The sequence below is a fragment of the Salvelinus alpinus genome, chromosome 3 (assembly GCF_045679555.1).
Source record: "Salvelinus alpinus chromosome 3, SLU_Salpinus.1, whole genome shotgun sequence".
Classification (NCBI taxonomy): Eukaryota; Metazoa; Chordata; class Actinopteri; order Salmoniformes; family Salmonidae; genus Salvelinus; species Salvelinus alpinus.
Window position 1 is genome coordinate 97,471,015 of NC_092088.1, and position 72,089 is coordinate 97,543,103.

The window sequence follows — 72,089 nt, forward strand, 5'->3', positions numbered from 1 at the left end:
GCCATAATGGAAACTAGGTATCTACCACCCCACTACCACTATCAGATTAGAGCCATAAGGGCACTAGTTATCTACCACCCCGCTACCACTATCAGATTAGAGCCATAAGGGCACTAGGCATCTACCACCCCGCTACCACTATCAGATTAGAGCCATAAGGGCACTAGACATCTACCACCCCACTACCACTATCAGATTAGAGCCATAATGGAAACTAGGTATCTACCACCCCACTACCACTATCAGATTAGAGCCATAAGTGCTCTAGGCATCTTTCACCTCACTACCACTATCAGATTAGAGCCATAAAGGCACTAGGCATCTACCACTCCAGTACCACTATCAGATTAGAGCCATAATGGAGACTAGGTATCTACCACCCCACTACCACTATCAGATTAGAGCCATAAGGGCACTAGGCATCTTTCACCCCACTACCACTATCAGATTAGAGCCATAAGGGCACTAGGCATCTACCACCCCACTACCACTATCAGATTAGAGCCATAAAGGCACTAGGCATCTACCACCCCACTACTACTATCAGATTAGAGCCATAATGGAGACTAGTTATCTACCACCCCACTACCACTATCAGATTAGAGCCATAATGGAGACTAGGTATCTACCACACCACTACCACTACCAGATTAGAGCCATAATGGAGACTAGGTATCTACCACCCCACTACCACTATCAGATTAGAGCCATAATGGAGACTAGGTATCTACCACCCCACTACCACTATCAGATTAGAGCCATAATGGAGACTTGGTATCTACCACCCCACTACCACTATCAGATTAAAGCCATAATGGAGACTAGGTATCTACCACCCCACTACCACTATCAGATTAGAGCCATAATGGAGACTTGGTATCTACCACCCCACTACTTCTATCAGATTAAAGCCATAATGGAGACTAGGTATCTACCACCCCACTACCACTATCAGATTAGAGCCATATAGGAGACTAGGTATCTACCACCCCACTACCTCTATCAGATTAGAGCCATAATGGAGACTAGGTATCTACCACCCCACTACCTCTATAACATTAGAGCCATAAGGGCACTTGGCATCTACCACCCAACTACCACTATCAGATTAGAGCCATAAAGGCACTAGGCATCTACCACCCCAATACCACTAACAGATTAGAGCCATAATGGAGACTAGGTATCTACCACCCCACTACCACTATCAGATTAGAGCCATAAGGGCACTAGGCATCTATCACCCCACTACCACTATCAGATTACAGCCATAAAGGCACTAGGCATCTACCACCCCACTACCACTATCAGATTAGAGCCATAATGGAGAATAGGTATCTACCACCCCACTACCACTATCAGATTAGAGCCATAAGGGCACTAGGCATCTACCACCCAACTACCACTATCAGATTAGAGCCATAAAGGCACTAGGCATCTACCACCCCACTACCACTATCAGATTAGAGCCATAATGGAGACTAGGTATCTACCACCCCACTACCACTATCAGATTAGAGCCATAATGGAGACTAGGCATCTACTACCCCAAGACCACTACCAGATTAGAGCCATAATGGAGACTAGGTATCTACCACACCACTACCACTACCAGGTTAGAGCCATAATGGAGACTAGGTATCTACCACACCACTACCACTATCAGATTAGAGCCATAATGGAAACTAGGTATCTACCACCCCACTACCACTATCAGATTAGAGCCATAATGGAGACTAGGTATCTACCACCCCACTACCTCTATAAGATTAGAGCCATAAGGGCACTTGTCATCTACCACCCCACTACCACTATCAGATTAGAGCCATAAAGGCACTAGGCATCTACCACCCCACTACCACTAACAGATTAGAGCCATAATGGAGACTAGGTATCTACCACCCCACTACCACTATCAGATTAGAGCCATAAGGGCACTAGGCATCTATCACCCCACTACCACTATCAGATTAGAGCCATAAAGGCACTAGGCATTTACCACCCCACTACCACTATCAGATTAGAGCCATAATGGAGAATAGGTATCTACCACCCCACTACCACTATCAGATTAGAGCCATAAGGGCACTAGGCATCTAACACCCAACTACCACTATCAGATTAGAGCCATAAAGGCACTAGGCATCTACCACCCCACTACCACTATCAGAGTAGAGCCATAATGGAGAGTAGGTATCTACCACCCCACTACCACTATCAGATTAGAGCCATAATGGAGACTAGGCATCTACCACACCACTACCACTACCAGATTAGAGCCATAATGGAGACTAGGTATCTACCACACCACTACCACTATCAGATTAGAGCCATAATGGAAACTAGGTATCTTCCACCCCACTACCACTATCAGATTAGAGCCATAAGGGCACTAGGCATCTTTCACCCCACTACCACTATCAGATTAGAGCCATAAGGGCACTAGGCATCTACCACCCCACTACCACTATCAGATTAGAGCCATAAAGGCACTAGGCATCTACCACCCCACTACCACTATCAGATTAGAGCCATAATGGAGACTAGGTATCTACCACCCCACTACCACTATCAGATTAGAGCCATAATGGAGACTAAGTATCTACCACACCACTACCACTACCAGATTAGAGCCATAATGGAGACTAGGTATCTACCACCCCACTACCACTATCAGATTAGAGCCATAATGGAGACTAGGTATCTACCACCCCACTACCACTATCAGATTAGAGCCATAAGGGCACTTGGCATCTACCACCCCACTACCACTATCAGATTAGAGCCATGAAGGCACTAGGTATCTACCACCCCACTACCACTACCAGATTAGAGCCATAATGGAGACTAGGTATCTACCACACCACAACCACTACCAGATTAGAGCCATAATGGAGACTAGGTATCTACCACCCCACTACCACTATCAGATTAGAGCCATAATGGAGACTAGGTATCTACCACCCCACTACCACTATCAGATTAGAGCCATAATGGAGACTTGGTATCTACCACCCCACTACCACTATCAGATTAAAGCCATAATGGAGACTAGGTATCTACCACCCCACTACCACTATCAGATTAGAGCCATAATGGAGACTTGGTATCTACCACCCCACTACCTCTATCAGATTAAAGCCACAATGGAGACTAGGTATCTACCACCCCACTACCACTATCAGATTAGAGCCATAGAGGAGACTAGGTATCTACCACCCCACTACCTCTATCAGATTACAGCCATAATGGAGACTAGGTATCTACCACCCCACTACCTCTATAACATTAGAGCCATAAGGGCACTTGGCATCTACCACCCAACTACCACTATCAGATTAGAGCCATAAAGGCACTAGGCATCTACCACCCCACTACCACTAACAGATTAGAGCCATAATGGAGACTAGGTATCTACCACCCCACTACCACTATCAGATTAGAGCCATAAGGGCACTAGGCATCTATCACCCCACTACCACTATCAGATTAGAGCCATAAAGGCACTAGGCATCTACCACCCCACTACCACTATCAGATTAGAGCCATCATGGAGAATAGGTATCTACCACCCCACTACCACTATCAGATTAGAGCCATAAGGGCACTAGGCATTTACCACCCCACTACCACTATCAGATTAGAACAATAAAGGCACTAGGCATCTACCACCCCACTACCACTATCAGATTAGAGCCATAATGGAGACTAGGTATCTACCACCCCACTAGCACTATCAGATTAGAGCCATAATGGAGACTAGGCATCTACCACCCCAAGACCACTACCAGATTAGAGCCATAATGGAGACTAGGTATCTACCACACCACTACCACTACCAGGTTAGAGCCATAATGGAGACTAGGTATCTACCACACCACTACCACTATCAGATTAGAGCCATAATGGAAACTAGGTATCTACCACCCCACTACCACTATCAGATTAGAGCCATAATGGAGACTAGGTATCTACCACCCCACTACCTCTATAAGATTAGAGCCATAAGGGCACTTGTCATCTACCACCCCACTACCACTATCAGATTAGAGCCATAAAGGCACTAGGCATCTACCACCCCACTACCACTAACAGATTAGAGCCATAATGGAGACTAGGTATCTACCACCCCACTACCACTATCAGATTAGAGCCATAAGGGCACTAGGCATCTATCACCCCACTACCACTATCAGATTAGAGCCATAAAGGCACTTGGTATCTACCACCCCACTACCTCTATCAGATTAAAGCCACAATGGAGACTAGGTATCTACCACCCCACTACCACTATCAGATTAGAGCCATAGAGGAGACTAGGTATCTACCACCCCACTACCTCTATCAGATTACAGCCATAATGGAGACTAGGTATCTACCACCCCACTACCTCTATAACATTAGAGCCATAAGGGCACTAGGCATCTACCACCCAACTACCACTATCAGATTAGAGCCATAAAGGCACTAGGCATCTACCACCCCACTACCACTAACAGATTAGAGCCATAATGGAGACTAGGTATCTACCACCCCACTACCACTATCAGATTAGAGCCATAAGGGCACTAGGCATCTATCACCCCACTACCACTATCAGATTAGAGCCATAAAGGCACTAGGCATCTACCACCCCACTACCACTATCAGATTAGAGCCATCATGGAGACTAGGTATCTACCACCCCACTACCACTATCAGATTAGAGCCATAAGGGCACTAGGCATTTACCACCCAACTACCACTATCAGATTAGAACAATAAAGGCACTAGGCATCTACCACCCCACTACCACTATCAGATTAGAGCCATAATGGAGACTAGGTATCTACCACCCCACTACCACTATCAGATTAGAGCCATAATGGAGACTAGGCATCTACCACCCCAAGACCACTACCAGATTAGAGCCATAATGGAGACTAGGTATCTACCACACCACTACCACTACCAGGTTAGAGCCATAATGGAGACTAGGTATCTACCACACCACTACCACTATCAGATTAGAGCCATAATGGAAACTAGGTATCTACCACCCCACTACCACTATCAGATTAGAGCCATAATGGAGACTAGGTATCTACCACCCCACTACCTCTATAAGATTAGAGCCATAAGGGCACTTGTCATCTACCACCCCACTACCACTATCAGATTAGAGCCATAAAGGCACTAGGCATCTACCACCCCACTACCACTAACAGATTAGAGCCATAATGGAGACTAGGTATCTACCACCCCACTACCACTATCAGATTAGAGCCATAAGGGCACTAGGCATCTACCACCCCACTACCACTATCAGATTAGAGCCATAAAGGCACTAGGCATCTACCACCCCACTACCACTATCAGATTAGAGCCATAATGGAGAATAGGTATCTACCACCCCACTACCACTATCAGATTAGAGCCATAAGGGCACTAGGCATCTACCACCCAACTACCACTATCAGATTAGAGCCATAATGGAGAGTAGGTATCTACCACCCCACTACCACTATCAGATTAGAGCCATAATGGAGACTAGGCATCTACCACACCACTACCACTACCAGATTAGAGCCATAATGGAGACTAGGTATCTACCACACCACTACCACTATCAGATTAGAGCCATAATGGAAACTAGGTATCTTCCACCCCACTACCACTATCAGATTAGAGCCATAAGGGCACTAGGCATCTTTCACCCCACTACCACTATCAGATTAGAGCCATAAGGGCACTAGGCATCTACCACCCCACTACCACTATCAGATTAGAGCCATAAAGGCACTAGGCATCTACCACCCCACTACCACTATCAGATTAGAGCCATAATGGAGACTAGGTATCTACCACCCCACTACCTCTATCAGATTAGAGCCATAATGGAGACTAGGTATCTACCACACCACTACCACTATCAGATTAGAGCCATAATGGAAACTAGGTATCTTCCACCCCACTACCACTATCAGATTAGAGCCATAAGGGCACTAGGCATCTTTCACCCCACTACCACTATCAGATTAGAGCCATAAAGGCACTAGTTATCTACCACCCCACTACCACTATCAGATTAGAGCCATAATGGAGACTAGGTATCTACCACCCCACTACCACTATCAGATTAGAGCCATAATGGAGACTAGGTATCTACCACACCACTACCACTACCAGATTAGAGCCATAATGGAGACTAGGTATCTACCACCCCACTACCACTATCAGATTAGAGCCATAATGGAGACTAGGTATCTACCACCCCACTACCACTATCAGATTAGAGCCATAAGGGCACTAGGCATCTACCACCCCACTACCACTATCAGATTAGATCCATAAGGGCACTAGTTATCTACCACCCCGCTACCACTATCAGATTAGATCCATAAGGGCACTAGGCATCTACCACCCCGCTACCACTATCAGATTAGAGCCATAAGGGCACTAGGCATCTACCACCCAACTACCACTATCAGATTAGAGCCATAAAGGCACTAGGCATCTACCACCCCACTACCACTATCAGATTAGAGCCATAATGGAGAGTAGGTATCTACCACCCCACTACCACTATCAGATTAGAGCCATAATGGAGACTAGGTATCTACCACCCCACTACCTCTATCAGATTAGAGCCATAATGGAGACTAGGTATCTACCACACCACTACCACTATTAGATTAGAGCCATAATGGAAACTAGGTATCTTCCACCCCACTACCACTATCAGATTAGAGCCATAAGGGCACTAGGCATCTTTCACCCCACTACCACTATCAGATTAGAGCCATAAGGGCACTAGGCATCTACCACCCCACTACCACTATCAGATTAGAGCCATAATGGAAACTAGGTATCTACCACCCCACTACCACTATCAGATTAGAGCCATAATGGAGACTAGGTATCTACCACCCCACTACCACTATCAGATTAGAGCCATAAGGGCACTTGGCATCTACCACCCCACTACCACTATCAGATTAGAGCCATGAAGGCACTAGGTATCTACCACCCCACTACCACTATCAGATTAGAGCCATAATGGAGACTAGGTATCTACCACACCACAACCACTACCAGATTAGAGCCATAATGGAGACTAGGTATCTACCACCCCACTACCACTATCAGATTAGAGCCATAATGGAGACTAGGTATCTACCACCCCACTACCACTATCAGATTAGAGCCATAATGGAGACTTGGTATCTACCACCCCACTACCACTATCAGATTAAAGCCATAATGGAGACTAGGTATCTACCACCCCACTACCACTATCAGATTAGAGCCATAATGGAGACTTGGTATCTACCACCCCACTACCTCTATCAGATTAAAGCCATAATGGAGACTAGGTATCTACCACCCCACTACCACTATCAGATTAGAGCCATAGAGGAGACTAGGTATCTACCACCCCACTACCTCTATCAGATTAGAGCCATAATGGAGACTAGGTATCTACCACCCCACTCCCTCTATCACATTAGAGCCATAAGGGCACTTGGCATCTACCACCCAACTACCACTATCAGATTAGAGCCATAAAGGCACTAGGCATCTACCACCCCACTACCACTAACAGATTAGAGCCATAATGGAGACTAGGTATCTACCACACCACTACCACTATCAGATTAGAGCCATAAGGGCACTAGGCATCTATCACCCCACTACCACTATCATATTAGAGCCATAAAGGCACTAGGCATCTACCACCCCACTACCACTATCAGATTAGAGCCATAATGGAGAATAGGTATCTACCACCCCACTACCACTATCAGATTAGAGCCATAAGGGCACTAGGCATCTACCACCCAACTACCACTATCAGATTAGAACAATAAAGGCACTAGGCATCTACCACCCCACTACCACTATCAGATTAGAGCCATAATGGAGACTAGGTATCTACCACCCCACTACCACTATCAGATTAGAGCCATAATGGAGACTAGGCATCTACCACCCCAAGACCACTACCAGATTAGAGCCATAATGGAGACTAGGTATCTACCACACCACTACCACTACCAGGTTAGAGCCATAATGGAGACTAGGTATCTACCACACCACTACCACTATCAGATTAGAGCCATAATGGAAACTAGGTATCTACCACCCCACTACCACTATCAGATTAGAGCCATAATGGAGACTAGGTATCTACCACCCCACTACCTCTATAAGATTAGAGCCATAAGGGCACTTGTCATCTACCACCCCACTACCACTATCAGATTAGAGCCATAAAGGCACTAGGCATCTACCACCCCACTACCACTAACAGATTAGAGCCATAATGGAGACTAGGTATCTACCACCCCACTACCACTATCAGATTAGAGCCATAAGGGCACTAGGCATCTATCACCCCACTACCACTATCAGATTAGAGCCATAAAGGCACTAGGCATTTACCACCCCACTACCACTATCAGATTAGAGCCATAATGGAGAATAGGTATCTACCACCCCACTACCACTATCAGATTAGAGCCATAAGGGCACTAGGCATCTACCACCCAACTACCACTATCAGATTAGAGCCATAAAGGCACTAGGCATCTACCACCCCACTACCACTATCAGATTAGAGCCATAATGGAGAGTAGGTATCTACCACCCCACTACCACTATCAGATTAGAGCCATAATGGAGACTAGGCATCTACCACACCACTACCACTACCAGATTAGAGCCATAATGGAGACTAGGTATCTACCACACCACTACCACTATCAGATTAGAGCCATAATGGAAACTAGGTATCTTCCACCCCACTACCACTATCAGATTAGAGCCATAAGGGCACTAGGCATCTTTCACCCCACTACCACTATCAGATTAGAGCCATAAGGGCACTAGGCATCTACCACCCCACTACCACTATCAGATTAGAGCCATAAAGGCACTAGGCATCTACCACCCCACTACCACTATCAGATTAGAGCCATAATGGAGACTAGGTATCTACCACCCCACTACCTCTATAAGATTAGAGCCATAAGGGCACTTGTCATCTACCACCCCACTACCACTATCAGATTAGAGCCATAAAGGCACTAGGCATCTACCACCCCACTACCACTAACAGATTAGAGCCATAATGGAGACTAGGTATCTACCACCCCAAGACCACTACCAGATTAGAGCCATAATGGAGACTAGGTATCTACCACACCACTACCACTACCAGGTTAGAGCCATAATGGAGACTAGGTATCTACCACACCACTACCACTATCAGATTAGAGCCATAATGGAAACTAGGTATCTACCACCCCACTACCACTATCAGATTAGAGCCATAATGGAGACTAGGTATCTACCACCCCACTACCTCTATAAGATTAGAGCCATAAGGGCACTTGTCATCTACCACCCCACTACCACTATCAGATTAGAGCCATAAAGGCACTAGGCATCTACCACCCCACTACCACTAACAGATTAGAGCCATAATGGAGACTAGGTATCTACCACCCCACTACCACTATCAGATTAGAGCCATAAGGGCACTAGGCATCTATCACCCCACTACCACTATCAGATTAGAGCCATAAAGGCACTAGGCATTTACCACCCCACTACCACTATCAGATTAGAGCCATAATGGAGAATAGGTATCTACCACCCCACTACCACTATCAGATTAGAGCCATAAGGGCACTAGGCATCTACCACCCAACTACCACTATCAGATTAGAGCCATAAAGGCACTAGGCATCTACCACCCCACTACCACTATCAGATTAGAGCCATAATGGAGAGTAGGTATCTACCACCCCACTACCACTATCAGATTAGAGCCATAATGGAGACTAGGCATCTACCACACCACTACCACTACCAGATTAGAGCCATAATGGAGACTAGGTATCTACCACACCACTACCACTATCAGATTAGAGCCATAATGGAAACTAGGTATCTTCCACCCCACTACCACTATCAGATTAGAGCCATAAGGGCACTAGGCATCTTTCACCCCACTACCACTATCAGATTAGAGCCATAAGGGCACTAGGCATCTACCACCCCACTACCACTATCAGATTAGAGCCATAAAGGCACTAGGCATCTACCACCCCACTACCACTATCAGATTAGAGCCATAATGGAGACTAGGTATCTACCACCCCACTACCTCTATAAGATTAGAGCCATAAGGGCACTTGTCATCTACCACCCCACTACCACTATCAGATTAGAGCCATAAAGGCACTAGGCATCTACCACCCCACTACCACTAACAGATTAGAGCCATAATGGAGACTAGGTATCTACCACCCCACTACCACTATCAGATTAGAGCCATAAGGGCACTAGGCATCTATCACCCCACTACCACTATCAGATTAGAGCCATAAAGGCACTAGGCATTTACCACCCCACTACCACTATCAGATTAGAGCCATAATGGAGAATAGGTATCTACCACCCCACTACCACTATCAGATTAGAGCCATAAGGGCACTAGGCATCTACCACCCAACTACCACTATCAGATTAGAGCCATAAAGGCACTAGGCATCTACCAACCCACTACCACTATCAGAGTAGAGCCATAATGGAGAGTAGGTATCTACCACCCCACTAACACTATCAGATTAGAGCCATAATGGAGACTAGGCATCTACCACACCACTACCACTACCAGATTAGAGCCATAATGGAGACTAGGTATCTACCACACCACTACCACTATCAGATTAGAGCCATAATGGAAACTAGGTATCTTCCACCCCACTACCACTATCAGATTAGAGCCATAAGGGCACTAGGCATCTTTCACCCCACTACCACTATCAGATTAGAGCCATAAGGGCACTAGGCATCTACCACCCCACTACCACTATCAGATTAGAGCCATAAAGGCACTAGTTATCTACCACCCCACTACCACTATCAGATTAGAGCCATAATGGAGACTAGGTATCTACCACCCCACTACCACTATCAGATTAGAGCCATAATGGAGACTAGGTATCTACCACACCACTACCACTACCAGATTAGAGCCATAATGGAGACTATGTATCTACCACCCCACTACCTCTATAAGATTAGAGCCATAAGGGCACCTGGCATCTACCACCCCACTACCACTATCAGATTAGAGCCATAAGGGCACTAGGCATCTACCACCCCGCTACCACTATCAGATTAGAGCCATAAGGGCACTAGACACCTATCACCCCACTACCACTATCAGATTAGAGCCATAATGGAAACTAGGTATCTACCACCCCACTACCACTATCAGATTAGATCCATAAGGGCACTAGTTATCTACCACCCCGCTACCACTATCAGATTAGAGCCATAAGGGCACTAGGCATCTACCACCCCGCTACCACTATCAGATTAGAGCCATAAGGGCACTAGGCATCTACCACCTAACTACCACTATCAGATTAGAGCCATAAAGGCACTAGGCATCTACCACCCCACTACCACTATCAGATTAGAGCCATAATGGAGAGTAGGTATCTACCACCCCACTACCACTATCAGATTAGAGCCATAATGGAGACTAGGTATCTACCACCCCACTACCTCTATCACATTAGAGCCATAATGGAGACTAGGTATCTACCACACCACTACAACTATTAGATTAGAGCCATAATGGAAACTAGGTATCTTCCACCCCACTACCACTATCAGATTAGAGCCATAAGGGAACTAGGCATCTACCACCCCACTTCCACTATCAGATTAGAGCCATAAAGGCACTAGGCATCTACCACCCCACTACCACTATCAGATTAGAGCCATAATGGAGAATAGGTATCTACCACCCCACTACCACTATCAGATTAGAGCCATAAGGGCACTAGGCATCTACCACCCAACTACCACTATCAGATTAGAGCCATAAAGGCACTAGGCATCTACCACCCACTACCACTATCAGATTAGAGCCATAATGGAGAGTAGGTATCTACCACCCCACTACCACTATCAGATTAGAGCCATAATGGAGACTAGGCATCTACCACACCACTACCACTACCAGATTAGAGCCATAATGGAGACTAGGTATCTACCACACCACTACCACTATCAGATTAGAGCCATAATGGAAACTAGGTATCTTCCACCCCACTACCACTATCAGATTAGAGCCATAAGGGCACTAGGCATCTTTCACCCCACTACCACTATCAGATTAGAGCCATAAGGGAACTAGGCATCTTTCACCCCACTACCACTATCAGATTAGAGCCATAAAGGCACTAGGCATCTACCACCCCACTACCACTATCAGATTAGAGCCATAATGGAGAATAGGTATCTACCACCCCACTACCACTATCAGATTAGAGCCATAAGGGCTCTAGGCATCTACCACCCCACTACCACTATCAGATTAGAGCCATAAAGGCACTAGGCATCTACCACCCCACTACCACTATCAGATTAGAGCCATAATGGAGAGTAGGTATCTACCACCCCACTACCACTATCAGATTAGAGCCATAATGGAGACTAGGCATCTACCACACCACTACCACTACCAGATTAGAGCCATAATGGAGACTAGGTATCTACCACACCACTACCACTATCAGATTAGAGCCATAATGGAAACTAGGCATCTACCACACCACTACCACTACCAGATTAGAGCCATAATGGAGACTAGGTATCTACCACCCCACTACCACTATCAGATTAGAGCCATAAAGGCACTAGGCATCTACCACCCCACTACCACTATCAGATTAGAGCCATAATGGAGACTAGGTATCTACCACCCCACTACCTCTATAAGATTAGAGCCATAAGGGCACTTGTCATCTACCACCCCACTACCACTATCAGATTAGAGCCATAAAGGCACTAGGCATCTACCACCCCACTACCACTAACAGATTAGAGCCATAATGGAGACTAGGTATCTACCACCCCACTACCACTATCAGATTAGAGCCATAAGGGCACTAGGCATCTATCACCCCACTACCACTATCAGATTAGAGCCATAAAGGCACTAGGCATTTACCACCCCACTACCACTATCAGATTAGAGCCATAATGGAGACTAGGTATCTACCACCCCACTACCACTATCAGATTAGAGCCATAAGGGCACTAGGCATCTACCACCCAACTACCACTATCAGATTAGAGCCATAAAGGCACTAGGCATCTACCAACCCACTACCACTATCAGAGTAGAGCCATAATGGAGAGTAGGTATCTACCACCCCACTAACACTATCAGATTAGAGCCATAATGGAGACTAGGCATCTACCACACCACTACCACTACCAGATTAGAGCCATAATGGAGACTAGGTATCTACCACACCACTACCACTATCAGATTAGAGCCATAATGGAAACTAGGTATCTTCCACCCCACTACCACTATCAGATTAGAGCCATAAGGGCACTAGGCATCTTTCACCCCACTACCACTATCAGATTAGAGCCATAAGGGCACTAGGCATCTACCACCCCACTACCACTATCAGATTAGAGCCATAAAGGCACTAGTTATCTACCACCCCACTACCACTATCAGATTAGAGCCATAATGGAGACTAGGTATCTACCACCCCACTACCACTATCAGATTAGAGCCATAATGGAGACTAGGTATCTACCACACCACTACCACTACCAGATTAGAGCCATAATGGAGACTATGTATCTACCACCCCACTACCTCTATAAGATTAGAGCCATAAGGGCACCTGGCATCTACCACCCCACTACCACTATCAGATTAGAGCCATAAGGGCACTAGGCATCTACCACCCCGCTACCACTATCAGATTAGAGCCATAAGGGCACTAGACACCTATCACCCCACTACCACTATCAGATTAGAGCCATAATGGAAACTAGGTATCTACCACCCCACTACCACTATCAGATTAGATCCATAAGGGCACTAGTTATCTACCACCCCGCTACCACTATCAGATTAGAGCCATAAGGGCACTAGGCATCTACCACCCCGCTACCACTATCAGATTAGAGCCATAAGGGCACTAGGCATCTACCACCTAACTACCACTATCAGATTAGAGCCATAAAGGCACTAGGCATCTACCACCCCACTACCACTATCAGATTAGAGCCATAATGGAGAGTAGGTATCTACCACCCCACTACCACTATCAGATTAGAGCCATAATGGAGACTAGGTATCTACCACCCCACTACCTCTATCACATTAGAGCCATAATGGAGACTAGGTATCTACCACACCACTACAACTATTAGATTAGAGCCATAATGGAAACTAGGTATCTTCCACCCCACTACCACTATCAGATTAGAGCCACAAGGGAGACTAGACATCTACCACCCCACTTCCACTATCAGATTAGAGCCATAAAGGCACTAGGCATCTACCACCCCACTACCACTATCAGATTAGAGCCATAATGGAGAATAGGTATCTACCACCCCACTACCACTATTAGATTAGAGCCATAAGGGCACTAGGCATCTACCACCCAACTACCACTATCAGATTAGAGCCATAAAGGCACTAGGCATCTACCACCCACTACCACTATCAGATTAGAGCCATAATGGAGAGTAGGTATCTACCACCCCACTACCACTATCAGATTAGAGCCATAATGGAGACTAGGCATCTACCACACCACTACCACTACCAGATTAGAGCCATAATGGAGACTAGGTATCTACCACACCACTACCACTATCAGATTAGAGCCATAATGGAAACTAGGTATCTTCCACCCCACTACCACTATCAGATTAGAGCCATAAGGGCACTAGGCATCTTTCACCCCACTACCACTATCAGATTAGAGCCATAAGGGAACTAGGCATCTTTCACCCCACTACCACTATCAGATTAGAGCCATAAAGGCACTAGGCATCTACCACCCCACTACCACTATCAGATTAGAGCCATAATGGAGAATAGGTATCTACCACCCCACTACCACTATCAGATTAGAGCCATAAGGGCACTAGGCATCTACCACCCAACTACCACTATCAGATTAGAGCCATAAAGGCACTAGGCATCTACCACCCCACTACCACTATCAGATTAGAGCCATAATGGAGAGTAGGTATCTACCACCCCACTACCACTATCAGATTAGAGCCATAATGGAGACTAGGCATCTACCACACCACTACCACTACCAGATTAGAGCCATAATGGAGACTAGGTATCTACCACACCACTACCACTATCAGATTAGAGCCATAATGGAAACTAGGTATCTTCCACCCCACTACCACTATCAGATTAGAGCCATAAGGGCACTAGGCATCTTTCACCCCACTACCACTATCAGATTAGAGCCATAAGGGCACTAGGCATCTACCACCCCACTACCACTATCAGATTAGAGCCATAAAGGCAATAGGCATCTACCACCCCACTACCACTATCAGATTAGAGCCATAATGGAGACTAGGTATCTACCACCCCACTACCTCTATCAGATTAGAGCCATAAGGGCACTTGTCATCTACCACCCCACTACCACTATCAGATTAGAGCCATAAAGGCACTAGGTATCTACCACCCCACTACCACTAACAGATTAGAGCCATAATGGAGACTAGGTATCTACCACCCCACTACCACTATCAGATTAGAGCCATAAGGGCACTAGGCATCTATCACCCCACTACCACTATCAGATTAGAGCCATAAAGGCACTAGGCATTTACCACCCCACTACCACTATCAGATTAGAGCCATAATGGAGAATAGGTATCTACCACCCCACTACCACTATCAGATTAGAGCCATAAGGGCACTAGGCATCTACCACCCCACTACCACTATCAGATTAGAGCCATAAAGGCACTAGGCATCTACCACCCCACTACCACTATCAGAGTAGAGCCATAATGGAGAGTAGGTATCTACCACCCCACTACCACTATCAGATTAGAGCCATAATGGAGACTAGGCATCTACCACACCACTACCACTACCAGATTAGAGCCATAATGGAGACTAGGTATCTACCACAACACTACCACTATCAGATTAGAGCCATAATGGAAACTAGGTATCTTCCACCCCACTACCACTATCAGATTAGAGCCATAAGGGCACTAGGCATCTTTCACCCCACTACCACTATCAGATTAGAGCCATAAGGGCACTAGGCATCTACCACCCCACTACCACTATCAGATTAGAGCCATAAAGGCACTAGTTATCTACCACCCCACTACCACTATCAGATTAGAGCCATAATGGAGACTAGGTATCTACCACCCCACTACCACTATCAGATTAGAGCCATAATGGAGACTAGGTATCTACCACACCACTACCACTACCAGATTAGAGCCATAATGGAGACTAGGTATCTACCACCCCACTACCACTATCAGATTAGAGCCATAATGGAGACTAGGTATCTACCACCCCACTACCACTATCAGATTAGAGCCATAATGGAGACTAGGCATCTACCACACCACTACCACTACCAGATTAGAGCCATAATGGAGACTAGGTATCTACCACCCCACTACCTCTATAAGATTAGAGCCATAAGGGCACCTGGCATCTACCACCCCACTACCACTATCAGATTAGAGCCATAAGGGCACTAGGCATCTACCACCCCGCTACCACTATCAGATTAGAGCCATAAGGGCACTAGACACCTATCACCCCACTACCACTATCAGATTAGAGCCATAATGGAAACTAGGTATCTACCACCCCACTACCACTATCAGATTAGATCCATAAGGGCACTAGTTATCTACCACCCCGCTACCACTATCAGATTAGAGCCATAAGGGCACTAGGCATCTACCACCCAACTACCACTATCAGATTAGAGCCATAAAGGCACTAGGCATCTACCACCCCACTACCACTATCAGATTAGAGCCATAATGGAGAGTAGGTATCTACCACCCCACTACCACTATCAGATTAGAGCCATAATGGAGACTAGGTATCTACCACCCCACTACCTCTATCAGATTAGAGCCATAATGGAGACTAGGTATCTACCACACCACTACCACTATTAGATTAGAGCCATAATGGAAACTAGGTATCTTCCACCCCACTACCACTATCAGATTAGAGCCATAAAGGCACTAGGCATCTACCACCCCACTACCACTAACAGATTAGAGCCATAATGGAGACTAGGTATCTACCACCCCACTACCACTATCAGATTAGAGCCATAAGGGCACTAGGCATCTATCACCCCACTACCACTATCAGATTAGAGCCATAAAGGCACTAGGCATTTACCACCCCACTACCACTATCAGATTAGAGCCATAATGGAGAATAGGTATCTACCACCCCACTACCACTATCAGATTAGAGCCATAAGGGCACTAGGCATCTACCACACCACTACCACTACCAGATTAGAGCCATAATGGAGACTAGGTATCTACCACACCACTACCACTATCAGATTAGAGCCATAATGGAAACTAGGTATCTTCCACCCCACTACCACTATCAGATTAGAGCCATAAGGGCACTAGGCATCTTTCACCCCACTACCACTATCAGATTAGAGCCATAAGGGCACTAGGCATCTACCACCCCACTACCACTATCAGATTAGAGCCATAAAGGCACTAGTTATCTACCACCCCACTACCACTATCAGATTAGAGCCATAATGGAGACTAGGTATCTACCACCCCACTACCACTATCAGATTAGAGCCATAATGGAGACTAGGTATCTACCACACCACTACCACTACCAGATTAGAGCCATAATGGAGACTAGGTATCTACCACCCCACTACCACTATCAGATTAGAGCCATAATGGAGACTAGGTATCTACCACCCCACTACCACTATCAGATTAGAGCCATAATGGAGACTAGGCATCTACCACACCACTACCACTACCAGATTAGAGCCATAATGGAGACTAGGTATCTACCACCCCACTACCTCTATAAGATTAGAGCCATAAGGGCACCTGGCATCTACCACCCCACTACCACTATCAGATTAGAGCCATAAGGGCACTAGGCATCTATCACCCCGCTACCACTATCAGATTAGAGCCATAAGGGCACTAGACACCTATCACCCCACTACCACTATCAGATTAGAGACATAATGGAAACTAGGTATCTACCACCCCACTACCACTATCAGATTAGATCCATAAGGGCACTAGTTATCTACCACCCCGCTACCACTATCAGATTAGAGCCATAAGGGCACTAGGCATTTACCACCCCACTACCACTATCAGATTAGAGCCATAAGGGCACTAGGCATCTACCACCCAACTACCACTATCAGATTAGAGCCATAAAGGCACTAGGCATCTACCACCCCACTACCACTATCAGATTAGAGCCATAATGGAGAGTAGGTATCTACCACCCCACTACCACTATCAGATTAGAGCCATAATGGAGACTAGGCATCTACCACACCACTACCACTACCAGATTAGAGCCATAATGGAGACTAGGTATCTACCACACCACTACCACTATCAGATTAGAGCCATAATGGAAACTAGGTATCTTCCACCCCACTACCACTATCAGATTAGAGCCATAAGGGCACTAGGCATCTACCACCCCACTACCACTATCAGATTAGAGCCATAAGGGAACTAGGCATCTTTCACCCCACTACCACTATCAGATTAGAGCCATAAAGGCACTAGGCATTTACCACCCCACTACCACTATCAGATTAGAGCCATAATGGAAACTAGGTATCTTCCACCCCACTACCACTATCAGATTAGAGCCATAAGGGCACTAGGCATCTACCACCCCACTACCACTATCAGATTAGAGCCATAAGGGCACTGGGCATCTACCACCCCACTACCACTATCAGATTAGAGCCATAAAGGCACTAGGCATCTACCACCCCACTACCACTATCAGATTAGAGCCATAATGGAGACTAGGTATCTACCACCCCACTACCTCTATAAGATTAGAGCCATAAAGGCACTTGTCATCTACCACCCCACTACCACTATCAGATTAGAGCCATAAAGGCACTAGGCATCTACCACCCCACTACCACTAACAGATTAGAGCCATAATGGAGACTAGGTATCTACCACCCCACTACCACTATCAGATTAGAGCCATAAGGGCACTAGGCATCTATCACCCCACTACCACTATCAGATTAGAGCCATAAAGGCACTAGGCATTTACCACCCCACTACCACTATCAGATTAGAGCCATAATGGAGAATAGGTATCTACCACCCCACTACCACTATCAGATTAGAGCCATAAGGGCACTAGGCATCTACCACCCAACTACCACTATCAGATTAGAGCCATAAAGGCACTAGGCATCTACCAACCCACTACCACTATCAGAGTAGAGCCATAATGGAGAGTAGGTATCTACCACCCCACTACCACTATCAGATTAGAGCCATAATGGAGACTAGGCATCTACCACACCACTACCACTACCAGATTAGAGCCATAATGGAGACTAGGTATCTACCACACCACTACCACTATCAGATTAGAGCCATAATGGAAACTAGGTATCTTCCACCCCACTACCACTATCAGATTAGAGCCATAAGGGCACTAGGCATCTTTCACCCCACTACCACTATCAGATTAGAGCCATAAGGGCACTAGGCATCTACCACCCCACTACCACTATCAGATTAGAGCCATAAAGGCACTAGTTATCTACCACCCCACTACCACTATCAGATTAGAGCCATAATGGAGACTAGGTATCTACCACCCCACTACCACTATCAGATTAGAGCCATAATGGAGACTAGGTATCTACCACACCACTACCACTACCAGATTAGAGCCATAATGGAGACTAGGTATCTACCACCCCACTACCACTATCAGATTAGAGCCATAATGGAGACTAGGTATCTACCACCCCACTACCACTATCAGATTAGAGCCATAATGGAGACTAGGCATCTACCACACCACTACCACTACCAGATTAGAGCCATAATGGAGACTAGGTATCTACCACCCCACTACCTCTATAAGATTAGAGCCATAAGGGCACCTGGCATCTACCACCCCACTACCACTATCAGATTAGAGCCATAAGGGCACTAGGCATCTACCACCCCGCTACCACTATCAGATTAGAGCCATAAGGGCACTAGACACCTATCACCCCACTACCACTATCAGATTAGAGCCATAATGGAAACTAGGTATCTACCACCCCACTACCACTATCAGATTAGATCCATAAGGGCACTAGTTATCTACCACCCCGCTACAACTATCAGATTAGAGCCATAAGGGCACTAGGCATCTACCACCCCGCTACCACTATCAGATTAGAGCCATAAGGGCACTAGGCATCTACCACCCAACTACCACTATCAGATTAGAGCCATAAAGGCACTAGGCATCTACCACCCCACTACCACTATCAGATTAGAGCCATAATGGAGAGTAGGTATCTACCACCCCACTACCACTATCAGATTAGAGCCATAATGGAGACTAGGTATCTACCACCCCACTACCTCTATCAGATTAGAGCCATAATGGAGACTAGGTATCTACCACACCACTACCACTATTAGATTAGAGCCATAATGGAAACTAGGTATCTTCCACCCCACTACCACTATCAGATTAGAGCCATAAAGGCACTAGGCATCTACCACCCCACTACCACTAACAGATTAGAGCCATAATGGAGACTAGGTATCTACCACCCCACTACCACTATCAGATTAGAGCCATAAGGGCACTAGGCATCTATCACCCCACTACCACTATCAGATTAGAGCCATAAAGGCACTAGGCATTTACCACCCCACTACCACTATCAGATTAGAGCCATAATGGAGAATAGGTATCTACCACCCCACTACCACTATCAGATTAGAGCCATAAGGGCACTAGGCATCTACCACACCACTACCACTACCAGATTAGAGCCATAATGGAGACTAGGTATCTACCACACCACTACCACTATCAGATTAGAGCCATAATGGAAACTAGGTATCTTCCACCCCACTACCACTATCAGATTAGAGCCATAAGGGCACTAGGCATCTTTCACCCCACTACCACTATCAGATTAGAGCCATAAGGGCACTAGGCATCTACCACCCCACTACCACTATCAGATTAGAGCCATAAAGGCACTAGTTATCTACCACCCCACTACCACTATCAGATTAGAGCCATAATGGAGACTAGGTATCTACCACCCCACTACCACTATCAGATTAGAGCCATAATGGAGACTAGGTATCTACCACACCACTACCACTACCAGATTAGAGCCATAATGGAGACTAGGTATCTACCACCCCACTACCACTATCAGATTAGAGCCATAATGGAGACTAGGTATCTACCACCCCACTACCACTATCAGATTAGAGCCATAATGGAGACTAGGCATCTACCACACCACTACCACTACCAGATTAGAGCCATAATGGAGACTAGGTATCTACCACCCCACTACCTCTATAAGATTAGAGCCATAAGGGCACCTGGCATCTACCACCCCACTACCACTATCAGATTAGAGCCATAAGGGCACTAGGCATCTATCACCCCGCTACCACTATCAGATTAGAGCCATAAGGGCACTAGACACCTATCACCCCACTACCACTATCAGATTAGAGACATAATGGAAACTAGGTATCTACCACCCCACTACCACTATCAGATTAGATCCATAAGGGCACTAGTTATCTACCACCCCGCTACCACTATCAGATTAGAGCCATAAGGGCACTAGGCATTTACCACCCCACTACCACTATCAGATTAGAGCCATAAGGGCACTAGGCATCTACCACCCAACTACCACTATCAGATTAGAGCCATAAAGGCACTAGGCATCTACCACCCCACTACCACTATCAGATTAGAGCCATAATGGAGAGTAGGTATCTACCACCCCACTACCACTATCAGATTAGAGCCATAATGGAGACTAGGCATCTACCACACCACTACCACTACCAGATTAGAGCCATAATGGAGACTAGGTATCTACCACACCACTACCACTATCAGATTAGAGCCATAATGGAAACTAGGTATCTTCCACCCCACTACCACTATCAGATTAGAGCCATAAGGGCACTAGGCATCTTTCACCCCACTACCACTATCAGATTAGAGCCATAAGGGAACTAGGCATCTTTCACCCCACTACCACTATCAGATTAGAGCCATAAAGGCACTAGGCATTTACCACCCCACTACCACTATCAGATTAGAGCCATAATGGAGAATAGGTATCTACCACCCCACTACCACTATCAGATTAGAGCCATAAGGGCACTAGGCATCTACCACCCAACTACCACTATCAGATTAGAGCCATAAAGGCACTAGGCATCTACCACCCCACTACCACTATCAGATTAGAGCCATAATGGAGAGTAGGTATCTACCACCCCACTACCACTATCAGATTAGAGCCATAATGGAGACTAGGCATCTACCACACCACTACCACTACCAGATTAGAGCCATAATGGAGACTAGGTATCTACCACACCACTACCACTATCAGATTAGAGCCATAATGGAAACTAGGTATCTTCCACCCCACTACCACTATCAGATTAGAGCCATAAGGGCACTAGGCATCTTTCACCCCACTACCACTATCAGATTAGAGCCATAAGGGCACTGGGCATCTACCACCCCACTACCACTATCAGATTAGAGCCATAAAGGCACTAGGCATCTACCACCCCACTACCACTATCAGATTAGAGCCATAATGGAGACTAGGTATCTACCACCCCACTACCTCTATAAGATTAGAGCCATAAGGCCACTTGTCATCTACCACCCCACTACCACTATCAGATTAGAGCCATAAAGGCACTAGGCATCTACCACCCCACTACCACTAACAGATTAGAGCCATAATGGAGACTAGGTATCTACCACCCCACTACCACTATCAGATTAGAGCCATAAGGGCACTAGGCATCTATCACCCCACTACCACTATCAGATTAGAGCCATAAAGGCACTAGGCATTTACCACCCCACTACCACTATCAGATTAGAGCCATAATGGAGAATAGGTATCTACCACCCCACTACCACTATCAGATTAGAGCCATAAGGGCACTAGGCATCTACCACCCAACTACCACTATCAGATTAGAGCCATAAAGGCACTAGGCATCTACCAACCCACTACCACTATCAGAGTAGAGCCATAATGGAGAGTAGGTATCTACCACCCCACTACCACTATCAGATTAGAGCCATAATGGAGACTAGGCATCTACCACACCACTACCACTACCAGATTAGAGCCATAATGGAGACTAGGTATCTACCACACCACTACCACTATCAGATTAGAGCCATAATGGAAACTAGGTATCTTCCACCCCACTACCACTATCAGATTAGAGCCATAAGGGCACTAGGCATCTTTCACCCCACTACCACTATCAGATTAGAGCCATAAGGGCACTAGGCATCTACCACCCCACTACCACTATCAGATTAGAGCCATAAAGGCACTAGTTATCTACCACCCCACTACCACTATCAGATTAGAGCCATAATGGAGACTAGGTATCTACCACCCCACTACCACTATCAGATTAGAGCCATAATGGAGACTAGGTATCTACCACACCACTACCACTACCAGATTAGAGCCATAATGGAGACTAGGTATCTACCACCCCACTACCACTATCAGATTAGAGCCATAATGGAGACTAGGTATCTACCACCCCACCACCACTATCAGATTAGAGCCATAATGGAGACAAGGCATCTACCACACCACTACCACTACCAGATTAGAGCCATAATGGAGACTAGGTATCTACCACCCCACTACCTCTATAAGATTAGAGCCATAAGGGCACCTGGCATCTACCACCCCACTACCACTATCAGATTAGAGCCATAAGGGCACTAGGCATCTACCACCCCGCTACCACTATCAGATTAGAGCCATAAGGGCACTAGACACCTATCACCCCACTACCACTATCAGATTAGAGCCATAATGGAAACTAGGTATCTACCACCCCACTACCACTATCAGATTAGATCCATAAGGGCACTAGTTATCTACCACCCCGCTACCACTATCAGATTAGAGCCATAAGGGCACTAGGCATCTACCACCCCGCTACCACTATCAGATTAGAGCCATAAGGGCACTAGGCATCTACCACCCAACTACCACTATCAGAGTAGAGCCATAAAGGCACTAGGCATCTACCACCCCACTACCACTATCAGATTAGAGCCATAATGGAGACTAGGTATCTACCACCCCACTACCACTATCAGATTAGAGCCATAATGGAGACTAGGTATCTACCACCCCACTACCTCTATCAGATTAGAGCCATAATGGAGACTAGGTATCTACCACACCACTACCACTATTAGATTAGAGCCATAATGGAAACTAGGTATCTTCCACCCCACTACCACTATCAGATTAGAGCCATAAAGGCACTAGGCATCTACCACCCCACTACCACTAACAGATTAGAGCCATAATGGAGACTAGGTATCTACCACCCCACTACCACTATCAGATTAGAGCCATAAGGGCACTAGGCATCTATCACCCCACTACCACTATCAGATTAGAGCCATAAAGGCACTAGGCATTTACCACCCCACTACCACTATCAGATTAGAGCCATAATGGAGAATAGGTATCTACCACCCCACTACCACTATCAGATTAGAGCCATAAGGGCACTAGGCATCTACCACACCACTACCACTACCAGATTAGAGCCATAATGGAGACTAGGTATCTACCACACCACTACCACTATCAGATTAGAGCCATAATGGAAACTAGGTATTTTCCACCCCACTACCACTATCAGATTAGAGCCATAAGGGCACTAGGCATCTTTCACCCCACTACCACTATCAGATTAGAGCCATAAGGGCACTAGGCATCTACCACCCCACTACCACTATCAGATTAGAGCCATAAAGGCACTAGTTATCTACCACCCCACTACCACTATCAGATTAGAGCCATAATGGAGACTAGGTATCTACCACCCCACTACCACTATCAGATTAGAGCCATAATGGAGACTAGGTATCTACCACACCACTACCACTACCAGATTAGAGCCATAATGGAGACTAGGTATCTACCACCCCACTACCACTATCAGATTAGAGCCATAATGGAGACTAGGTATCTACCACCCCACTACCACTATCAGATTAGAGCCATAATGGAGACTAGTCATCTACCACACCACTACCACTACCAGATTAGAGCCATAATGGAGACTAGGTATCTACCACCCCACTACCTCTATAAGATTAGAGCCATAAGGGCACCTGGCATCTACCACCCCACTACCACTATCAGATTAGAGCCATAAGGGCACTAGGCATCTATCACCCCGCTACCACTATCAGATTAGAGCCATAAGGGCACTAGACACCTATCACCCCACTACCACTATCAGATTAGAGACATAATGGAAACTAGGTATCTACCACCCCACTACCACTATCAGATTAGATCCATAAGGGCACTAGTTATCTACCACCCCGCTACCACTATCAGATTAGAGCCATAAGGGCACTAGGCATCTACCACCCCGCTACCACTATCAGATTAGAGCCATAAGGGCACTAGGCATCTACCACCCAACTACCACTATCAGATTAGAGCCATAAAGGCACTAGGCATCTACCACCCCACTACCACTATCAGATTAGAGCCATAATGGACAGTAGGTATCTACCACCCCACTACCACTATCAGATTAGAGCCATAATGGAGACTAGGTATCTACCACCCCACTACCTCTATCAGATTAGAGCCATAATGGAGACTAGGTATCTACCACACCACTACCACTATTAGATTAGAGCCATAATGGAAACTAGGTATCTTCCACCCCACTACCACTATCAGATTAGAGCCATAAGGGCACTAGGCATCTTTCACCCCACTACCACTATCAGATTAGAGCCATAAGGGCACTAGGCATCTACCACCCCACTACCACTATCAGATTAGAGCCATAAAGGCACTAGGCATCTACCACCCCACTACCACTATCAGATTAGAGCCATAATGGAGACTAGGTATCTACCACCCCACTACCTCTATAAGATTAGAGCCATAAGGGCACTTGTCATCTACCACCCCACTACCACTATCAGATTAGAGCCATAAAGGCACTAGGCATCTACCACCCCACTACCACTAACAGATTAGAGCCATAATGGAGACTAGGTATCTACCACCCCACTACCACTATCAGATTAGAGCCATAAGGGCACTAGGCATCTATCACCCCACTACCACTATCGGATTAGAGCCATAAAGGCACTAGGCATTTACCACCCCACTACCACTATCAGATTAGAGCCATAATGGAGAATAGGTATCTACCACCCAACTACCACTATCAGATTAGAGCCATAAGGGCACTAGGCATCTACCACCCAACTACCACTATCAGATTAGAGCCATAAAGGCACTAGGCATCTACCACCCCACTACCACTAACAGATTAGAGCCATAATGGAGACTAGGTATCTACCACCCCACTACCACTATCAGATTAGAGCCATAAGGGCACTAGGCATCTATCACCCCACTACCACTATCAGATTAGAGCCATAAAGGCACTAGGCATCTACCACCCCACTACCACTATCAGATTAGAGCCATAATGGAGAATAGGTATCTACCACCCAACTACCACTATCAGATTAGAGCCATAAGGGCACTAGGCATCTACCACCCAACTACCACTATCAGATTAGAGCCATAAAGGCACTAGGCATCTACCACCCCACTACCACTATCAGATTAGAGCCATAATGGAGAGTAGGTATCTACCACCCCACTACCACTATCAGATTAGAGCCATAATGGAGACTAGGCATCTACCACACCACTACCACTATCAGATTAGAGCCATAATGGAGAGTAGGTATCTACCACCCCACTACCACTATCAGATTAGAGCCATAATGGAGACTAGGCATCTACCACACCACTACCACTACCAGATTAGAGCCATAATGGAGACTAGGTATCTACCACACCACTACCACTATCAGATTAGAGCCATAATGGAAACTAGGTATCTTCCACCCCACTACCACTATCAGATTAGAGCCATAAGGGCACTAGGCATCTTTCACCCCACTACCACTATCAGATTAGAGCCATAAGGGCACTAGGCATCTACCACCCCACTACCACTATCAGATTAGAGCCATAAAGGCACTAGGCATCTTCCACCCCACTACCACTATCAGATTAGAGCCATAAAGGCACTAGGCATCTACCACCCCACTACCACTAACAGATTAGAGCCATAATGGAGACTAGGTATATTACCACCCCAAAACCTCTATAAGATTAGAGCCATAAGGGCACTTGTCATCTACCACCCCACTACCACTATCAGATTAGAGCCATAAAGGCACTAGGCATCTACCACCCCACTACCACTAACAGATTAGAGCCATAATGGAGACTAGGTATCTACCACCCCACTACCACTATCAGATTAGAGCCATAAGGGCACTAGGCATCTATCACCCCACTACCACTATCAGATTAGAGCCATAAAGGCACTAGGCATTTACCACCCCACTACCACTATCAGATTAGAGCCATAATGGAGAATAGGTATCTACCACCCCACTACCACTATCAGATTAGAGCCATAAGGGCACTAGGCATCTACCACCCAACTACCACTATCAGATTAGAGCCATAAAGGCACTAGGCATCTACCACCCCACTACCACTATCAGATTAGAGCCATAATGGAGAGTAGGTATCTACCACCCCACTACCACTATCAGATTAGAGCCATAATGGAGACTAGGTATCTACCACCCCACTACCTCTATCAGATTAGAGCCATAATGGAGACTAGGTATCTACCACACCACTACCACTATCAGATTAGAGCCATAATGGAAACTAGGTATCTTCCAACCCACTACCACTATCAGATTAGAGCCATAAGGGCACTAGGCATCTTTCACCCCACTACCACTATCAGATTAGAGCCATAAGGGCACTAGGCATCTACCACCCCACTACCACTATCAGATTAGAGCCATAAAGGCACTAGGCATCTACCACCCCACTACCACTATCAGATTAGAGCCATAATGGAGACTAGGTATCTACCACCCCACTACCTCTATAAGATTAGAGCCATAAGGGCACTTGTCATCTACCACCCCACTACCACTATCAGATTAGAGCCATAAAGGCACTAGGCATCTACCACCCCACTACCACTAACAGATTAGAGCCATAATGGAGACTAGGTATCTACCACCCCACTACCACTATCAGATTAGAGCCATAAGGGCACTAGGCATCTATCACCCCACTACCACTATCAGATTAGAGCCATAAAGGCACTAGGCATTTACCACCCCACTACCACTATCAGATTAGAGCCATAATGGAGAATAGGTATCTACCACCCCACTACCACTATCAGATTAGAGCCATAAGGGCACTAGGCATCTACCACCCAACTACCACTATCAGATTAGAGCCATAAGGGCACTAGGCATCTACCACCCAACTACCACTATCAGATTAGAGCCATAAAGGCACTAGGCATCTACCACCCCACTACCACTATCAGATTAAAGCCATAATGGAGACTAGGCATCTATCACACCACTACCACTACCAGATTAGAGCCATAATGGAGACTAGGTATCTACCACACCACTACCACTATCAGATTAGAGCCATAATGGAGAGTAGGTATCTACCACCCCACTACCACTATCAGATTAGAGCCATAATGGAGACTAGGCATCTACCACACCACTACCACTACCAGATTAGAGCCATAATTGAGACTAGGTATCTACCACCCCACTACCTCTATAAGATTAGAGCCATAAGGGCACCTGGCATCTACCACCCCACTACCACTATCAGATTAGAGCCATAAGGGCACTAGGCATCTACCACCCCGCTACCACTATCAGATTAGAGCCATAAGGGCTCTAGACACCTATCACCCCACTACCACTATCAGATTAGAGCCATAATGGAAACTAGGTATCTACCACCCCACTACCACTATCAGATTAGATCCATAAGGGGGCACTAGTTATCTACCACCCCGCTACCACTATCAGATTAGAGCCATAAGGGCACTAGGCATCTACCACCCCACTACCACTATCAGATTAGAGCCATGAAGGCACTAGGTATCTACCACCCCACTACCACTACCAGATTAGAGCCATAATGGAGACTAGGTATCTACCACACCACAACCACTACCAGATTAGAGCCATAATGGAGACTAGGTATCTACCACCCCACTACCACTATCAGATTAGAGCCATAATGGAGACTAGGTATCTACCACCCCACTACCACTATCAGATTAGAGCCATAGAGGAGACTAGGTATCTACCACCCCACTACCACTATCAGATTAGAGCCATAATGGAGACTAGGTATCTACCACCCCACTAGCACTATCAGATTAGAGCCATAAAGGCACTAGGCATCTACCACCCCACTACCACTATCAGATTAGAGCCATGAAGGCACTAGGTATCTACCACCCCACTACCACTACCAGATTAGAGCCATAATGGAGACTAGGTATCTACCACACCACAACCACTACCAGATTAGAGCCATAATGGAGACTAGGTATCTACCACCCCACTACCACTATCAGATTAGAGCCATAATGGAGACTAGGTATCTTCCACCCCACTACCACTATCAGATTAGAGCCATAGAGGAGACTAGGTATCTACCACCCCACTACCACTATCAGATTAGAGCCATAATGGAGACTAGGTATCTACCACCCCACTACCACTATCAGATTACAACCATAAGGGCACTTGGCATCTACCACCACACAACCACTATCAGATTAGAGCCATAAGGGCACTAGGCATCTACCACCCCGCTACCACTATCAGATGAGAGCCATAAGGGCACTAGACACCTATCACCCCATACCACTATCAGATTAGAGCCATAATGGAAACTAGGTATCTACCACCCCACGACCACTATCAGATTAGAGCCATAAGGGCACTAGGCATCTACCACCCCGCTACCACTATCAGATTAGAGCCATAAGGGCACTAGGCATCTACCACCCCGCTACCACTATCAGATTAGAGCCATAAGGGCACTAGACATCTACCACCCCACTACCACTATCAGATTAGAGCCATAATGGAAACTAGGTATCTACCACCCCACTACCACTATCAGATTAGAGCCATAAGGGCTCTAGGCATCTTTCACCTCACTACCACTATCAGATTAGAGCCATAAAGGCACTAGGCATCTACCACTCCAGTACCACTATCAGATTAGAGCCATAATGGAGACTAGGTATCTACCACCCCACTACCACTATCAGATTAGAGCCATAAGGGCACTAGGCATCTACCACCCCACTACCACTATCAGATTAGAGCCATGAAGGCACTAGGTATCTACCACCCCACTACCACTACCAGATTAGAGCCATAATGGAGACTAGGAATCTACCACACCAAAACCACTACCAGAATAGAGCCATAATGGAGACTAGGTATCTACCACCCCACTACCACTATCAGATTAGATCCATAAGGGGGCACTAGTTATCTACCACCCCGCTACCACTATCAGATTAGAGCCATAAGGGCACTAGGCATCTACCACCCCACTACCACTATCAGATTAGAGCCATGAAGGCACTAGGTATCTACCACCCCACTACCACTACCAGATTAGAGCCATAATGGAGACTAGGTATCTACCACACCACAACCACTACCAGATTAGAGCCATAATGGAGACTAGGTATCTACCACCCCACTACCACTATCAGATTAGAGCCATAATGGAGACTAGGTATCTTCCACCCCACTACCACTATCAGATTAGAGCCATAGAGGAGACTAGGTATCTACCACCCCACTACCACTATCAGATTAGAGCCATAATGGAGACTAGGTATCTACCACCCCACTAGCACTATCAGATTAGAGCCATAAGGGCACTAGGCATCTACCACCCCACTACCACTATCAGATTAGAGCCATGAAGGCACTAGGTATCTACCACCCCACTACCACTACCAGATTAGAGCCATAATGGAGACTAGGTATCTACCACACCACAACCACTACCAGATTAGAGCCATAATGGAGACTAGGTATCTACCACCCCACTACCACTATCAGATTAGAGCCATAATGGAGACTAGGTATCTTCCACCCCACTACCACTATCAGATTAGAGCCATAGAGGAGACTAGGTATCTACCACCCCACTACCACTATCAGATTAGAGCCATAATGGAGACTAGGTATCTACCACCCCACTACCACTATCAGATTACAACCATAAGGGCACTTGGCATCTACCACCACACAACCACTATCAGATTAGAGCCATAAGGGCACTAGGCATCTACCACCCCGCTACCACTATCAGATGAGAGCCATAAGGGCACTAGACACCTATCACCCCATACCACTATCAGATTAGAGCCATAATGGAAACTAGGTATCTACCACCCCACTACCACTATCAGATTAGAGCCATAAGGGCACTAGTTATCTACCACCCCGCTACCACTATCAGATTAGAGCCATAAGGGCACTAGGCATCTACCACCCCGCTACCACTATCAGATTAGAGCCATAAGGGCACTAGACATCTACCACCCCACTACCACTATCAGATTAGAGCCATAATGGAAACTAGGTATCTACCACCCCACTACCACTATCAGATTAGAGCCATAAGGGCTCTAGGCATCTTTCACCTCACTACCACTATCAGATTAGAGCCATAAAGGCACTAGGCATCTACCACTCCAGTACCACTATCAGATTAGAGCCATAATGGAGACTAGGTATCTACCACCCCACTACCACTATCAGATTAGAGCCATAAGGGCACTAGGCATCTACCACCCCACTACCACTATCAGATTAGAGCCATGAAGGCACTAGGTATCTACCACCCCACTACCACTACCAGATTAGAGCCATAATGGAGACTAGGTATCTACCACACCAAAACCACTACCAGAATAGAGCCATAATGGAGACTAGGTATCTACCACCCCACTACCACTATCAGATTAGAGCCATAATGGAGACTAGGTATCTACCACCCCACTACCACTATCCGATTAGAGCCATAATGGAGACTTGGTATCTACCACCCCACTACCACTATCAGATTAAAGCCATAATGGAGACTAGGTATCTACCACCCCACTACCACTATCAGATTAGAGCCATAATGGAGACTTGGTATCTACCACCCCACTACTTCTATCAGATTAAAGCCATAATGGAGACTAGGTATCTACCACCCCACTACCACTATCAGATTAGAGCCATAGAGGAGACTAGGTATCTACCACACCACTACCACTACCAGATTAGAGCCATAATGGAGACTAGGTATCTACCACCCCACTACCACTATCAGATTAGAGCCATAATGGAGACTAGGTATCTACCACCCCACTACCACTATCAGATTAGAGCCATAATGGAGACTAGGTATCTACCACCCCACTACCTCTATCAGATTAGAGCCATAATGGAGACTAGGTATCTACCACCCCACTACCTCTATAAGATTAGAGCCATAAGGGCACCTGGCATCTACCACCCCACTACCACTATCAGATTAGAGCCATAAGGGCACTAGGCATCTACCACCCCGCTACCACTATCAGATTAGAGCCATAAGGGCACTAGACACCTATCACCCCACTACCACTATAAGATTAAAGCCATAATGGAAACTAGGTATCTACCACCCCACTACCACTATCAGATTAGAGCCATAAGGGCACTAGTTATCTACCACCCCGCTACCACTATCAGATTAGAGCCATAAGGGCACTAGGCATCTACCACCCCGCTACCACTATCAGATTAGAGCCATAAAGGCACTAGACATCTACCACCCCACTACCACTATCAGATTAGAGCCATAATGGAAACTAGGTATCTACCACCCCACTACCACTATCAGATTAGAGCCATAAGGGCTCTAGGCATCTTTCACCTCACTACCACTATCAGATTAGAGCCATAAAGGCACTAGGCATCTACCACTCCACTACCACTATCAGATTAGAGCCATAATGGAGACTAGGTATCTACCACCCCACTAGCACTATCAGATTAGAGCCATAAGGGCACTAGGCATCTACCACCCCACTACCACTATCAGATTAGAGCCATGAAGGCACTAGGTATCTACCACCCCACTACCACTACCAGATTAGAGCCATAATGGAGACTAGGTATCTACCACACCACAACCACTACCAGATTAGAGCCATAATGGAGACTAGGTATCTACCACCCCACTACCACTATCAGATTAGAGCCATAATGGAGACTAGGTATCTTCCACCCCACTACCACTATCAGATTAGAGCCATAGAGGAGACTAGGTATCTACCACCCCACTACCACTATCAGATTAGAGCCATAATGGAGACTAGGTATCTACCACCCCACTACCACTATCAGATTACAACCATAAGGGCACTTGGCATCTACCACCACACAACCACTATCAGATTAGAGCCATAAGGGCACTAGGCATCTACCACCCCGCTACCACTATCAGATGAGAGCCATAAGGGCACTAGACACCTATCACCCCATACTACTATCAGATTAGAGCCATAATGGAAACTAGGTATCTACCACCCCACTACCACTATCAGATTAGAGCCATAAGGGCACTAGACATCTACCACCCCGCTACCACTATCAGATTAGAGCCATAAGGGCACTAGGCATCTACCACCCCGCTACCACTATCAGATTAGAGCCATAAAGGCACTAGACATCTACCACCCCACTACCACTATCAGATTAGAGCCATAATGGAAACTAGGTATCTACCACCCCACTACCACTATCAGATTAGAGCCATAAGGGCTCTAGGCATCTTTCACCTCACTACCACTATCAGATTAGAGCCATAAAGGCACTAGGCATCTACCACTCCACTACCACTATCAGATTAGAGCCATAATGGAGACTAGGTATCTACCACCCCACTAGCACTATCAGATTAGAGCCATAAGGGCACTAGGCATCTACCACCCCACTACCACTATCAGATTAGAGCCATGAAGGCACTAGGTATCTACCACCCCACTACCACTACCAGATTAGAGCCATAATGGAGACTAGGTATCTACCACACCACAACCACTACCAGATTAGAGCCATAATGGAGACTAGGTATCTACCACCCCACTACCACTATCAGATTAGAGCCATAATGGAGACTAGGTATCTTCCACCCCACTACCACTATCAGATTAGAGCCATAGAGGAGACTAGGTATCTACCACCCCACTACCACTATCAGATTAGAGCCATAATGGAGACTAGGTATCTACCACCCCACTACCACTATCAGATTAGAGCCATAAGGGCACTTGGCATCTACCACCCCACTACCACTATCAGATTAGAGCCATGAAGGCACTAGGTATCTACCACCCCACTACCACTACCAGATTAGAGCCATAATGGAGACTAGGTATCTACCACACCACAACCACTACCAGATTAGAGCCATAATGGAGACTAGGTATCTACCACCCCACTACCACTATCAGATTAGAGCCATAATGGAGACTAGGTATCTACCACCCCACTACCACTATCAGATTAGAGCCATAATGGAGACTTGGTATCTACCACCCCACTACCACTATCAGATTAAAGCCATAATGGAGACTAGGTATCTACCACCCCACTACCACTATCAGATTAGAGCCATAATGGAGACTTGGTATCTACCACCCCACTACCTCTATCAGATTAAAGCCATAATGGAGACTAGGTATCTACCACCCCACTACCACTATCAGATTAGAGCCATAGAGGAGACTAGGTATCTACCACCCCACTACCTCTATCAGATTAGAGCCATAATGGAGACTAGGTATCTACCACCCCACTACCTCTATAACATTAGAGCCATAAGGGCACTTGGCATCTACCACCCAACTACCACTATCAGATTAGAGCCATAAAGGCACTAGGCATCTACCACCCCACTACCACTAACAGATTAGAGCCATAATGGAGACTAGGTATCTACCACCCCACTACCACTATCAGATTAGAGCCATAAGGGCACTAGAAATCTATCACCCCACTACCACTATCAGATTAGAGCCATAAAGGCACTAGGCATCTACCACCCCACTACCACTATCAGATTAGAGCCATAATGGAGAATAGGTATCTACCACCCCACTACCACTATCAGATTAGAGCCATAAGGGCACTAGGCATCTACCACCCAACTACCACTATCAGATTAGAGCCATAAAGGCACTAGGCATCTACCACCCCACTACCACTATCAGATTAGAGCCATAATGGAGACTAGGTATCTACCACCCCACTACCACTATCAGATTAGAGCCATAATGGAGACTAGGCATCTACCACCCCACTACCACTACCAGATTAGAGCCATAATGGAGACTAGGTATCTACCACACCACTACCACTACCAGGTTAGAGCCATAATGGAGACTAGGTATCTACCACACCACTACCACTATCAGATTAGAGCCATAATGGAAACTAGGTATCTACCACCCCACTACCACTATCAGATTAGAGCCATAATGGAGACTAGGTATCTACCACCCCACTACCACTATCAGATTAGAGCCATAATGGAGACTAGGCATCTACCACCCCAAGACCACTACCAGATTAGAGCCATAATGGAGACTAGGTATCTACCACACCACTACCACTACCAGGTTAGAGCCATAATGGAGACTAGGTATCTACCACCCCACTACCACTATCAGATTAGAGCCATAATGGAGACTAGGTATCTACCACCCCACTACCACTATCAGATTAGAGCCATAATGGAGACTAGGTATCTACCACCCCACTACCTCTATAAGATTAGAGCCATAAGGGCACTTGTCATCTACCACCCCACTACCACTATCAGATTAGAGCCATAAAGGCACTAGGCATCTACCACCCCACTACCACTAACAGATTAGAGCCATAATGGAGACTAGGTATCTACCACCCCACTACCACTATCAGATTAGAGCCATAAGGGCACTAGGCATCTATCACCCCACTACCACTATCAGATTAGAGCCATAAAGGCACTAGGCATTTACCACCCCACTACCACTATCAGATTAGAGCCATAATGGAGAATAGGTATCTACCACCCCACTACCACTATCAGATTAGAGCTATAAGGGCACTAGGCATCTACCACCCAACTACCACTATCAGATTAGAGCCATAAAGGCACTAGGCATCTACCACCCCACTACCACTATCAGAGTAGAGCCATAATGGAGAGTAGGTATCTACCACCCCACTACCACTATCAGATTAAAGCCATAATGGAGACTAGGCATCTACCACACCACTACCACTACCAGATTAGAGCCATAATGGAGACTAGGTATCTACCACACCACTACCACTATCAGATTAGAGCCATAATGGAAACTAGGTATCTTCCACCCCACTACCACTATCAGATTAGAGCCATAAGGGCACTAGGCATCTTTCACCCCACTACCACTATCAGATTAGAGCCATAAGGGCACTAGGCATCTACCACCCCACTACCACTATCAGATTAGAGCCATAAAGGCACTAGGCATCTACCACCCCACTACCACTATCAGATTAGAGCCATAATGGAGACTAGGTATCTACCACCCCACTACCACTATCAGATTAGAGCCATAATGGAGACTAGGTATCTACCACACCACTACCACTTCCAGATTAGAGCCATAATGGAGACTAGGTATCTACCACCCCACTACCACTATCAGATTAGAGCCATAATGGAGACTAGGTATCTACCACCCCACTACCACTATCAGATTAGAGCCATAATGGAGACTAGGCATCTACCACACCACTACCACTACCAGATTAGAGCCATAATGGAGACTAGGTATCTCCCACCGCACTACCTCTATAAGATTAGAGCCATAAGGGCACCTGGCATCTACCACCCCACTACCACTATCAGATTAGAGCCATAAGGGCACTAGGCATCTACCACCCCGCTACCACTATCAGATTAGAGCCATAAGGACACTAGACACCTATCACCCCACTACCACTATCAGATTAGAGCCATAATGGAAACTAGGTATCTACCACCCCACCACCACTATCAGATTAGATCCATAAGGGCACTAGTTATCTACCACCCCGCTACCACTATCAGATTAGAGCCATAAGGGCACTAGGCATCTACCACCCCGCTACCACTATCAGATTAGAGCCATAAGGGCACTAGGCATCTACCACCCAACTACCACTATCAGATTAGAGCCATAAAGGCACTAGGTATCTACCACCCCACTACCTCTATCAGATTAGAGCCATAATGGAGACTAGGTATCTACCACACCACTACCACTATCAGATTAGAGCCATAATGGAAACTAGGTATCTTCCACCCCACTACCACTATCAGATTAGAGCCATAAGGGCACTAGGCATCTTTCACCCCACTACCACTATCAGATTAGAGCCATAAGGGCACTAGGCATCTACCACCCCACTACCACTATCAGATTAGAGCCATAAGGGCACTAGGCATCTACCACCCCACTACCACTATCAGATTAGAGCCATAATGGAGACTAGGTATCTACCACCCCACTACCTCTATAAGATTAGAGCCATAAGGGCACTTGTCATCTACCACCCCACTACCACTATCAGATTAGAGCCATAAAGGCACTAGGCATCTACCACCCCACTACCACTAACAGATTAGAGCCATAATGGAGACTAGGTATCTACCACCCCACTACCACTATCAGATTAGAGCCATAAGGGCACTAGGCATCTATCACCCCACTACCACTATCAGATTAGAGCCATAAAGGCACTAGGCATTTACCACCCCACTACCACTATCAGATTAGAGCCATAATGGAGAATAGGTATCTACCACCCCACTACCACTATCAGATTAGAGCCATAAGGGCACTAGGCATCTACCAACCAACTACCACTATCAGATTAGAGCCATAAAGGCACTAGGCATCTACCACCCCACTACCACTATCAGAGTAGAGCCATAATGGAGAGTAGGTATCTACCACCCCACTACCACTATCAGATTAGAGCCATAATGGAGACTAGGCATCTACCACACCACTACCACTACCAGATTAGAGCCATAATGGAGACTAGGTATCTACCACACCACTACCACTATCAGATTAGAGCCATAATGGAAACTAGGTATCTACCACCCCACTACCACTATCAGATTAGAGCCATAAGGGCACTAGGCATCTTTCACCCCACTACCACTATCAGATTAGAGCCATAAGGGCACTAGGCATCTACCACGCCACTACCACTATCAGATTAGAGCCATAAAGGCACTAGGCATCTACCACCCCACTACCACTATCAGATTAGAGCCATAATGGAGACTAGGTATCTACCACCCCACTACCACTATCAGATTAGAGCCATAATGGAGACTAGGTATCTAGCACACCACTACCACTACCAGATTAGAGCCATAATGGAGACTAGGTATCTACCACCCCACTACCACTATCAGATTAGAGCCATAATGGAGACTAGGTATCTACCACCCCACTACCACTATCAGATTAGAGCCATAATGGAGACTAGGTATCTACCACCCCACTACCTCTATCAGATTAGAGCCATAATGGAGACTAGGTATCTACCACCCCACTACCTCTATAAGATTAGAGCCATAAGGGCACCTGGCATCTACCACCCCACTACCACTATCAGATTAGAGCCATAAGGGCACTAGGCATCTACCACCCCACTACCACTATCAGATTAGAGCCATAAGGGAAACTAGGTATCTACCACCCCACTACCACTATCAGATTAGAGCCATAAGGGCACTAGGCATCTACCACCCCACTACCACTATCAGATTAGAGCCATAAGGGCACTAGGCATCTACCACCCCACTACCACTATCAGATTAGAGCCATAAAGGCACTAGGCATCTACCACCCCACTACCACTATCAGATTAGAGCCATAATGGAGACTAGGTATCTACCACCCCACTACCACTACCAGATTAGAGCCATAATGGAGACTAGGTATCTACCACACCACTACCACTACCAGATTAGAGCCATAATGGAGACTAGGTATCTACCACCCCACTACCACTATCAGATTAGAGCCATAATGGAGACTAGGTATCTACCACCCCACTACCACTATCAGATTAGAGCCATAATGGAGACTAGGTATCTACCACCCCACTACCTCTATCAGATTAGAGCCATAATGGAGACTAGGTATCTACCACCCCACTACCTCTATAAGATTAGAGCCATAAGGGCACCTGGCATCTACCACCCCAGTACCACTATCAGATTAGAGCCATAAAGGCACTAGGCATCTACCACCCCACTACCACTATCAGATTAGAGCCGTAATGGAGACTAGGTATCTACCACCCCACTACCACTATCAGATTAGAGCCATAAAGGCACTAGGTATCTACCATCCAACTACCACTACCAGATTAGAGCCATAATGGAGACTAGGTATCTACCACCCCACTACCACTATCAGATTAGAGCCATAAGGGCACTAGGCATCTACCACCCCGCTACCACTATCAGATTAGAGCCATAAGGGCACTAGACATCTACCTCCCCACTACCACTATCAGATTAGAGCCATAAGGGCACTAGGCATCTACCACCAAACAACCACTATCAGATTAGAGCCATAAGGGCACTAGGCATCTACCACCCCGCTACCACTATCAGATTAGAGCCATAAGGGCACTAGACACCTATCACCCCACTACCACTATCAGATTAGAGCCATAATGGAGACTAGGTATCTTCCACCCTACTACCACTACCAGATTACAGCCATAATGGAGACTAGGTATCTACCACCCCACTACCACTACCAAATTAGAGCCATAATGGAGACTAGGTATCTACCACCCCACTACCACTACCAGATTAGAGCCATAATGGAGACTAGGTATCTACCACCCCACTACCACTATCAGATTAGAGCCATAAGGGCACTAGGCATCTACCACCCCACTACCACTATCCGATTAGAGCCATAAGGGCACTAAACATCTACCACCCCACTACCACTATCAGATTAGAGCCATAAGGGCACTAGGCATCTACCACCACACAACCACTATCAGATTAGAGCCATAAGGGCACTAGGCATCTACCACCCCGCTACCACTATCAGATTAGAGCCATAAGGGCACTAGACATCTACCACCCCACTACCACTATCAGATTAGAGCCATAATGGAAACTAGGTATCTACCACCCCACTACCACTATCAGATTAGAGCCATAAGGGCACTAGTTATCTACCAGCCCGCTACCACTATCAGATTAGAGCCATAAGGGCACTAGGCATCTACCACCCCGCTACCACTATCAGATAAGAGCCATAAGGGCACTAGACATCTACCACCCCACTACCACTATCAGATTAGAGCCATAATGGGGACTAGGTATCTACCACCCCACTACCACTACCAGATTAGAGCCATAATGGAGACTAGGTATCTACCACACCACTACCACTACCAGATTAGAGCCATAATGGAGACTAGGTATCTACCACCCCACTACCTCTATCAGATTAGAGCCATAATGGAGACTAGGTATCTACCACCCCACTACCTCTATAAGATTAGAGCCATAAGGGCACCTGGCATCTACCACCCCACTACCACTATCAGATTAGAGCCATAAGGGCACTAGGCATCTACCACCCCGCTACCACTATCAGATTAGAGCTATAATGGAAACTAGGTATCTACCACCCCACTACCACTATCAGATTAGAGCCATAAGGGCACTAGGCATCTTTCACCCCACTACCACTATCAGATTAGAGCCATAAGGGCACTAGGCATCTACCACCCCACTACCACTATCAGATTAGAGCCATAAAGGCACTAGGCATCTACCACCCCACTACCACTATCAGATTAGAGCCATAATGGAGACTAGGTATCTACCACCCCACTACCACTACCAGATTAGAGCCATAATGGAGACTAGGTATCTACCACCCCACTACCACTATCAGATTAGAGCCATAATGGAGACTATGTATCTACCACCCCACTACCACTATCAGATTAGAGCCATAATGGAGACTAGGTATCTACCACCCCACTACCTCTATCAGATTAGAGCCATAATGGAGACTAGGTATCTACCACCCCACTACCTCTATAAGATTAGAGCCATAAGGGCACCTGGCATCTACCACCCCACTACCACTATCAGATTAGAGCCATAAAGGCACTAGGTATCTACCACCCCACTACCACTATCAGATTAGAGCCATAATGGAGACTAGGTATCTACCACCCCACTACCACTATCAGATTAGAGCCATAAAGGCACTAGGTATCTACCATCCAACTACCACTACCAGATTAGACCCATAATGGAGACTAGGTATCTACCACCCCACTACCACTATCAGATTAGAGCCATAAGGGCACTAGGCATCTATCACCCCGCTACCACTATCAGATTAGAGCCATAAGGGCACTAGACATCTACCACCCCACTACCACTATCAGATTAGAGCCATAAGGGCACTAGGCATCTACCACCAAACAACCACTATCAGATTAGAGCCATAAGGGCACTAGGCATCAACCACCCCGCTACCACTATCAGATTAGAGCCATAAGGGCACTAGACACCTATCACCCCACTACCACTATCAGATTAGAGCCATAATGGAGACTAGGTATCTTCCACCCCACTACCACTACCAGATTACAGCCATAATGGAGACTAGGTATCTACCACCCCACTACCACTACCAAATTAGAGCCATAATGGAGACTAGGTATCTACCACCCCACTACCACTACCAGATTAGAGCCATAATGGAGACTAGGTATCTACCACCCCACTACCACTATCAGATTAGAGCCATAAGGGCACTAAACATCTACCACCCCACTACCACTATCAGATTAGAGCCATAAGGGCACTAGGCATCTACCACCACACAACCACTATCAGATTAGAGCCATAAAGGCACTAGGCATCTACCACCCCGCTACCACTATCAGATTAGAGCCATAAGGGCACTAGACATCTACCACCCCACTACCACTATCAGATTAGAGCCATAATGGAAACTAGGTATCTACCACCCCACTACCACTATCAGATTAGAGCCATAAGGGCACTAGTTATCTACCAGCCCGCTACCACTATCAGATTAGAGCCATAAGGGCACTAGGCATCTACCACCCCGCTACCACTATCAGATAAGAGCCATAAGGGCACTAGACATCTACCACCCCACTACCACTATCAGATTAGAGCCATAATGGAAACTAGGTATCTACCACCCCACTACCACTATCAGATTAGAGCCATAAGGGCACTAAGCATCTTTCACCCCACTACCACTATCAGATTAGAGCCATAAGGGCACTAGGCATCTACCACCCCACTACCACTATCAGATTAGAGCCATACAGGCACTAGGCATCTACCACCCCACTACCACTATCAGATTAGAGCCATAATGGAGACTAGGTATCTACCACACCACTACCACTACCAGATTAGAGCCATAATGGAGACTAGGTATCTACCACCCCACTACCACTTTCAGATTAGAGCCATAATGGAGACTAGGTATCTACCACCCCACTACCACTATCAGATTAGAGCCATAATGGAGACTTGGTATCTACCAACCCACTACCTCTATCAGATTAGAGCCATAATGGAGACTAGGTATCTACCACCCCACTACCTCTATAAGATTAGAGCCATAAGGGCACCTGGCATCTACCACCCCACTACCACTATCAGATTAGAGCCATAAAGGCACTAGGCATCTACCACCCCACTACCACTATCAGATTAGAGCCATAATGGAGACTAGGTATCTACCACCCCACTACCACTATCAGATTAGAGCCATAAAGGCACTAGGTATCTACCATCCAACTACCACTACCAGATTAGAGCCATAATGGAGACTAGGTATCTACCACCCCACTACCACTATCAGATTAGAGCCATAAGGGCACTAGGCATCTACCACCCCGCTACCACTATCAGATTAGAGCCATAAGGGCACTAGACATCTACCACCCCACTACCACTATCAGATTAGAGCCATAAGGGCACTAGGCATCTACCACCACACAACCACTATCAGATTAGAGCCATAAGGGCACTAGGCATCTACCACCCCGCTACCACTATCAGATGAGAGCCATAAGGGCACTAGACACCTATCACCCCACTACCACTATCAGATTAGAGCCATAATGGAAACTAGGTATCTACCACCCCACTACCACTATCAGATTAGAGCCATAAGGGCACTAGTTATCTACCACCCCGCTACCACTATCAGATTAGAGCCATAAGGGCACTAGGCATCTACCACCCCGCTACCACTATCAGATTAGAGCCATAAGGGCACTAGACATCTACCACCCCACTACCACTATCAGATTAGAGCCATAATGGAAACTAGGTATCTACCACCCCACTACCACTATCAGATTAGAGCCATAAGGGCACTAGACACCTATCACCCCACTACCACTATCAGATTAGAGCCATAATGGAGACTAGGTATCTTCCACCCCACTACCACTACCAGATTACAGCCATAATGGAGACTAGGTATCTACCACCCCACTACCACTACCAAATTAGAGCCATAATGGAGACTAGGTATCTACCACCCCACTACCACTACCAGATTAGAGCCATAATGGAGACTAGGTATCTACCACCCCACTACCACTATCAGATTAGAGCCATAAGGGCACTAAACATCTACCACCCCACTACCACTATCAGATTAGAGCCATAAGGGCACTAGGCATCTACCACCACACAACCACTATCAGATTAGAGCCATAAAGGCACTAGGCATCTACCACCCCGCTACCACTATCAGATTAGAGCCATAAGGGCACTAGACATCTACCACCCCACTACCACTATCAGATTAGAGCCATAATGGAAACTAGGTATCTACCACCCCACTACCACTATCAGATTAGAGCCATAAGGGCACTAGTTATCTACCAGCCCGCTACCACTATCAGATTAGAGCCATAAGGGCACTAGGCATCTACCACCCCGCTACCACTATCAGATAAGAGCCATAAGGGCACTAGACATCTACCACCCCACTACCACTATCAGATTAGAGCCATAATGGAAACTAGGTATCTACCACCCCACTACCACTATCAGATTAGAGCCATAAGGGCACTAGGCATCTTTCACCCCACTACCACTATCAGATTAGAGCCATAAGGGCACTAGGCATCTACCACCCCACTACCACTATCAGATTAGAGCCATACAGGCACTAGGCATCTACCACCCCACTACCACTATCAGATTAGAGCCATAATGGAGACTAGGTATCTACCACACCACTACCACTACCAGATTAGAGCCATAATGGAGACTAGGTATCTACCACCCCACTACCACTTTCAGATTAGAGCCATAATGGAGACTAGGTATCTACCACCCCACTACCACTATCAGATTAGAGCCATAATGGAGACTTGGTATCTACCAACCCACTACCTCTATCAGATTAGAGCCATAATGGAGACTAGGTATCTACCACCCCACTACCTCTATAAGATTAGAGCCATAAGGGCTCCTGGCATCTACCACCCCACTACCACTATCAGATTAGAGCCATAAAGGCACTAGGCATCTACCACCCCACTACCACTATCAGATTAGAGCCATAATGGAGACTAGGTATCTACCACCCCACTACCACTATCAGATTAGAGCCATAAAGGCACTAGGTATCTACCATCCAACTACCACTACCAGATTAGAGCCATAATGGAGACTAGGTATCTACCACCCCACTACCACTATCAGATTAGAGCCATAAGGGCACTAGGCATCTACCACCCCACTACCACTATCAGATTAGAGCCATAAGGGCACTAGACATCTACCACCCCACTACCACTATCAGATTAGAGCCATAAGGGCACTAGGCATCTACCACCACACAACCACTATCAGATTAGAGCCATAAGGGCACTAGGCATCTACCACCCCGCTACCACTATCAGATGAGAGCCATAAGGGCACTAGACACCTATCACCCCACTACCACTATCAGATTAGAGCCATAATGGAAACTAGGTATCTACCACCCCACTACCACTATCAGATTAGAGCCATAAGGGCTCTAGGCATCTTTCACCTCACTACCACTATCAGATTAGAGCCATAAAGGCACTAGGCATCTACCACTCCAGTACCACTATCAGATTAGAGCCATAATGGAGACTAGGTATCTACCACCCCACTACCACTATCAGATTAGAGCCATAAGGGCACTAGGCATCTACCACCCCACTACCACTATCAGATTAGAGCCATGAAGGCACTAGGTATCTACCACCCCACTACCACTACCAGATTAGAGCCATAATGGAGACTAGGTATCTACCACACCAAAACCACTACCAGATTAGAGCCATAATGGAGACTAGGTATCTACCACCCCACTACCACTATCAGATTAGAGCCATAATGGAGACTAGGTATCTACCACCCCACTACCACTATCAGATTAGAGCCATAATGGAGACTTGGTATCTACCACCCCACTACCACTATCAGATTAAAGCCATAATGGAGACTAGGTATCTACCACCCCACTACCACTATCAGATTAGAGCCATAATGGAGACTTGGTATCTACCACCCCACTACTTCTATCAGATTAAAGCCATAATGGAGACTAGGTATCTACCACCCCACTACCACTATCAGATTAGAGCCATATAGGAGACTAGGTATCTACCACCCCACTACCTCTATCAGATTAGAGCCATAATGGAGACTAGGTATCTACCACCCCACTACCTCTATAACATTAGAGCCATAAGGGCACTTGGCATCTACCACCCAACTACCACTATCAGATTAGAGCCATAAAGGCACTAGGCATCTACCACCCCACTACCACTAACAGATTAGAGCCATAATGGAGACTAGGTATCTACCACCCCACTACCACTATCAGATTAGAGCCATAAGGGCACTAGGCATCTATCACCCCACTACCACTATCAGATTAGAGCCATAAAGGCACTAGGCATCTACCACCCCACTACCACTATCAGATTAGAGCCATAATGGAGAATAGGTATCTACCACCCCACTACCACTATCAGATTAGAGCCATAAGGGCACTAGGCATCTACCACCCAACTACCACTATCAGATTAGAGCCATAAAGGCACTAGACATCTACCACCCCACTACCACTATCAGATTAGAGCCATAATGGAGACTAGGTATCTACCACCCCACTACCACTATCAGATTAGAGCCATAATGGAGACTAGGCATCTACCACCCCAAGACCACTACCAGATTAGAGCCATAATGGAGACTAGGTATCTACCACACCACTACCACTACCAGGTTAGAGCCATAATGGAGACTAGGTATCTACCACACCACTACCACTATCAGATTAGAGCCATAATGGAAACTAGGTATCTACCACCCTACTACCACTATCAGATTAGAGCCATAATGGAGACTAGGTATCTACCACCCCACTACCTCTATAAGATTAGAGCCATAAGGGCACTTGTCATCTACCACCCCACTACCACTATCAGATTAGAGCCATAAAGGCACTAGGCATCTACCACCCCACTACCACTAACAGATTAGAGCCATAATGGAGACTAGGTATCTACCACCCCACTACCACTATCAGATTAGAGCCATAAGGGCACTAGGCATCTATCACCCCACTACCACTATCAGATTAGAGCCATAAAGGCACTAGGCATTTACCACCCCACTACCACTATCAGATTAGAGCCATAATGGAGAATAGGTATCTACCACCCCACTACCACTATCAGATTAGAGCCATAAGGGCACTAGGCATCTACCACCCAACTACCACTATCAGATTAGAGCCATAAAGGCACTAGGCATCTACCACCCCACTACCACTATCAGAGTAGAGCCATAATGGAGAGTAGGTATCTACCACCCCACTACCACTATCAGATTAGAGCCATAATGGAGACTAGGCATCTACCACACCACTACCACTACCAGATTAGAGCCATAATGGAGACTAGGTATCTACCACACCACTACCACTATCAGATTAGAGCCATAATGGAAACTAGGTATCTTCCACCCCACTACCACTATCAGATTAGAGCCATAAGGGCACTAGGCATCTTTCACCCCACTACCACTATCAGATTAGAGCCATAAGGGCACTAGGCATCTACCACCCCACTACCACTATCAGATTAGAGCCATAAAGGCACTAGGCATCTACCACCCCACTACCACTATCAGATTAGAGCCATAATGGAGACTAGGTATCTACCACCCCACTACCACTATCAGATTAGAGCCATAATGGAGACTAAGTATCTACCACACCACTACCACTACCAGATTAGAGCCATAATGGAGACTAGGTATCTACCACCCCACTACCACTATCAGATTAGAGCCATAATGGAGACTAGGTATCTACCACCCCACTACCACTATCAGATTAGAGCCATAAGGGCACTTGGCATCTACCACCCCACTACCACTATCAGATTAGAGCCATGAAGGCACTAGGTATCTACCACCCCACTACCACTACCAGATTAGAGCCATAATGGAGACTAGGTATCTACCACACCACAACCACTACCAGATTAGAGCCATAATGGAGACTAGGTATCTACCACCCCACTACCACTATCAGATTAGAGCCATAATGGAGACTAGGTATCTACCACCCCACTACCACTATCAGATTAGAGCCATAATGGAGACTTGGTATCTACCACCCCACTACCACTATCAGATTAAAGCCATAATGGAGACTAGGTATCTACCACCCCACTACCACTATCAGATTAGAGCCATAATGGAGACTTGGTATCTACCACCCCACTACCTCTATCAGATTAAAGCCATAATGGAGACTAGGTATCTACCACCCCACTACCACTATCAGATTAGAGCCATAGATGGAGACTAGGTATCTACCACCCCACTACCTCTATCAGATTACAGCCATAATGGAGACTAGGTATCTACCACCCCACTACCTCTATAACATTAGAGCCATAAGGGCACTTGGCATCTACCACCCAACTACCACTATCAGATTAGAGCCATAAAGGCACTAGGCATCTACCACCCCACTACCACTATCAGATTAGAGCCCTAATGGAGACTAGGTATCTACCACCCCACTACCACTATCAGATTAGAGCCATAAGGGCACTAGGCATCTACCACCCCACTACCACTATCAGATTAGAGCCATAAAGGCACTAGGCATCTACCACCCCACTACCACTATCAGATTAGAGCCATCATGGAGAATAGGTATCTACCACCCCACTACCACTATCAGATTAGAGCCATAAGGGCACTAGGCATCTACCACCCCACTACCACTATCAGATTAGAGCCATAAAGGCACTAGGCATCTACCACCCCACTACCACTATCAGAGTAGAGCCATAATGGAGACTAGGTATCTACCACCCCACTACCACTATCAGATTAGAGCCATAATGGAGACTAGGTATCTACCACCCCACTACCACTACCAGATTAGAGCCATAATGGAGACTAGGTATCTACCACACCACTACCACTATCAGATTAGAGCCATAATGGAAACTAGGTATCTTCCACCCCACTACCACTATCAGATTAGAGCCATAAGGGCACTAGGCATCTTTCACCCCACTACCACTATCAGATTAGAGCCATAAGGGCACTAGGCATCTACCACCCCACTACCACTATCAGATTAGAGCCATAAAGGCACTAGGCATCTACCACCCCACTACCACTATCAGATTAGAGCCATAATGGAGACTAGGTATCTACCACCCCACTACCACTATCAGATTAGAGCCATAATGGAGACTAAGTATCTACCACACCACTACCACTACCAGATTAGAGCCATAATGGAGACTAGGTATCTACCACCCCACTACCACTATCAGATTAGAGCCATAATGGAGACTAGGTATCTACCACCCCACTACCACTATCAGATTAGAGCCATAAGGGCACTTGGCATCTACCACCCCACTACCACTATCAGATTAGAGCCATGAAGGCACTAGGTATCTACCACCCCACTACCACTACCAGATTAGAGCCATAATGGAGACTAGGTATCTACCACACCACAACCACTACCAGATTAGAGCCATAATGGAGACTAGGTATCTACCACCCCACTACCACTATCAGATTAGAGCCATAATGGAGACTAGGTATCTACCACCCCACTACCACTATCAGATTAGAGCCATAATGGAGACTTGGTATCTACCACCCCACTACCACTATCAGATTAAAGCCATAATGGAGACTAGGTATCTACCACCCCACTACCACTATCAGATTAGAGCCATAATGGAGACTTGGTATCTACCACCCCACTACCTCTATCAGATTAAAGCCATAATGGAGACTAGGTATCTACCACCCCACTACCACTATCAGATTAGAGCCATAGAGGAGACTAGGTATCTACCACCCCACTACCTCTATCAGATTACAGCCATAATGGAGACTAGGTATCTACCACCCCACTACCTCTATAACATTAGAGCCATAAGGGCACTTGGCATCTACCACCCAACTTCCACTATCAGATTAGAGCCATAAAGGCACTAGGCATCTACCACCCCACTACCACTAACAGATTAGAGCCCTAATGGAGACTAGGTATCTACCACCCCACTACCACTATCAGATTAGAGCCATAAGGGCACTAGGCATCTATCACCCCACTACCACTATCAGATTAGAGCCATAAAGGCACTAGGCATCTACCACCCCACTACCACTATCAGATTAGAGCCATCATGGAGAATAGGTATCTACCACCCCACTACCACTATCAGATTAGAGCCATAAGGGCACTAGGCATCTACCACCCCACTACCACTATCAGATTAGAACAATAAAGGCACTAGGCATCTACCACCCCACTACCACTATCAGATTAGAGCCATAATGGAGACTAGGTATCTACCACCCCACTACCACTATCAGATTAGAGCCATAATGGAGACTAGGCATCTACCACCCCACTACCACTACCAGATTAGAGCCATAATGGAGACTAGGTATCTACCACCCCACTACCACTACCAGGTTAGAGCCATAATGGAGACTAGGTATCTACCACACCACTACCACTATCAGATTAGAGCCATAATGGAAACTAGGTATCTACCACCCCACTACCACTATCAGATTAGAGCCATAATGGAGACTAGGTATCTACCACCCCACTACCTCTATAAGATTAGAGCCATAAGGGCACTAGGCATCTATCACCCCACTACCACTATCAGATTAGAGCCATAAAGGCACTAGGCATTTACCACCCCACTACCACTATCAGATTAGAGCCATAATGGAGAATAGGTATCTACCACCCCACTACCACTATCAGATTAGAGCCATAAAGGCACTAGGCATCTACCACCCCACTACCACTATCAGATTATAGCCATAATGGAGAGTAGGTATCTACCACCCCACTACCACTATCAGATTAGAGCCATAATGGAGACTAGGCATCTACCACACCACTACCACTACCAGATTAGAGCCATAATGGAGACTAGGTATCTACCACACCACTACCACTATCAGATTAGAGCCATAATGGAAACTAGGTATCTTCCACCCCACTACCACTATCAGATTAGAGCCATAAGGGCACTAGGCATCTTTCACCCCACTACCACTATCAGATTAGAGCCATAAGGGCACTAGGCATCTACCACCCCACTACCACTATCAGATTAGAGCCATAAAGGCACTAGGCATCTACCACCCCACTACCACTATCAGATTAGAGCCATAATGGAGACTAGGTATCTACCACCCCACTACCTCTATAAGATTAGAGCCATAATGGAGACTAGGTATCTACCACACCACTACCACTATCAGATTAGAGCCATAATGGAGACTAGGTATCTTCCACCCCACTACCACTATCAGATTAGAGCCATAAGGGCACTAGGCATCTTTCACCCCACTACCACTATCAGATTAGAGCCATAAGGGCACTAGGCATCTACCACCCCACTACCACTATCAGATTAGAGCCATAAAGGCACTAGTTATCTACCACCCCACTACCACTATCAGATTAGAGCCAAAATGGAGACTAGGTATCTACCACCCCACTACCACTATCAGATTAGAGCCATAATGGAGACTAGGTATCTACCACACCACTACCACTACCAGATTAGAGCCATAATGGAGACTAGGTATCTACCACCCCACTACCACTATCAGATTAGAGCCATAATGGAGACTAGGTATCTACCACCCCACTACCACTATCAGATTAGAGCCATAATGGAGACTAGGCATCTACCACACCACTACCACTACCAGATTAGAGCCATAATGGAGACTAGGTATCTACCACCCCACTACCTCTATAAGATTAGAGCCATAAGGGCACCTGGCATCTACCACCCCACTACCACTATCAGATTAGAGCCATAAGGGCACTACGCATCTACCACCCCACTACCACTATCAGATTAGATCCATAAGGGCACTAGTTATCTACCACCCCGCTACCACTATCAGATTAGAGCCATAAGGGCACTAGGCATCTACCACCCCGCTACCACTATCAGATTAGAGCCATAAGGGCACTAGGCATCTACCACCCAACTACCACTATCAGATTAGAGCCATAAAGGCACTAGGCATCTACCACCCCACTACCACTATCAGATTAGAGCCATAATGGAGAGTAGGTATCTACCACCCCACTACCACTATCAGATTAGAGCCATAATGGAGACTAGGTATCTACCACCCCACTACCTCTATCAGATTAGAGCCATAATGGAGAATAGGTATCTACCACACCACTACCACTATTAGATTAGAGCCATAATGGAAACTAGGTATCTTCCACCCCACTACCACTATCAGATTAGAGCCATAAGGGCACTAGGCATCTTTCACCCCACTACCACTATCAGATTAGAGCCATAAGGGCACTAGGCATCTACCACCCCACTACCACTATCAGATTAGAGCCATAATGGAAACTAGGTATCTACCACCCCACTACCACTATCAGATTAGAGCCATAAGGGCTCTAGGCATCTTTCACCTCACTACCACTATCAGATTAGAGCCATAAAGGCACTAGGCATCTACCACTCCACTACCACTATCAGATTAGAGCCATAATGGAGACTAGGTATCTACCACCCCACTAGCACTATCAGATTAGAGCCATAAGGGCACTAGGCATCTACCACCCCACTACCACTATCAGATTAGAGCCATGAAGGCACTAGGTATCTACCACCCCACTACCACTACCAGATTAGAGCCATAATGGAGACTAGGTATCTACCACACCACAACCACTACCAGATTAGAGCCATAATGGAGACTAGGTATCTACCACCCCACTACCACTATCAGATTAGAGCCATAATGGAGACTAGGTATCTACCACCCCACTACCACTATCAGATTAGAGCCATAATGGAGACTAGGTATCTACCACCCCACTACCACTATCAGATTAGAGCCATAAGGGCACTTGGCATCTACCACCCCACTACCACTATCAGATTAGAGCCATGAAGGCACTAGGCATCTACCACCCCACTACCACTACCAGATTAGAGCCATAATGGAGACTAGGTATCTACCACACCACAACCACTACCAGATTAGAGCCATAATGGAGACTAGGTATCTACCACCCCACTACCACTATCAGATTAGAGCCATAATGGAGACTAGGTATCTACCACCCCACTACCACTATCAGATTAGAGCCATAATGGAGACTTGGTATCTACCACCCCACTACCACTATCAGATTAAAGCCATAATGGAGACTAGGTATCTACCACCCCACTACCACTATCAGATTAGAGCCATAAGGGCACTAGGCATCTTTCACCCCACTACCACTATCAGATTAGAGCCATAAGGGCACTAGGCATCTACCACCCAACTACCACTATCAGATTAGAGCCATAAAGGCACTAGGCATCTACCAACCCACTACCACTATCAGAGTAGAGCCATAATGGAGAGTAGGTATCTACCACCCCACTACCACTATCAGATTAGAGCCATAATGGAGACTAGGCATCTACCACCCCACTACCACTATCAGATTAGAGCCATAATGGAGACTAGGTATCTACCACACCACTACCACTATCAGATTAGAGCCATAATGGAAACTAGGTATCTTCCACCCCACTACCACTATCAGATTAGAGCCATAAGGGCACTAGGCATCTTTCACCCCACTACCACTATCAGATTAGAGCCATAAGGGCACTAGGCATCTACCACCCCACTACCACTATCAGATTAGAGCCATAAAGGCACTAGTTATCTACCACCCCACTACCACTATCAGATTAGAGCCATAATGGAGACTAGGTATCTACCACCCCACTACCACTATCAGATTAGAGCCATAATGGAGACTAGGTATCTACCACACCACTACCACTACCAGATTAGAGCCATAATGGAGACTAGGTATCTACCACCCCACTACCACTATCAGATTAGAGCCATAATGGAGACTAGGTATCTACCACCCCACTACCACTATCAGATTAGAGCCATAATGGAGACTAGGCATCTACCACACCACTACCACTACCAGATTAGAGCCATAATGGAGACTAGGTATCTACCACCCCACTACCTCTATAAGATTAGAGCCATAAGGGCACCTGGCATCTACCACCCCACTACCACTATCAGATTAGAGCCATAAATTCACTAGGCATCTACCACCCCGCTACCACTATCAGATTAGAGCCATAAGGGCACTAGACACCTATCACCCCACTACCACTATCAGATTAGAGCCATAATGGAAACTAGGTATCTACCACCCCACTACCACTATCAGATTAGATCCATAAGGGCACTAGTTATCTACCACCCCGCTACCACTATCAGATTAGAGCCATAAGGGCACTAGGCATCTACCACCCCGCTACCACTATCAGATTAGAGCCATAAGGGCACTAGGCATCTACCACCCAACTACCACTATCAGATTAGAGCCATAAAGGCACTAGGCATCTACCACCCCACTACCACTATCAGATTAGAGCCATAATGGAGAGTAGGTATCTACCACCCCACTACCACTATCAGATTAGAGCCATAATGGAGACTAGGTATCTACCACCCCACTACCTCTATCAGATTAGAGCCATAATGGAGACTAGGTATCTACCACACCACTACCACTATTAGATTAGAGCCATAATGGAAACTAGGTATCTTCCACCCCACTACCACTATCAGATTAGAGCCATAAGGGCACTAGGCATCTTTCACCCCACTACCACTATCAGATTAGAGCCATAAAGGCACTAGGCATTTACCACCCCACTACCACTATCAGTTTAGAGCCATAATGGAGAATAGGTATCTACCACCCCACTACCACTATCAGATTAGAGCCATAAGGGCACTAGGCATCTACCACCCAACTACCACTATCAGATTAGAGCCATAAAGGCACTAGGCATCTACCACCCCACTACCACTATCAGATTAGAGCCATAATGGAGAGTAGGTATCTACCACCCCACTACCACTATCAGATTAGAGCCATAATGGAGACTAGGCATCTACCACATCACTACCACTACCAGATTAGAGCCATAATGGAGACTAGGTATCTACCACACCACTACCACTATCAGATTAGAGCCATAATGGAAACTAGGTATCTTCCACCCCACTACCACTATCAGATTAGAGCCATAAGGGCACTAGGCATCTTTCACCCCACTACCACTATCAGATTAGAGCCATAAGGGCACTGGGCATCTACCACCCCACTACCACTATCAGATTAGAGCCATAAAGGCACTAGGCATCTACCACCCCACTACCACTATCAGATTAGAGCCATAATGGAGACTAGGTATCTACCACCCCACTACCTCTATAAGATTAGAGCCATAAGGGCACTTGTCATCTACCACCCCACTACCACTATCAGATTAGAGCCATAAAGGCACTAGGCATCTACCACCCCACTACCACTAACAGATTAGAGCCATAATGGAGACTAGGTATCTACCACCCCACTACCACTATCAGATTAGAGCCATAAGGGCACTAGGCATCTATCACCCCACTACCACTATCAGATTAGAGCCATAAAGGCACTAGGCATTTACCACCCCACTACCACTATCAGATTAGAGCCATAATGGAGAATAGGTATCTACCACCCCACTACCACTATCAGATTAGAGCCATAAGGGCACTAGGCATCTACCACCCAACTACCACTATCAGATTAGAGCCATAAAGGCACTAGGCATCTACCAACCCACTACCACTATCAGAGTAGAGCCATAATGGAGAGTAGGTATCTACCACCCCACTACCACTATCAGATTAGAGCCATAATGGAGACTAGGCATCTACCACACCACTACCACTACCAGATTAGAGCCATAATGGAGACTAGGTATCTACCACACCACTACCACTATCAGATTAGAGCCATAATGGAAACTAGGTATCTTCCACCCCACTACCACTATCAGATTAGAGCCATAAGGGCACTAGGCATCTTTCACCCCACTACCACTATCAGATTAGAGCCATAAGGGCACTAGGCATCTACCACCCCACTACCACTATCAGATTAGAGCCATAAAGGCACTAGTTATCTACCACCCCACTACCACTATCAGATTAGAGCCATAATGGAGACTAGGTATCTACCACCCCACTACCACTATCAGATTAGAGCCATAATGGAGACTAGGTATCTACCACACCACTACCACTACCAGATTAGAGCCATAATGGAGACTAGGTATCTACCACCCCACTACCACTATCAGATTAGAGCCATAATGGAGACTAGGTATCTACCACCCCACTACCACTATCAGATTAGAGCCATAATGGAGACTAGGCATCTACCACACCACTACCACTACCAGATTAGAGCCATAATGGAGACTAGGTATCTACCACCCCACTACCTCTATAAGATTAGAGACATAAGGGCACCTGGCATCTACCACCCCACTACCACTATCAGATTAGAGCCATAAGGGCACTAGGCATCTACCACCCCGCTACCACTATCAGATTAGAGCCATAAGGGCACTAGACACCTATCACCCCACTACCACTATCAGATTAGAGCCATAATGGAAACTAGGTATCTACCACCCCACTACCACTATCAGATTAGATCCATAAGGGCACTAGTTATCTACCACCCCGCTACCACTATCAGATTAGAGCCATAAGGGCACTAGGCATCTATCACCCAACTACCACTATCAGATTAGAGCCATAAAGGCACTAGGCATCTACCACCCCACTACCACTATCAGATTAGAGCCATAATGGAGAGTAGGTATCTACCACCCCACTACCACTATCAGATTAGAGCCATAATGGAGACTAGGTATCTACCACCCCACTACCACTATCAGATTAGAGCCATAATGGAGACTAGGTATCTACCACACCACTACCACTATTAGATTAGAGCCATAATGGAAACTAGGTATCTTCCACCCCACTACCACTATCAGATTAGAGCCATAAAGGCACTAGGCATCTACCACCCCACTACCACTATCAGAGTAGAGCCATAATGGAGACTAGGTATCTACCACCCCACTACCACTATCAGATTAGAGCCATAATGGAGACTAGGTATCTACCACCCCACTACCACTACCAGATTAGAGCCATAATGGAGACTAGGTATCTACCACACCACTACCACTATCAGATTATAGCCATAATGGAAACTAGGTATCTTCCACCCCACTACCACTATCAGATTAGAGCCATAAGGGCACTAGGCATCTTTCACCCCACTACCACTATCAGATTAGAGCCATAAGGGCACTAGGCATCTACCACCCCACTACCACTATCAGATTAGAGCCATAAAGGCACTAGTTATCTACCACCCCACTACCACTATCAGATTAGAGCCATAATGGAGACTAGGTATCTACCACCCCACTACCACTATCAGATTAGAGCCATAATGGAGACTAGGTATCTACCACACCACTACCACTACCAGATTAGAGCCATAATGGAGACTAGGTATCTACCACCCCACTACCACTATCAGATTAGAGCCATAATGGAGACTAGGTATCTACCACCCCACTACCACTATCAGATTAGAGCCATAATGGAGACTAGGCATCTACCACACCACTACCACTACCAGATTAGAGCCATAATGGAGACTAGGTATCTACCACCCCACTACCTCTATAAGATTAGAGCCATAAGGGCACCTGGCATCTACCACCCCACTACCACTATCAGATTAGAGCCATAAGGGCACTAGGCATCTACCACCCCGCTACCACTATCAGATTAGAGCCATAAGGGCACTAGACACCTATCACCCCACTACCACTATCAGATTAGAGCCATAATGGAAACTAGGTATCTACCACCCCACTACCACTATCAGATTAGATCCATAAGGGCACTAGTTATCTACCACCCCGCTACCACTATCAGATTAGAGCCATAAGGGCACTAGGCATCTACCACCCCGCTACCACTATCAGATTAGAGCCATAAGGGCACTAGGCATCTACCACCCAACTACCAATATCAGATTAGAGCCATAAAGGCACTAGGCATCTACCACCCCACTACCACTATCAGATTAGAGCCATAATGGACAGTAGGTATCTACCACCCCACTACCACTATCAGATTAGAGCCATAATGGAGACTAGGTATCTACCACCCCACTACCTCTATCAGATTAGAGCCATAATGGAGACTAGGTATCTACCACACCACTACCACTATTAGATTAGAGCCATAATGGAAACTAGGTATCTTCCACCCCACTACCACTATCAGATTAGAGCCATAAGGGCACTAGGCATCTTTCACCCCACTACCACTATCAGATTAGAGCCATAAGGGCACTAGGCATCTACCACCCCACTACCACTATCAGATTAGAGCCATAAAGGCACTAGGCATCTACCACCCCACTACCACTATCAGATTAGAGCCATAATGGAGACTAGGTATCTACCACCCCACTACCTCTATAAGATTAGAGCCATAAGGGCACTTGTCATCTACCACCCCACTACCACTATCAGATTAGAGCCATAAAGGCACTAGGCATCTACCACCCCACTACCACTAACAGATTAGAGCCATAATGGAGACTAGGTATCTACCACCCCACTACCACTATCAGATTAGAGCCATAAGGGCACTAGGCATCTATCACCCCACTACCACTATCAGATTAGAGCCATAAAGGCACTAGGCATCTACCACCCCACTACCACTATCAGATTAGAGCCATAATGGAGAATAGGTATCTACCACCCAACTACCACTATCAGATTAGAGCCATAAGGGCACTAGGCATCTACCACCCAACTACCACTATCAGATTAGAGCCATAAAGGCACTAGGCATCTACCACCCCACTACCACTAACAGATTAGAGCCATAATGGAGACTAGGTATCTACCACCCCACTACCACTATCAGATTAGAGCCATAAGGGCACTAGGCATCTACCACCCCACTACCACTATCAGATTAGAGCCATAAAGGCACTAGGCATCTACCACCCCACTACCACTATCAGATTAGAGCCATAATGGAGAATAGGTATCTACCACCCAACTACCACTATCAGATTAGAGCCATAAGGGCACTAGGCATCTACCACCCCACTACCACTATCAGATTAGAGCCATAAAGGCACTAGGCATCTACCACCCCACTACCACTATCAGATTAGAGCCATAATGGAGAATAGGTATCTACCACCCCACTACCACTATGAGATTAGAGCCATAAGGGCACTAGGCATCTACCACCCCACTACCACTATCAGATTAGAGCCATAAAGGCACTAGGCATCTACCAACCCACTACCACTATCAGAGTAGAGCCATAATGGAGAGTAGGTATCTACCACCCCACTACCACTATCAGATTAGAGCCATAATGGAGACTAGGCATCTACCACACCACTACCACTACCAGATTAGAGCCATAATGGAGACTAGGTATCTACCACACCACTACCACTATCAGATTAGAGCCATAATGGAAACTAGGTATCTTCCACCCCACTACCACTATCAGATTAGAGCCATAAGGGCACTAGGCATCTTTCACCCCACTACCACTATCAGATTAGAGCCATAAGGGCACTAGGCATCTACCACCCCACTACCACTATCAGATTAGAGCCATAAAGGCACTAGTTATCTACCACCCCACTACCACTATCAGATTAGAGCCATAATGGAGACTAGGTATCTACCACCCCACTACCACTATCAGATTAGAGCCATAATGGAGACTAGGTATCTACCACACCACTACCACTACCAGATTAGAGCCATAATGGAGACTAGGTATCTACCACCCCACTACCACTATCAGATTAGAGCCATAATGGAGACTAGGTATCTACCACCCCACTACCACTATCAGATTAGAGCCATAATGGAGACTAGGCATCTACCACACCACTACCACTACCAGATTAGAGCCATAATGGAGACTAGGTATCTACCACCCCACTACCTCTATAAGATTAGAGCCATAAGGGCACCTGGCATCTACCACCCCACTACCACTATCAGATTAGAGCCATAAATTCACTAGGCATCTACCACCCCGCTACCACTATCAGATTAGAGCCATAAGGGCACTAGACACCTATCACCCCACTACCACTATCAGATTAGAGCCATAATGGAAACTAGGTATCTACCACCCAACTACCACTATCAGATTAGAGCCATAAAGGCACTAGGCATCTACCACCCCACTACCACTATCAGATTAGAGCCATAATGGAGAGTAGGTATCTACCACCCCACTACCACTATCAGATTAGAGCCATAATGGAGACTAGGTATCTACCACCCCACTACCTCTATCAGATTAGAGCCATAATGGAGACTAGGTATCTACCACACCACTACCACTATTAGATTAGAGCCATAATGGAAACTAGGTATCTTCCACCCCACTACCACTATCAGATTAGAGCCATAAGGGCACTAGGCATCTTTCACCCCACTACCACTATCAGATTAGAGCCATAAAGGCACTAGGCATTTACCACCCCACTACCACTATCAGTTTAGAGCCATAATGGAGAATAGGTATCTACCACCCCACTACCACTATCAGATTAGAGCCATAAGGGCACTAGGCATCTACCACCCAACTACCACTATCAGATTAGAGCCATAAGGGCACTAGGCATCTACCACCCCGCTACCACTATCAGATTAGAGCCATAATGGAAACTAGGTATCTACCACCCAACTACCACTATCAGATTAGAGCCATAAAGGCACTAGACATCTACCACCCCACTACCACTATCAGATTAGAGCCATAATGGAGAGTAGGTATCTACCACCCCACTACCACTATCAGATTAGAGCCATAAAGGCACTAGGCATTTACCACCCCACTACCACTATCAGTTTAGAGCCATAATGGAGAATAGGTATCTACCACCCCACTACCACTATCAGATTAGAGCCATAAATTCACTAGGCATCTACCACCCCGCTACCACTATCAGATTAGAGCCATAAGGGCACTAGGCATCTACCACCCCGCTACCACTATCAGATTAGAGCCATAATGGAAACTAGGTATCTACCACCCAACTACCACTATCAGATTAGAGCCATAAAGGCACTAGGCATCTACCACCCCACTACCACTATCAGATTAGAGCCATAATGGAGAGTAGGTATCTACCACCCCACTACCACTATCAGATTAGAGCCATAATGGAGACTAGGTATCTACCACCCCACTACCTCTATCAGATTAGAGCCATAATGGAGACTAGGTATCTACCACACCACTACCACTATTAGATTAGAGCCATAATGGAAACTAGGTATCTTCCACCCCACTACCACTATCAGATTAGAGCCATAAGGGCACTAGGCATCTTTCACCCCACTACCACTATCAGATTAGAGCCATAAAGGCACTAGGCATTTACCACCCCACTACCACTATCAGTTTAGAGCCATAATGGAGAATAGGTATCTACCACCCCACTACCACTATCAGATTAGAGCCATAAGGGCACTAGGCATCTACCACCCAACTACCACTATCAGATTAGAGCCATAAAGGCACTAGGCATCTACCACCCCACTACCACTATCAGATTAGAGCCATAATGGAGAGTAGGTATCTACCACCCCACTACCACTATCAGATTAGAGCCATAATGGAGACTAGGCATCTACCACATCACTACCACTACCAGATTAGAGCCATAATGGAGACTAGGTATCTACCACACCACTACCACTATCAGATTAGAGCCATAATGGAAACTAGGTATCTTCCACCCCACTACCACTATCAGATTAGAGCCATAAGGGCACTAGGCATCTTTCACCCCACTACCACTATCAGATTAGAGCCATAAGGGCACTGGGCATCTACCACCCCACTACCACTATCAGATTAGAGCCATAAAGGCACTAGGCATCTACCACCCCACTACCACTATCAGATTAGAGCCATAATGGAGACTAGGTATCTACCACCCCACTACCTCTATAAGATTAGAGCCATAAGGGCACTTGTCATCTACCACCCCACTACCACTATCAGATTAGAGCCATAAAGGCACTAGGCATCTACCACCCCACTACCACTAACAGATTAGAGCCATAATGGAGACTAGGTATCTACCACCCCACTACCACTATCAGATTAGAGCCATAAGGGCACTAGGCATCTATCACCCCACTACCACTATCAGATTAGAGCCATAAAGGCACTAGGCATTTACCACCCCACTACCACTATCAGATTAGAGCCATAATGGAGAATAGGTATCTACCACCCCACTACCACTATCAGATTAGAGCCATAAGGGCACTAGGCATCTACCACCCAACTACCACTATCAGATTAGAGCCATAAAGGCACTAGGCATCTACCAACCCACTACCACTATCAGAGTAGAGCCATAATGGAGAGTAGGTATCTACCACCCCACTACCACTATCAGATTAGAGCCATAATGGAGACTAGGCATCTACCACACCACTACCACTACCAGATTAGAGCCATAATGGAGACTAGGTATCTACCACACCACTACCACTATCAGATTAGAGCCATAATGGAAACTAGGTATCTTCCACCCCACTACCACTATCAGATTAGAGCCATAAGGGCACTAGACATCTTTCACCCCACTACCACTATCAGATTAGAGCCATAAGGGCACTAGGCATCTACCACCCCACTACCACTATCAGATTAGAGCCATAAAGGCACTAGTTATCTACCACCCCACTACCACTATCAGATTAGAGCCATAATGGAGACTAGGTATCTACCACCCCACTACCACTATCAGATTAGAGCCATAATGGAGACTAGGTATCTACCACACCACTACCACTACCAGATTAGAGCCATAATGGAGACTAGGTATCTACCACCCCACTACCACTATCAGATTAGAGCCATAATGGAGACTAGGTATCTACCACCCCACTACCACTATCAGATTAGAGCCATAATGGAGACTAGGCATCTACCACACCACTACCACTACCAGATTAGAGCCATAATGGAGACTAGGTATCTACCACCCCACTACCTCTATAAGATTAGAGACATAAGGGCACTAGACACCTATCACCCCACTACCACTATCAGATTAGAGCCATAATGGAAACTAGGTATCTACCACCCCACTACCACTATCAGATTAGATCCATAAGGGCACTAGTTATCTACCACCCCGCTACCACTATCAGATTAGAGCCATAAGGGCACTAGGCATCTATCACCCAACTACCACTATCAGATTAGATCCATAAAGGCACTAGGCATCTACCACCCCACTACCACTATCAGATTAGAGCCATAATGGAGAGTAGGTATCTACCACCCCACTACCACTATCAGATTAGAGCCATAATGGAGACTAGGTATCTACCACCCCACTACCTCTATCAGATTAGAGCCATAATGGAGACTAGGTATCTACCACACCACTACCACTATTAGATTAGAGCCATAATGGAAACTAGGTATCTTCCACCCCACTACCACTATCAGATTAGAGCCATAAAGGCACTAGGCATCTACCACCCCACTACCACTAACAGATTAGAGCCATAATGGAGACTAGGTATCTACCACCCCACTACCACTATCAGATTAGAGCCATAAGGGCACTAGGCATCTATCACCCCACTACCACTATCAGATTAGAGCCATAAAGGCACTAGGCATTTACCACCCCACTACCACTATCAGATTAGAGCCATAATGGAGAATAGGTATCTACCACCCCACTACCACTATCAGATTAGAGCCATAAGGGCACTAGGCATCTACCACCCAACTACCACTATCAGATTAGAGCCATAAAGGCACTAGGCATCTACCAACCCACTACCACTATCAGAGTAGAGCCATAATGGAGAGTAGGTATCTACCACCCCACTACCACTATCAGATTAGAGCCATAATGGAGACTAGGCATCTACCACACCACTACCACTACCAGATTAGAGCCATAATGGAGACTAGGTATCTACCACACCACTACCACTATCAGATTATAGCCATAATGGAAACTAGGTATCTTCCACCCCACTACCACTATCAGATTAGAGCCATAAGGGCACTAGGCATCTTTCACCCCACTACCACTATCAGATTAGAGCCATAAGGGCACTAGGCATCTACCACCCCACTACCACTATCAGATTAGAGCCATAAAGGCACTAGTTATCTACCACCCCACTACCACTATCAGATTAGAGCCATAATGGAGACTAGGTATCTACCACCCCACTACCACTATCAGATTAGAGCCATAATGGAGACTAGGTATCTACCACACCACTACCACTACCAGATTAGAGCCATAATGGAGACTAGGTATCTACCACCCCACTACCACTATCAGATTAGAGCCATAATGGAGACTAGGTATCTACCACCCCACTACCACTATCAGATTAGAGCCATAATGGAGACTAGGCATCTACCACACCACTACCACTACCAGATTAGAGCCATAATGGAGACTAGGTATCTACCACCCCACTACCTCTATAAGATTAGAGCCATAAGGGCACCTGGCATCTACCACCCCACTACCACTATCAGATTAGAGCCATAAGGGCACTAGGCATCTACCACCCCGCTACCACTATCAGATTAGAGCCATAAGGGCACTAGACACCTATCACCCCACTACCACTATCAGATTAGAGCCATAATGGAAACTAGGTATCTACCACCCCACTACCACTATCAGATTAGATCCATAAGGGCACTAGTTATCTACCACCCCGCTACCACTATCAGATTAGAGCCATAAGGGCACTAGGCATCTACCACCCCGCTACCACTATCAGATTAGAGCCATAAGGGCACTAGGCATCTACCACCCAACTACCACTATCAGATTAGAGCCATAAAGGCACTAGGCATCTACCACCCCACTACCACTATCAGATTAGAGCCATAATGGACAGTAGGTATCTACCACCCCACTACCACTATCAGATTAGAGCCATAATGGAGACTAGGTATATACCACCCCACTACCTCTATCAGATTAGAGCCATAATGGAGACTAGGTATCTACCACACCACTACCACTATTAGATTAGAGCCATAATGGAAACTAGGTATCTTCCACCCCACTACCACTATCAGATTAGAGCCATAAGGGCACTAGGCATCTTTCACCCCACTACCACTATCAGATTAGAGCCATAAGGGCACTAGGCATCTACCACCCCACTACCACTATCAGATTAGAGCCATAAAGGCACTAGGCATCTACCACCCCACTACCACTATCAGATTAGAGCCATAATGGAGACTAGGTATCTACCACCCCACTACCTCTATAAGATTAGAGCCATAAGGGCACTTGTCATCTACCACCCCACTACCACTATCAGATTAGAGCCATAAAGGCACTAGGCATCTACCACCCCACTACCACTAACAGATTAGAGCCATAATGGAGACTAGGTATCTACCACCCCACTACCACTATCAGATTAGAGCCATAAGGGCACTAGGCATCTACCACCCCACTACCACTATCAGATTAGAGCCATAAAGGCACTAGGCATTTACCACCCCACTACCACTATCAGATTAGAGCCATAATGGAGAATAGGTATCTACCACCCAACTACCACTATCAGATTAGAGCCATAAGGGCACTAGGCATCTACCACCCAACTACCACTATCAGATTAGAGCCATAAAGGCACTAGGCATCTACCACCCCACTACCACTAACAGATTAGAGCCATAATGGAGACTAGGTATCTACCACCCCACTACCACTATCAGATTAGAGCCATAAGGGCACTAGGCATCTATCACCCCACTACCACTATCAGATTAGAGCCATAAAGGCACTAGGCATTTACCACCCCACTACCACTATCAGATTAGAGCCATAATGGAGAATAGGTATCTACCACCCAACTACCACTATCAGATTAGAGCCATAAGGGCACTAGGCATCTACCACCCAACTACCACTATCAGATTAGAGCCATAAAGGCACTAGGCATCTACCACCCCACTACCACTATCAGATTAGAGCCATAATGGAGAGTAGGTATCTACCACCCCACTACCACTATCAGATTAGAGCCATAATGGAGACTAGGCATCTACCACACCACTACCACTACCAGATTAGAGCCATAATGGAGACTAGGTATCTACCACCCCACTACCACTATCAGATTAGAGCCATAATGGAGAGTAGGTATCTACCACCCCACTACCACTATCAGATTAGAGCCATAATGGAGACTAGGCATCTACCACACCACTACCACTACCAGATTAGAGCCATAATGGAGACTAGGTATCTACCACACCACTACCACTATCAGATTAGAGCCATAATGGAAACTAGGTATCTTCCACCCCACTACCACTATCAGATTAGAGCCATAAGGGCACTAGGCATCTTTCACCCCACTACCACTATCAGATTAGAGCCATAAGGGCACTAGGCATCTACCACCCCACTACCACTATCAGATTAGAGCCATAAAGGCACTAGGCATCTACCACCCCACTACCACTATCAGATTAGAGCCATAATGGAGACTAGGTATCTACCACCCCAAAACCTCTATAAGATTAGAGCCATAAGGGCACTAGGCATCTATCACCCCACTACCACTATCAGATTAGAGCCATAATGGAGACTAGGTATCTACCACCCCACTACCCCTATCAGATTAGAGCCATAATGGAGACTAGGTATCTACCACCCCACTACCACTATCAGATTAGAGCCATAAGGGCACTAGGCATCTACCACCCCACTACCACTATCAGATTAGAGCCATAAAGGCACTAGGCATCTACCACCCCACTACCACTATCAGAGTAGAGCCATAATGGAGACTAGGTATCTACCACCCCACTACCACTATCAGATTAGAGCCATAAGGGCACTAGGCATCTACCACCCCGCTACCACTACCAGATTAGAGCCATAATGGAGACTAGGTATCTACCACACCACTACCACTATCAGATTAGAGCCATAATGGAAACTAGGTATCTTCCACCCCACTACCACTATCAGATTAGAGCCATAAGGGCACTAGGCATCTTTCACCCCACTACCACTATCAGATTAGAGCCATAAGGGCACTAGGCATCTACCACCCCACTACCACTATCAGATTAGAGCCATAAAGGCACTAGTTATCTACCACCCCACTACCACTATCAGATTAGAGCCATAATGGAGACTAGGCATCTACCACACCACTACCACTACCAGATTAGAGCCATAATGGAGACTAGGTATCTACCACACCACTACCACTATCAGATTAGAGCCATAATGGAAACTAGGTATCTTCCACCCCACTACCACTATCAGATTAGAGCCATAAGGGCACTAGGCATCTTTCACCCCACTACCACTATCAGATTAGAGCCATAAGGGCACTAGGCATCTACCACCCCACTACCACTATCAGATTAGAGCCATAAGGGCACTAGTTATCTACCACCCCACTACCACTATCAGATTAGAGCCATAATGGAGACTAGGTATCTACCACCCCACTACCACTATCAGATTAGAGCCATAATGGAGACTAGGTATCTACCACACCACTACCACTACCAGATTAGAGCCATAATGGAGACTAGGTATCTACCACCCCACTACCACTATCAGATTAGAGCCATAATGGAGACTAGGTATCTACCACCCCACTACCACTATCAGATTAGAGCCATAATGGAGACTAGGCATCTACCACACCACTACCACTACCAGATTAGAGCCATAATGGAGACTAGGTATCTACCACCCCACTACCTCTATAAGATTAGAGACATAAGGGCACCTGGCATCTACCACCCCACTACCACTATCAGATTAGAGCCATAAGGGCACTAGGCATCTACCACCCCGCTACCACTATCAGATTAGAGCCATAAGGGCACTAGACATCTACCACCCCACTACCACTATCAGATTAGAGCCATAATGGAAACTAGGTATCTACCACCCCACTACCACTATCAGATTAGATCCATAAGGGCACTAGTTATCTACCACCCCGCTACCACTATCAGATTAGAGCCATAAGGGCACTAGGCATCTATCACCCAACTACCACTATCAGATTAGAGCCATAAAGGCACTAGGCATCTACCACCCCACTACCACTATCAGATTAAAGCCATAATGGAGAGTAGGTATCTACCACCCCTCTACCACTATCAGATTAGAGCCATAATGGAGACTAGGTATCTACCACCCCACTACCTCTATCAGATTAGAGCCATAATGGAGACTAGGTATCTACCACACCACTACCACTATTAGATTAGAGCCATAATGGAAACTAGGTATCTTCCACCCCACTACCACTATCAGATTAGAGCCATAAAGGCACTAGGCATCTACCACCCCACTACCACTAACAGATTAGAGCCATAATGGAGACTAGGTATCTACCACCCCACTACCACTATCAGATTAGAGCCATAAGGGCACTAGGCATCTATCACCCCACTACCACTATCAGATTAGAGCCATAAAGGCACTAGGCATTTACCACCCCACTACCACTATCAGATTAGAGCCATAATGGAGAATAGGTATCTACCACCCCACTACCACTATCAGATTAGAGCCATAAGGGCACTAGGCATCTACCACCCAACTACCACTATCAGATTAGAGCCATAAAGGCACTAGGCATCTACCAACCCACTACCACTATCAGAGTAGAGCCATAATGGAGAGTAGGTATCTACCACCCCACTACCACTATCAGATTAGAGCCATAATGGAGACTAGGCATCTACCACACCACTACCACTACCAGATTAGAGCCATAATGGAGACTAGGTATCTACCACACCACTACCACTATCAGATTATAGCCATAATGGAAACTAGGTATCTTCCACCCCACTACCACTATCAGATTAGAGCCATAAGGGCACTAGGCATCTTTCACCCCACTACCACTATCAGATTAGAGCCATAAGGGCACTAGGCATCTACCACCCCACTACCACTATCAGATTAGAGCCATAAAGGCACTAGTTATCTACCACCCCACTACCACTATCAGATTAGAGCCATAATGGAGACTAGGTATCTACCACCCCACTACCACTATCAGATTAGAGCCATAATGGAGACTAGGTATCTACCACACCACTACCACTACCAGATTAGAGCCATAATGGAGACTAGGTATCTACCACCCCACTACCACTATCAGATTAGAGCCATAATGGAGACTAGGTATCTACCACCCCACTACCACTATCAGATTAGAGCCATAATGGAGACTATGCATCTACCACACCACTACCACTACCAGATTAGAGCCATAATGGAGACTAGGTATCTACCACCCCACTACCTCTATAAGATTAGAGCCATAAGGGCACCTGGCATCTACCACCCCACTACCACTATCAGATTAGAGCCATAAGGGCACTAGGCATCTACCACCCCGCTACCACTATCAGATTAGAGCCATAAGTGCACTAGACACCTACCACCCCACTACCACTATCAGATTAGAGCCATAATGGAAACTAGGTATCTACCACCCCACTACCACTATCAGATTAGATCCATAAGGGCACTAGTTATCTACCACCCCGCTACCACTATCAGATTAGAGCCATAAGGGCACTAGGCATCTACCACCCCGCTACCACTATCAGATTAGAGCCATAAGGGCACTAGGCATCTACCACCCAACTACCACTATCAGATTAGAGCCATAAAGGCACTAGGCATCTACCACCCCACTACCACTATCAGATTAGAGCCATAATGGACAGTAGGTATCTACCACCCCACTACCACTATCAGATTAGAGCCATAATGGAGACTAGGTATCTACCACCCCACTACCTCTATCAGATTAGAGCCATAATGGAGACTAGGTATCTACCACACCACTACCACTATTAGATTAGAGCCATAATGGAAACTAGGTATCTTCCACCCCACTACCACTATCAGATTAGAGCCATAAGGGCACTAGGCATCTTTCACCCCACTACCACTATCAGATTAGAGCCATAAGGGCACTAGGCATCTACCACCCCACTACCACTATCAGATTAGAGCCATAAAGGCACTAGGCATCTACCACCCCACTACCACTATCAGATTAGAGCCATAATGGAGACTAGGTATCTACCACCCCACTACCTCTATAAGATTAGAGCCATAAGGGCACTTGGCATCTACCACCCCACTACCACTATCAGATTAGAGCCATAAAGGCACTAGGCATCTACCACCCCACTACCACTAACAGATTAGAGCCATAATGGAGACTAGGTATCTACCACCCCACTACCACTATCAGATTAGAGCCATAAGGGCACTAGGCGTCTATCACCCCACTACCACTATCGGATTAGAGCCATAAAGGCACTAGGCATTTACCACCCCACTACCACTATCAGATTAGAGCCATAATGGAGAATAGGTATCTACCACCCAACTACCACTATCAGATTAGAGCCATAAGGGCACTAGGCATCTACCACCCAACTACCACTATCAGATTAGAGCCATAAAGGCACTAGGCATCTACCACCCCACTACCACTAACAGATTAGAGCCATAATGGAGACTAGGTATCTACCACCCCACTACCACTATCAGATTAGAGCCATAAGGGCACTAGGCATCTATCACCCCACTACCACTATCAGATTAGAGCCATAAAGGCACTAGGCATTTACCACCCCACTACCACTATCAGATTAGAGCCATAATGGAGAATAGGTATCTACCACCCAACTACCACTATCAGATTAGAGCCATAAGGGCACTAGGCATCTACCACCCAACTACCACTATCAGATTAGAGCCATAAAGGCACTAGGCATCTACCACCCCACTACCACTATCAGATTAGAGCCATAATGGAGAGTAGGTATCTACCACCCCACTACCACTATCAGATTAGAGCCATAATGGAGACTAGGCATCTACCACACCACTACCACTACCAGATTAGAGCCATAATGGAGACTAGGTATCTACCACACCACTACCACTATCAGATTAGAGCCATAATGGAGAGTAGGTATCTACCACCCCACTACCACTATCAGATTAGAGCCATAATGGAGACTAGGCATCTACCACACCACTACCACTACCAGATTAGAGCCATAATGGAGACTAGGTATCTACCACAGCACTACCACTATCAGATTAGAGCCATAATGGAAACTAGGTATCTTCCACCCCACTACCACTATCAGATTAGAGCCATAAGGGCACTAGGCATCTTTCACCCCACTACCACTATCAGATTAGAGCCATAAGGGCACTAGGCATCTACCACCCCACTACCACTATCAGATTAGAGCCATAAAGGCACTAGGCATCTACCACCCCACTACCACTATCAGATTAGAGCCATAATGGAGACTAGGTATCTACCACCCCAAAACCTCTATAAGATTAGAGCCATAAGGGCACTTGTCATCTACCACCCCACTACCACTATCAGATTAGAGCCATAAAGGCACTAGGCATCTACCACCCCACTACCACTAACAGATTAGAGCCATAATGGAGACTAGGTATCTACCACCCCACTACCACTATCAGATTAGAGCCATAAGGGCACTAGGCATCTATCACCCCACTACCACTATCGGATTAGAGCCATAAAGGCACTAGGCATTTACCACCCCACTACCACTATCAGATTAGAGCCATAATGGAGAATAGGTATCTACCACCCAACTACCACTATCAGATTAGAGCCATAAGGGCACTAGGCATCTACCACCCAACTACCACTATCAGATTAGAGCCATAAAGGCACTAGGCATCTACCACCCCACTACCACTAACAGATTAGAGCCATAATGGAGACTAGGTATCTACCACCCCACTACCACTATCAGATTAGAGCCATAAGGGCACTAGGCATCTATCACCCCACTACCACTATCAGATTAGAGCCATAAAGGCACTAGGCATTTACCACCCCACTACCACTATCAGATTAGAGCCATAATGGAGAATAGGTATCTACCACCCAACTACCACTATCAGATTAGAGCCATAAGGGCACTAGGCATCTACCACCCAACTACCACTATCAGATTAGAGCCATAAAGGCACTAGGCATCTACCACCCCACTACCACTATCAGATTAGAGCCATAATGGAGAGTAGGTATCTACCACCCCACTACCACTATCAGATTAGAGCCATAATGGAGACTAGGCATCTACCACACCACTACCACTACCAGA